Source organism: Vigna umbellata, chromosome 6, assembly GCF_029865625.1.
Source record: "Vigna umbellata cultivar VRB3 chromosome 6, Vumbellata_1.0, whole genome shotgun sequence".
Lineage (NCBI taxonomy): Eukaryota > Viridiplantae > Streptophyta > Magnoliopsida > Fabales > Fabaceae > Vigna > Vigna umbellata.
Window position 1 is genome coordinate 11,342,074 of NC_142170.1, and position 52,854 is coordinate 11,394,927.

The following is a 52,854-nucleotide window of genomic DNA, read 5'->3' on the forward strand; positions in this document are numbered from 1 at the left end:
AGTTTGTATTATTTCTTATTTGGATTTTGGACTTAACATATATTTCTTTGGTTATAAATAAAAAATCCTGTATATATTTAACACAAGGAAAGATTAGATTAATCTTATACAAAATTCTCACTGTATTCAAGATTTAGTTTACTCTCTCCATATTTGATGTTAGATATAATTTTGGTTTAAGATTGAAGACATCATCAGTTCATACGGAAAAAATCCTCATACTAGCACTTACAGTGGCGAAACATTGTTTTCAAGTTTCATTTACATCGCAGGTTTAATCCTGTTTGTGCATCTCATTGGCAACATGTAGGTAAAAATATTACAAACCCCTATCTCGAAACTCAATATATTTTATTATTTTCAATCCTTTTAGTCTGTACTCAATTCATACTAAACATTTGGATTAATTTTTGACTTTTTTGAAAAAAGAATTATCTGTAATTTACAACTGCAAGAATCGAAGAGAATTGACTTAGATAAAAAAAAATACAGAACAGTGGATGAATCACCCGTAGCTACCGCCAGAACTCTATTCTATGAGTTCATCAATCATCTTAAAATAATGTTCAAACTAATTTATGAATTTTAATTTCATTCCTCTTAAGACTCAAGTACTTTTTATATATCAATCCTTAGTAAGTGGATTCGTAAGATTTTCCTTTTTTCTGACATGATAAAGTCAAGAAAAATAATATCATAAATAATTATAAGTTTTTAATTAAAAAAATTGTTATACAATTTAGATATAACAACTTGCTTGCCTATTACAATGCATTGAAATTAGAAGTATGTGTTTATTTAATGATATAAGAAATGAAAAATAAAAAAAGAGCCTCGACAATAGCAATATTTACAATAATAATTTATCTTTCATGATAGATCATGATGCAAAAATTTGTTTAGCATATTTTTATGATATTGTACGTCCACCCAAAATAAAAACATAATTAGTATTTGATTTTGTGTTACTATAAAAAAAATCCAATTTGTCTTAATATATTTTTCCACACGAAAATTTCACATAATAAATGTCATAATTAAAAGAATCACATAAAAATAAATAATCAAGAATTTTTCTTTTTTTATTAAGATGTATATTAATCTTTAAGACATTGATACTTTTAAAATATTTTAAATGTTTTTTTTTCATAATTCATAAGATGTTTTTTCAAATTATTTATAAAGAATTTTATTTAAAATATTTCTGACAAAATATAAAGTTTCACGTATTTTTAGACAAAGATTGTAACATAATAATTACCATTTAAAACAAAACATTTTATTTTTCTTTCCACGCAGCATTAGATTGAGTCTACGTAGAGGTATAATAACATAAATTTTAAAAATAAATTCATTTCTAAAAACATATATTATTATACCCAAAAAAATCTTAATTTTTTAATTATTTTTATACCTCAAAATTATATAATTTGAATGGTCTTATACAAAACTTCTTAAAATTTATAATAATCAAAAGAACTTAACAAATTAAAGAATAATTTAAATATCTTTTAAATGATAACTAAATTAAAAACACATTTGAGGATGAGCGTCACAAAATTATTTTATTAAAATTTATAATAATCAAAAGAACTTAACAAATTAAAGAATAATTTAACAGCCTAAAATTAATTTACGTAATATATTATAAAAAAATCTATAAATTAAATAAAATATAATATTTAAATAACCTAAAAATAAAAAAATATATAAACAGATCGTATAATTAATTTAAAAATATTATAATTTAATTAAATTAATAATAATTATTTAATTAAATAAAATAAAATTAGTTTACGTAATATATTATAAAAAAATAAAAAAAATTAAATAATCTATAAATTAATTAAAATACAATATTTAAATAAACTAAAAGTTAAAAAGAAAAAATTTAAACCGATGTGCTACATCGTTAATTATAATTAATTAAAAATTTATAATTTAATTAAATTAATAATTATTATTTAATTAAATAAAATAAATTAATTTATTACGTAGTTATATATAAATTAATTTTATTTTATTTAATAAAATAATTATTATTAATTTAATTTATGTATTATTGTTTAATTAATTATTTAAATATTTTTTATATAATTACTTATCACATGGTTATGTTAAGTTTTTTTTTTTTTAATTTTTAGTTTATTAATTTATTGTATTTTAAATTAATATATAAATATTATTTAAATTTTTTAAATTTATTACTTAATTATATATAAATTAATTTTATTTTATTTAATAAAATAATTATTATTAATCTAATTTATGTATTATTATTTAATTAATTATTTAAATATTTTTTTATGCAATTACATAAATGGATGTGTCACATTTCGTTAAGTTTTTTTTTAGTTTTTAGTTTATTAATTTATTGTATTTTAAATTAATATATAAATATTATTTAAAAAAAGTTTATATTTTAAATTAATTTATAAAGTATTTAATTTTTGGTTTTTTATAACATATCACATAAATAAAAATATTGTTAAAATAAATCTAAAATAAAAACAATAAACTAAAATATGAGAAAAAGTTAAAATAGGTAAACAGATGTAAACATTGATTGAAAGTGAAATTAGATGTTACTTTTTATAACAAGAACAAATTGAATATGGAATGATGCAAGAAACTTTTGGTAGTGGTAGAGAAAGCATCACTCAAAAAAGTGTTACACATTTTCAAACAAACCTAAAAACTAAATCCTTTTTCTATCTGTACACCCCAAATTTAGTAAGTTTACTTATTCTCTAATTTCTTTGAAGATGCAAACTGTTTCCTGAAATTGGAGCTACAGGATGAAATCACTGGAAGTGTAGAGTGAAACAAGGAAGAAAGGACAAGTGAAGAAAGTGTTACACATTTTCAAACAGAGCTAAAAACTTAATCCATTTTTTATCTGTACACCCCAAATTTACTAAGTTCACTTACTCTCTAATTTCTTTAAAGATGCAAATTGTTTCCTGCCCAAAACTAAAAGCCTAAAGTCTAGTATTAGGGTTATATTTACTCAACTTCAATATTTTCACTCTTTTTTCATAACTAAAACAAAAAATTCAATAAGTTACCTAAAGTAAATTATTAATTTATTTAGATAATTAGCGTATAATAAATTTAATTAGCATTTTAAAATTATTAGAAAGACCTTTTTTTTTTAAATATGCTAAGATATCTTTACAACTAAAATTTTAACAAAATAGAAAATCAAATGCTAACATTGATCAATCTTTTATTTAAAAGACTAAAATAAATTATTTAAAAAATAAGAATAAACATAATACTAAATTCTATAATTGAAATGAAATTTACATCATAAGCAGAGTTGGGTATACGGTTTAACTTGCTCATTTAAACTCACATTAACAAGATTTTGTTGACGAAGCTCTTTAATATCAATCTATGGTACTGTTTCCACAAAACTTATGGTTTGACGGCAAAAATATTATTAAGAATAGTTTTCATAAAATTTATGCAAACAATAGTTTAACTAGATTGAAAACTTTACCAATGATAAATTTCTAACAACTCTTTTTGGTAGGATTGTATTGGCAAAAAAAATATGGAGATTATTCTTTAAGAGTAAATTTTGGTGATGATAAAAGTAAGTTAAAAATTTTAAATGATGACAAAAGATATTGAAAGAATTATATTTTATTTATGTATTTCATTAAGACTTTGTAATAAGTCATGTATTAATGAATAAATTGTTTATAAAAACTTAGGTTAGAGAGTTACAAAGCAGCATGCACAAAGATTATTCAGAAAATATTTTATTTATTCAAATATTTTTATGATAATTGATTATCTAATTGAAATCAATTTTTTTAGAATACTCTTTGTGATAATCGATTATCAATTTCGGTAATCAAGTATCATAATCTTTGTGTTTGTAAAGAGGAACTTTGAAAAACCTAACTTTCAGCAAGTGGGTTATTATGTGATTGAGTGTTGTTGTTGTTGCTAGGAGTTGTCCATCATCTGTGTGACTAAAAAGAAGTGTTTCGTTCTTTATGTGATTCAAAGAATGTGTCTTTCATCTCTTGTGTCTTCAAGAAATATGTTCTCTAAATCTTATACTCTTCTATGGTTGTAAGTTTGGTTTATTTTTAGAGTTTGAGTTAATATCTCTTTAGAAAAATTAACAACTAGATGTGGAGTTTTTTTATCCGAACCAATATAAAATATCCATTTATTAATTTTATTGAAGTTATTAAAATAAGAGAAAAAATTAATTGAACAATAGATTTTATCCATCGTATATATTTCGCATTACGAATCTAACTGATTGGATTCTTCAGGGTATGAATTCAAATGTTGTTTTTCTTATTCCTAAAGTTGATGGAGCATAATGTATAACTGGTTTTCATCCTATTACAACAGTTAATTTTCTGGATACATTTGATATGGACCTTATTTTAGATAAGTCATTCGTCCTTCATCAATTTGATTTTGTAAGACCCATGAAAAATATTTACCTTAATAGTAACAATTTTATTACTAGTATTAATAAATTTCTTTGTGAATGGAAAATATAATTAATAAGTTTATGTAAAAATAAAATGTGGAAAGCTAAATAAGAAATTTTGGTAGCTTAAATGGTAGAAAATTGTGGTGATTTCAAGAACATGGGTTCAAACTCTTTTCTACCTTTTTGTTTAAAAAAAATTAAAATAGTGATAGTGGATAAGCATTCCAAGTTTGAAGTCTTTATTGAGGGGATCAGATATGTCAAGTGATGATTAAAATATTAATATAATAAAATAATATTAAAATAATAAATAATATTAAAAAATTGTTAAATAGTAAAATTTTTGGACTATAAATAGCCATGAGAGGGGAGGTTATTTTGCACAAAGAGAGGAAGAATCAAGTGAGAAATCTTGAGAAATAGAGAAGAAAGAGTTAGGAAGAAATTTTTAGTTGCAGGAAGAGTATATGTTTTGGAGGGTTTTTCGGGGAAACAAATTCTGAGCAAGAGATTAAGTCTGGAATAGAGGTAGGGGAGCTAACCTTTCTAAGCTTTTATATTATGATTTAGTATTGTTTTATTACTATTCATGTCTTGAAATTCTGTGTAAATACTGTTAATGAAAAACATATGTGCTTGGTGTATATCTATCTATATTTAATTTCTGTGTTAATATTATATGTTGTTGTTTTGAATCTATAAATAAGAAATTTTTAAAAACTAGTTGAGGAACACTTTGGCTAAGGAAAGACTTAGTACTTAAGTTGTCCATGGTGGCACACCTCTCTTTCCTAGAAGTCTACTCGATAGTTTTTTAACTTAAATCCTATTTAACAGATTAAGTATTGTTAAACTATTATGTAATATAATCAATTGATATAAAATATGTGATGGATTAATCTTTTTGGAAGAATAAGAAGATGTCTAATCGGCTATGCCAGATTCAACTCCTTAGTTCCCCAGAACGTTTATATTAAGGTTATAATTGTGATGGTAGGATAGAGGAATCTTAAAAACCAGAGTTGATACATCCTTGATCATAGAGCAGCCCTAGTCAAATCCAGTAAGTTGTGACTAGTCATATGTACTGGCGTTTATGTTGAATTTGATTCGTCAAACATTTGATTCTTCTCCGGTGACCATTTATAGTGATATTTTGGTATTGTTAATTTATTTTGTGATATATTCATTTTGTATGATTTCTGTGATGATTGTATTTTATTATATTGGATTTGAATTTATGCATCTGAACATGATATGAGTATTATGGGGAGATTTTGTAATGGTATAATATAAGTTGAGGAATATGAGCATAGTATGAGTGTCGTGGAGAGATTCTGTAATGATATGGTATTTGTGTATATGTTGATATTGAAGGTCCTGTTTTTGGAGGTTATCCTGATACTCTAATAATCATCCAGTCTCAAGTAGAGAAGGATGAATTATGTGGTGAGAGGGGCAGGAGGTCCTGGTCTATGTGCCGGTGTTGGACATAGTGTTGAGGACTAACCTTGTGGATGATATGGAGTATTTTGGAAGTGTATTTGTAAGAAGAAGTAGAAGTCATCACAAGTGCATAACCTCTCGTGACCGCTCATCAACTTATCATCTGAATGAGTGTCTATTGGGTATTGTGGGATGAATGTCTATTGGGTATTGTGGAATGAGTGTCTATTGAGTATTGTGGGATGAGTGTTTATGGGGTATTGTGGGATGAGTGTCTATTAGGAATTGTGGTATGATGGGATGAGTATCTATGGTGCGATTGTTGTATGATGGTATGAGGGTGTCTGACATAATTATTATATGATATATGTTGAGTGTATCAAAGTAATTATGCATGTTTTATAAATGATTTGTTGCATATTAGCTCACCCTACTTGTTTATGTTTGTGTATGTGCGATGATCGTATAATTCGTTATACGGGAGCAGATGAAGGAATGTCGTCTGATTCAGTGCCAATGAAGAAATAGATAGAAAAATAAATTAGAAGAATTCGAGTTATATTTATGAGTTTGTAGTTGAAATCTGAGTTTAATATATATATATATATATATATATATATCAATTAGGAATTATCAAGAGATTATGGGGTGATACCTTAAATGTTAGAGATTTGGTGGGTATTTCCAAATCTGATGACACTTCCCCGAATCACGTTTTAAAGAATTTTCAAACTCATTATATGTAACTCTGGAAACTTTAGAAAGTTGTTTCTCATTTTCTTCAATTCTTGGTTTCTCATTAAATTTCTCAAGTTTAGTTGACGAAGATGCATTTTTTTCATCTTTATCACAAACTTTCCTCATGAAAAAAAGAATCAATTGTTTTACTCTTTATCATAATTTTTTTAATATAAATTTATCACCACTCACCTATTTAGAAAAAGATAAATTTATCAACTACCCAAATTAAATCTCAAAACCTAAACTCAATATTTTAAGAAAATTAACAATTTCTAAATGATTAACTTACATTATATTAAAATATATTCCTAATATTTATCTTCCCTTATACAATTTCAAATCCTAAAATAGTTCTATCTATAAAAAAGAGTTTGATTAACAATTATAATTTGGTCTTATCTCTAGTCAATGTGAAACTTCCAACACACGCCCTTCACGTTGAGGTATAGACATCTCGTGCGTGATAGTATAAATTGAGTGGTCCGATAACGGTCCGATAGCGGATGGAATAAAAATGCCTAAGAAACAAGAAATATCGCTAGAATAAGCTCTAACCATAATTCTGATACCATATTAGAAAGTGAGTTTTTAACTCCAAATCGATTAGAGATAAGACAAATTCATACTTTATAAGTGGGTGCAAACTTCACCTTACAAGGTTAAGTTAGGCTTAAAAACCCACTTTCTAATAATAATCTGTACGATCCCTGTATAAACTTAAAACACTTCATTCTATTTACATTATTGTACCATCTTTCAAACATGATATTTTATTTGTCGTACTATTTCTTTACCACGTAACTACTAGTAAGTTTTGTAATTATAAAGTTGAAAACCAAAATGTCTATTGAATTATAGGAACAAAGGATTTACAAACTGAGTCATCACCGACACTAACAAAAATAATTAAAGTAAATGATTTTAAGTTTAAATCGAAATAAGTGAAGAAAATCCAACCAATAATATTGATAAATAAAAAACAAAAAAGAATGAGAGAATTCTGACTGCAGGTCACTCAAGCACTAAAATAAGGAGATAAGTTTTCAAAGTCAGAAATGGAGTTACAAACTACATGTTTAAGGGAAACTCAAAAGTCTATTTCAATATATGAAGGTGGCGAGTGGAATATGATATGAAAATAATGTTTTTTAGTAGATTTTTTATGTGATGATAAATAGTACGAATTTTTTTTATTGTCAGTATAATTGAAATAAATGTCAAATTTCATTATGGTCTTTTAACATCATCTTAAATTCATTATGGTCTTTTAACATCATCTTATTTATAAACGTGAAAATCAAATGTAGATATAAGTAAAATAAAGGAAAAAAAATGGGCATCATTATTAAACTTTATGACACTGAATAATTATTCATAATTGTAATTGTGAGAATTATGCGGTCCCACGTGCAGATATTACTCAAATAACAATATTAGGTTGAATGAAGCAATTGGAGTTAATAAAAGCGTACTAGTGAGTTGCCACATTGGAATTCTTTTGTTGCTCAAATTCAAAAGATATTACCCAATAAACACGCATAATTATAATTAATTTCCTAATTACTCCTTGTCAGTGACTTCTCTAATATCACCCATATCATACCATACTAACTAGCTTGGCCCAACCTAATCACTTAAAGACAATATTATCAATGGGAAACAGATTCAATGGATGTTTTTTTTCTAAAAAAATCAAGTAATTTTACTCAAATTTTCATTGATTTTTTATTAAAAAAATTGAAGTTGATCATTTAATACATAAAAATTATCTAAATATAATTTTTTTCCGAAAAAAAAATCATTGTTTCCATTAACGATGAACAATATTATTAATTTATGAAGGGAAATTACTGAACTTAAATATTTATATTGTTCTACTAAAACAATTTTCCATAGAGTCTTCACTTCGTACTTAATTGAAAAGTGTTCTAATAAGAAGTTAACTTAGTGTACAACGTATACAGACTTTGCTATTTCCTTCTCCAACCTTTTTAATTTTGTGTGGACCAAATTTCTGAAGAATTGCTGAAAAGAAGGTAAAGCCTTGTAAATGGTTCAAAAGATGAACAAATAGAGTAAGAAGAAAGAAAAGGGGGAAAAGTTATACCCTTTGGAAAAGTCATTGGTTCAACCAATCTTGTAATAAAGTTACACATGCGTTGGCATATATCAAGCAACCGTTCATGGTCTCTTCGACAGTGTTGTTATGTTAATTGTTTCTTAAAATTATTAGAAATGAAATATGTATATGCGGTGTGTTGTGGTCTACGATGGAAAATATCATATTCACGAATTATATAAAGTTAAGGTTAAATAGTTGGAAATAATTCAAATTTTGAAGTAGTTATATATGAGTTTTTATTTGATAAAAATGTGTATCACATAATATTTACATTTTATTAAAAAGTAACCTTAAGCTCTTATGATTTTTATTTTATTTTATTACTGGTTTCACTTGTTGTAACTTTTATATTGTTTATTCTATTAGTAATTTTATAATTTTTTAAATTAAATTTGAAAACATCTAAAAAAAATTTATCTATATCTATATTATATATATATATATATATATATATATATATATATATATATATTCAAATATAATACAAATTTGTTGAGTGGGACTCGTTCTAGAAGATAAAGATTTATCTTATGGAATATAAGAATTGTATTTTATTATAAAGTGGTTTTTAAGTCTAACTCAATCTCACAAAACTGGCTTGTAAGGTGAGGTTTGCACCCCACTTATATATTATAATTTGGCCTTATCTCTAGTCGATGTGAGACTTCCAACACACCCCTTCACGCCGAAATATAGACATCTTGAGTGTGAGAATAGAAATTAATGGATAGTTCGATAATGACCCAATAGAGAGTGGAATAGAATGTCCACATAGATCTCGTTAGGATAGACTTTAAACCTGACTCTGATACCATAATAAAAAGTAGTTTTTAAGCCTAACCCAACTCCAACCCCACAAAACTGGCTTGTAAGGTGAGGTTTGCACCCTACTTTTATATATATATATATATATATATATATATATATATATATATATATATATATATATTATAATTTGGCCTTATCTCTAGTTGATGTGAGACTTCCAACATATTTTTCTTGTTTATTTACTTAGAGACAAGGTAAGACCTAACATTAAATTTGTATTTATACATTTTGAAATTCATAATGGAAATGATAATTTTGTTAAGATAGCAATAAGAATTTCTTTATTGGGTTCTTTCGTGCAATTTGTAATCTTATTAAGAATGTCCTAGTTTCCTAATGTTTATGGCAATCATCCTTACATTAATTTTCAGTATTTTATTTTATTTAATTTTAATATCTAAGTTTCCATGTCAATTCTATTTAAAGCTATATCATTAAGTAATTTTTTTTTTGTCACTTGATTAATATTGAATCTTGTATTTTATTAAAAATTCAAAAGATAAATTACAATTTCACATTAAATAAAAATGAGAAAATTAAAAATTATATATGAAAAATTAGTAAATTCATTGATTTATTGAGTTAGAGGTGATATCAAACTCTTGATTTTAATTGATATTATATCTCTGAGTGAATTTCTCTTGAAAAAAACTCAAATACTATCAAAGCCAAAAGTTAGTTTTGAGGACTATGTAAATGAGTTCGTATATTGAAAGTTTTTCGTATAAAAAATCACTTAAATGCGCCTGTTATGTGAATGATGGTACAACTAAATGATCACTCTTGATTTAAACTGATATTTTATTTATATTTATACAATAAATCCTCTCTCCAAATATTCATAACATGTAAAATGACGCCTAACTTGAGAGTTGCTTCAATAAACAATATATTCAAAATATCAACCAGAACACATATACTCTATTTAATACTCTAAAACACCACTTACATTTGGTATAACCTCTCGTTAAATTACATTGATTTTCAAACAATTCACAGGCACGTAATTATTCCAGTGTAACCTATTAATCTATTAATATTAGTACATTTCACATCTCTAAATGAATATTGAATTGAAACCATACTATAATTAAAACTTCTTAATTGGAGAAGGCTGCTTCCAAGTTTTAGAAGTCAACTAAAGAAAATAAAAGGACATGTCGATATCCAATATTGTTTTGACTTAATTAATTAGACTTTCCAAAAGAGATAACCTCTATAAAAGGAAACATACTTCACAATATTCCTCACAACTCCCTCCATACAAATTACAATTACGAAAAATGGATCGTGCCATGTCTATCCAAGCCTTTGCTCACAGCTTATTCATTCTCATTGTTTTACTCTTCCCCTCAGCAATGTCTGGTGAGAAATATGTTAACCATAAGCTTTATTTCTTAAGCATATTGAGTGTATATCTATGTGGAGATTATTTTTCGAAAACCTATTATTTTGAAAACATTTTACGTAGAAAAAAGTGAAAGGCCGGATAATTTTTATTTCGATAACAATATTTTAAGCATGCGAATAATTCATTTGTGTAGAAAATAGAGTTGAAATATGTTATTTTGAAAAATGCAGAGGAGTTTGACTATGATCCTTCAAGTCCAAATGGCCCCTCTAACTGGGGAAATACGTGGCCTTTGTGTAGAGATGGAACCAGACAATCTCCTATTAACCTATTCACGGCGAATGTTGTCCTCGGTTCTGGGATTCAAAGGAACTATCAACCTGCCAACGCCACTCTTGTTACTTCCGAACATGACGTAATGGTGAGCAATCCAACTAAATTTCTAAAATTTCTAGATTAAAACTATTCCATTCATTACATTTTTTTAGTTAAACCTAATTTGTATTATGTAAGTAGAGTTATCCTTACCAGACAAACTATATGGATAAGACAATTCTTATAGAGGATGAGTAAGAATATGAACATGTAAATATAGGTTTCCTGGTTTAAAGTTTTTATGAAATTTTAGGAATAACTTCTTTTTGAGAACTTGGTATAGATTGGCTAAAACAATTCGGTATTTAGTTTAAGAGGTTAATATATACTTTAATCCCTGAATCTGGTATCAAGTATTGAATTGTGTGCTAAACTCTCAAGTAATATTAAGTTTATAATTAGTTTTCACTTATGAAAAAGATAGTATTTTTCACTTTGAAACATATGTATGATATGTTTATAATGCTTCAAAACATTTAAATATGTAAAGTAAAATTAACTTTTTTTTCATTCTTTTATATATATATATAACGCGATAGTAGGATCTATTTAGTTGAATGACTTACTTTTAATTTTGACATTCTATTTTATTTTACATTAATTATTCGCTTTAATGAGGTCATATGTATGTGGTTTGGGTTGCTTTAAAAATTTAACTGTTTTTAATTTTTATAAATAAAGGATATGTAATATGCTTGTTTTTTTTTTTTCCTTAAAAAGCAATTTGTCCTGTTTTTAATTACGAAACAGTATTACGTGTTACATGATCCTGTTGATAGTGTTAAGTTTTTTTATTAGTCCTCTTCACATAAATTTGTTCGAAATAAATGAAAAAAATATTCTTATCTTTAATAATTTCAAAACAGTTAATTTTATTCATAAATTAAGATGGGAGAACCCACATACATGGTCATCTCCATTTAAGAGCTTGTTTCAAAATGAACATGTTTCATAATATAACTAGTGGCAGATCTTAATAGAAGGTAAGAAGTCTCGACTCACCAATTTTATTGTCGAATTCATTTTGTTTTAATTTCTTAATAGTTAGTGTTATTAATGATTAAGAAGTATGTAATTATTTAATATCTTTTATTTATATGTAAGGTGAAAGTTCTGCAATATATGTATGAAAAAAAGAAAAAAACCATCCATACTAACTTTGATTCCTTATAATATTAATTAATAGTGTCCATAATGATTGTATGATAACACTTACGAAGAAGCTCAAGATATATGTCATCTATCAATTATATGTTATCCAGTTAAAACAAAGCCACAAACTTAAAAGAGTAAACTTACCATAATCATAACCATTATTGATTTGATTAATTAACAAGTCTTTCGTTTTTGTTTACATGTAAAATACAGATAAACTGGACTGAGAATGCAGGGTATATTACAATTAACGGAACTCAATACAACCTACTACAAGCTCATTGGCACTCTCCCTCTGAACACAAAATCAACGGCATAAGGTGCTTTTTTTTTTCTTAATTTATTACATTGTTCTAATATGTATAAAATAACTCACCGAACATGTATTTTAAAATTAAATTTTTTTCGTGTATTTCTCAAACTGTAGGTATGATCTAGAGTTACACATGGTGCATAGAAGTTTAGCTGGAAATATTGCAGTGACTGGAGTTGTATCGAAGCATGGGAATCCAGATAGCTTCATTGCAACGGTAAACACAGGAGATTTTTGTTGCTCTTGTCTCTGTTTATGATGGTGTATGATTCACAGATGTTACTCTCAGCATGCATGCGTTTGTTTGGAAAAAATAACAAATGGTTATCCAAAAATCATTATAATAAAGAGTAGTAAATGTTAGAAATTTAACTTTAATTTTAACTCGATTTTACGTAATCAAGTTTGTATTCATTTATATAAATAAAAGCTTAATCATACGAAACATTATTATTGACAAAAAGAAAATTGAATGACTAGACAAATTCTATGGTAAATTTGTTGCTGAACGTACAGTTTTTTGTTTGATTTACAGATAGGAGATGAGTTACAGATTCTGGCTGAAAACCAGACGAGAGAAATACCAATAGGTGTTGTTGATCCAGATGATGTAGCAGGGATAACAGGAAACAAGTATTTTAGATATAATGGTTCTCTTACAGTTCCTCCTTGCAATGAAAATGTTCTTTGGACTGTTTTCACTGGAGAGGTGTGTGTTCTTTTATTCTCCATTAATTTCACTAGATTGGAGTTTAAATTTTACACAAATTAACAATTTAATATATAGATTTACTTTTATATTAGTGAAAAGTTTATTTTTCTTAACTTAAACATATGTTTTATTATGAATCTTATCTATAAATTTATAAATAGTAATTATGAACTTATCATTGTGACTATTATTTTCATCTTCCTTTTAATATATACGTACATTCTCGCTTTAACTCTTTCTATATTGCTTAATATTCTAATTTCAATATAGAACATGTTTTTTAAAGTGCATGAGTGGAAAAGGAAGATAAATAAATGTAAAAAATATAGATACGAGAAAAATATTAAAAATAATAATAATAAGTCTTTCAATATTGATTTTAGGGCAAAACAGTCTCAAGGGCGCAAAAAGAGTTGATTCGAGCAGCAGTTGATGGAGCCGGTGATGTAAGTTATTCATCGTGTCTATTAATTATTTTTCATTGATACCATCAAGACAAACAATGCATAGATCATCAAATTATTGTAAAAATAAAAAATTAAGTTTTTTAATATACAGTTTTGATTATTTTTTATTGATATTGTAGGAAACATTTGAGAATGCTAGACCAGTGCAACCAAGAAACAATCGTCCAGTGAAACTCTACTTACATACAAATGGAAATTGAAGCACGCTTTTGTTTGAGGCAGTTCACAATGTAACACATTAGGTTAAAATAAACATTGTCAAACAACTGCACCAACAATACTAAAAATAATGTCATTTATGTTCTCGACAATGATGAGTAATGAATTACTACTTTTATCTCATTGTCCAAAACCATGGTTTTGTGTCATTAGTTTCTTGCTTTTTCAATGTGTGATCCTTATAAAAATAAAATTACTACTCTTAAAGAAAGCAGGACATTGCAGATTAAAGTATGGAGTATATTGTAAACCTAAAATATATATAATTATAGTATAATTTATATATTCAAAATATCTATATATGTATAATAAAATTTAATATTATATAAAAACATATATATTATGAACAAGCAAAACATATACTGATTAAAACAAACAATGAAAAGCGGAAATTATTTCAATATCCAACATCATATCTCCGATCACATATATAACTCATAACATAGTTCATATTATATAATAAAATTATGAGTTAAAAATATTATTACATTTTTTAAGACCAAATATAGATAATAAAAAACCTTTTTTGTGTTTGCATTATAGATAATATTTTTTACTAAGTTATATTCATTTAAAAAGTTTGTTAATTTAATTAATCGTTAAATCTGTTATAAATTTATGTGATTTGTACCAAGTTAATTGAAATAATTGATACTTACCTCTTGTTTCACTTAATTGTCCTTAACTCATTATGTTAGTCGTCCTTTCCAATTTTAAGCATGTTTTGATAACAAACTATTAGTACAGAAAGGGCTTTAAACGTATGTTATTTTGACCTTTTAATGTCGGATATGTATCCAACGTCTTTGTGAGTGACGTTAATTAGATGTCAGGTAGTGTATATCCGACATTTATGTAGACGTCGGAGGTGGCATACACGACGTCGATATAGACGTCGGACTAGATATATCCAACGTCTATAGAGACGTCGGATGTACTAAAAGGTTTTGTTCACTGTAACTCATTGGACGCCAGTGTGTGCATTGACAAACGTCTATAGACATCGGGCAGTACATTAACCGATGTCTATTGGTGTTTTTTTTAAATTGATTTATTTTTTCAATAAAACCACACCTGAAAAATAGAAAATTGTCCCAGAACAATATACTATAAGATATATATATATATATGTGTGTGTGTGTGTGTGTGTGTGTGTTGTGTTTCATATAAAGAAAGTTCTACTTAATGTAAAAAACAATCCAATACCAAAACTATAAAAATAATAAACTTAAACTAAACTAATGTTCAACAAGAAATATAAGTGATCCTAGCTCCATCTTTGCAGAAGATAAGTTGTACACTCCTACCTTATTTGCCCAATTGTGTCCTCTAGTATAGGGATGTACTCTTGAAGCGCTGCAAAATGAAGAAAGATTCATTATGGTTTCATGTATGTTTAAAGATGAATTTGATTTGTAATGTATTCAAGGTATGCATCATTACCTCATTCCAGTCATCTGTATCCACTCCTCCTCTGTGAAGGTATAATGCTGACATGGATTTTCATGTTGTCTGTCTCCAAAGACATATAGTCGTGTCAACCTTGTCTTGAAATCCCTCTATCTTATCGCTATATGCGATAACACTTTCTTTCTAATCTGTATTGTGTTTGGAATATCATAATATTGCTATTTAAAACAAAAAAACATGTTACTGACATAATAAGATAAAATAAATAAGTATATCAAAATTCTTTTAAGTAAACATACCTGAATATCTTGCCATAAGAGGGTTTTGTCAACCTCTGGGACGTCATCCTAAGATGCATGAAGGATAGAGACATGACTTTTTGCTAACTTACCCAGATAACTCCTAAACCTATCAGCATTTGGCCCTGATGCCTGACCTAATATGGGGTCAATGTCAACATGTCTTCTCTGCCCATCAACGCGTCCGGATGTCACATCTGGCAATCGTGTGACGCCTCGACCACGTCTGGTTTGTCCTGATCCTGAGTCTGAGGCAGACATACCTGAAAAATATATACAAGGTTAGTAATAATTCAAATATAATGAAACTACATATAAAGTCAGCACAAAAAAATCACAACCTATTAAGATATTTTTTTCTCCCAGATCCCTTCATTGTGATCACTACGAATTGTCTGGATGTCATCGTCAACGTCATCAACTGAGTCTTCAATGGGTCTTGATGCAACAAATGTTGTCTCAAGTATATCAAGAGAATCTTCATCATCATATCCTTGCATGTTTTTTCCTTCTAAAACCACTGACCATTTTTTATTCGCTGGATCATTTACGTAGAATATTTGTCTTGCTTGACTAGCCATGATAAATGGTTCATCAGTGTAATTCATCTTGTTCAAGTCTACCAATGTGAAACCAAAGTCATCTGTCATGACACCAGAATTTATATCAACCCATTTACACTTGAAAACTGGAACTCTAAAGCTGACATAATCAACTTCTCATATTTCTTGTATTATTCCAAAATAACTCATGGATGCTGTGATTGGATTTTTGTCTTTAGAACTAGCAAAGTGCACAGCTTCAGCTTGTAGTGTAACGTCATTATTTTGAACTCTACTTTTGTCATCTTCTACCTTTGTCTGAAAATAAATATTGTTTATATAGTACCCACCATATGTAATGACATATCTGTTTAGCCCACGAGATAACCTCAATAAACTTTCAGAAACATGTGGAGTCGCATAAATTTTTTTCTTAAATCATTGTAAGAAGGTTTTGACATGTTCATTAAGTTTGGAAGTTTGGAAGCATCATATTCATGAATTATGTAAAATTAAGGTTAAATGATTGGAAATAATTAAAATTTAAGTATTTCGTAAAATAATTTATTGAAGTGGTTATATATTAGTTTTTATTTCATAAAAATGTATCAGAACATGTTAATTAAGTGTGTGCGTTTAAAGGATCCCTCTTGGTGGGTAGCTTGATAGAATGGAGTTCTTAGAGTGTCAAAGTCATAGGACAAATGTCTTTAAGCAGAAAACTTTATGAACTATGTTTAAGTGTAGTTGTTTTGTGAAAGGTCTTTGAAGGGTCGAAGCCAAATGACAAATGTCTCTAACAAAGAATTATATTGGCTTGTGTTTGATACTTGTTTCTTAAGTGTCAAGGTCAGAGGACATATTTCTTTGGACTATATGAATTAAGACTTGCTTGTGAGGGGTTTGAAGTGTCAAAGCCAGACGAAAAATGTATTTAAGAAGATAACTCTTTATTAATGTTTGATACTTGATTCTTGAGTGTCAAGATTATAATATAAATGTGTATGAACCGAGAATTAAACTATTCAAGACAACTCTTAAGTTATCCAAATTGTTGTGTTTTAAAAATTATTGTAAGTTGTTTTAAATTATCTGAATTTTCAAATGACTATTGTGGCAACCGGGATCACGACAGGGATACCGCGAAATCTTTAAAAATAATAAATGTTTCTCAAATCAGAGTTTGAGCACCATAGAGTATTTTGGAAAACTATGGAAAAATCATAAAATAAAGCTTGATCTACGAAATCAAAGTTTTGAGCTCAGGAGTCAGTTACGCGTAGGGAGATATTAGCACCCTATAGGATCTGCTCTAAGGCAATTCCTTTAATCAAATCTGTAAACTTGATGTGGTTTTCAAAAATGATTATTATCCCAAAAATAACAATGCAATAAGATGAAAGACACACTATTTTTATAATTTTTTGGAAAGCTCGACAAGGATTGACCTTGCTCCTAAAGAGTACATAGTTCTTTTGAAAATAAGTTTGGAAAGATATTTGAGAAATTAATTTGTGAAATTGTTTAGAATATTACTTTGGATTTTTGGGAAGTGAATTTAATAAAGATTAACCTTGTTGCTACGTATCTACACATTTAATGAAGAATTCATGTAGTTATAGCTTCTTTGCCATTTGGAAGAGATTGATATTTTTTATTTTTTGGAAATTTTATAATTTTTTTGGTATTTTTGGATTATTTTCAAGAAAAATAACATCATAACATGACCACGAGCTAGACATGAACAATAAATTAGACACAAAGAAATAGAAAATAAAATTATTTTTGTGATTTTGAAATGTTTTTGTATTTTTTATGATTTTTAACCTAATTCGTATGATTGAGGAAAAATACATTACAAGAAGCTCAAAAACTATTTTTTGTGATTTTATACTTCTTTATTTTTATATATATTTTCTATATTTTTATTTTTATATTTTGTTTTATGAGTTTTTGAATATTTGATTTTAGAAGTGAGTGTGTGCAGTGAATGTTAAAAAGCGGCAAACAAACAAGGCCAATAAAACACAAGACATAGGGGACGAGGGTTATCATACAAGGGGTGCGCAAGAAAAAAAAACCTAATAATCAACTAAAACTAAATGAAAAAAATAAAACCTTTTTTCTTTTCAACTCATAAACCTTTTTTTCTTCTCCATTCTCCATTCTCGGTTGCAGGCACGATGTCCCGATCTTGCTCTGGTGGTATCTTGCGCGGGGCATGATTGTTCGCAAAGCTGCGTTGCTGCGTGCCTGAAACGCCAAACACCACTGTTCCTGTCATTGTGCATCGTGGCACCGTCAGCGGCAACGTCTGGCACCGTCACCTCCACTCCTTACTGTCACCAAACTTGTTATGGGCACTGACCCGATGTACTCGACTTCTTTTCTGTGAATAGACTTATTTTCTTGTGATTCCGAAAGAAAAACCTTATATCAAGCTCAATAAAATTAAGTCTACGTGAATCACTCTCTCCCAATTTATTCTTTAAAGATTAATTTCTGATTTGATCTGATGTTGTAGTTTAAAAAAAAAAGGTCAGAGACGGTAAAGGGATTTTGTGGTTTCTGTGCCGAGCATACGAAGGATGAAGGTCTTTGATGACAGAAACAGATACAAAGAACTGGTAGCAGAAATGAAAAAATGCAGAGAAGATGATACAGAGAATATGTAAAAATGTAATAGAAGAAAAAAACTGTATTACAAAGAGTTGCCTACTGTTTATATAACAGTAAAACGGTAATAACGAATAAAACTGCCAACTATAAAAGTCTTGTATTATAAAACTAATACACCTCCTTAATTCAAGACTTTTGATGTCACAACTCCAATCTCCTTTCTGAGATACTCAAATCTGGCAGGGTCAAGAGCTTTTGTAAACAAATCTGCCAGCTGAATATTGGTTTTGCAGTGCACCAGTTCAATCTTGCCTCTGTTAACCATATCACGTAAGAAATGGTATTTGACTTCAATGTGTTTACTTCTCCCATGACTAACCGGATTCTTTGCCAAACTGATAGCTGAAGTGTTGTCCATCTTCAATTCTACAGATCTTCCTTTCTGAATTTGCAATTCCATCAGCAACTCATTCAACCACACTCCTTGACAAGCAGCAGCACAACCGGCTATGTATTCTGCTTCACAACTAGATAGTGCAATGACAGTTTGCTTCTTAGAACTCCATGATACGGGTGCCTTGTTTAGGAAAAATATATTCCCAGATGTACTCTTTCTTTCAACCTGATCTCCACCAAAATCAGAATCTGTATATCCAACTAGGCTCAATTCTTCCTGCTTCATACCATAAGGAAATAGTATGCCATAATCTGAAGTCTTTTTGATATATCTAAGTATGCGCTTGGCTGCTGTCATGTGACTTTTCTTTGGCTTGCACATGAACCTACTGATCAAACCAACTCCGAACATTAAATCTGGCCTGCTGTTGCATAAGAATCGAAGGGATCCAACAAGTTGTCTATAATCAGTCTCACTTACACCTTCTTCATTGTCATCTATGTTCAGTTTCACATTTACCTCGAGTGGACTTCTGGCTTCATTACAGCAGTTCATGTTGAATTTCTTCAACAAATCCTTGACATATTTCTTCTGATGCATTATTAATCCAGCGGGTGTATACAAAAACTCCATCCCTAAAAAGTAGCCAAGTCTTCCGAGATCTGTCATCTCAAACTCAGCTTTCATCATCTGCTTGAACTCATCAATTTCCTTCAAGCTTGATCCAGTCACCAACAGATCATCTACATAGAGGCAGACTATCATTTTTCCTCCACTGTCACTGTTTTTCACATACAAACTATGTTCAACAGCACACTTATTGAACCCTTGACTGACAAAAAATGCATCAATCCGTTTGTTCCATGCTCTGGGAGCTTGCCTCAACCCATATAGAGCCTTATACAGTTTATACACTAAGTGCTTCTTATCTTCTTTGCTGAATCCTGGAGGTTGCTGGACATATACCTCCTCTTCCAAAGGACCATGCAAAAAAGCAGATTTGACATCAAGTGAGAATAATGTCCATTTTTTAGCACAAGCAATACTAATGACCAAACGAATTGTTTCTAACCTTGCCACAGGTGCATATACTTCTGTAAAATCTACTCCTTGTCTCTGCAGAAATCCTTTTGCCACGAGTCTTGCTTTATGCTTTGATATTGTGCCATCTGGATTTAACTTTTTCTTGAACACCCATTTCACTCCAATGCATTGTTTTCCCAGTGGCAACTTAACTAGCTTCCACGTATCATTCTTTTCAATTGATTTAATTTCTTCAATCATGGCTGCCTTCCAAACAGGTTGAGCAAGTGCCTCATCTACATCCAGTGGTTCACTTCCAGCCATCAACGCCAAGTGAATGATATCACCCTCTTCATCTACTCCTGCATCTGAGTACATTTCGTAGTCAGAAAATCTGGAAGGTCTTGCTGTTTGCCTTCTTGGTCTTCCTGAGACTTCTGCAGAATCTTCATCTTCAATTCTACCTTCAGAAATCCCTGTTGTATCAGTATCTATTCTATCCAGCTTTGGTACATGCATCATAGTTGTTTTCTTTAGGCTCGACTGATTGGAGTTCCAGTCCCAGCTTTCGTCTTCAAGAAAGATCACATCTCTGTTAATTGACATCTTTCTCTTTACAGGATCAAAGAACTTGTATGCACCGGTTGAATGATACCCAACAAACACCATAGCCTCTCCTTTGTCTCCAAGCTTTGATCTCTTCTGATCTGCAATGTGACAAAATGCCAAAGATCCAAAAATTTTTAAGTGTTTTACAGAGGGTTTCATACCTGTCCAAACTGCATGTGGAACCTTGCCTGACAACCTTTTCGTTGGACATCTGTTGAGCACATAGACAGCTGTTGACACAGCTTCTCCCCACAATTCGCGTGGTACAGCCTTCTCTCTCAACATACACCTGGCCATATTCATTATGGTCCTGTTTCTTCTCTCTGCCAGACCATTGTGTTGAGGCGTATAGGGTGCGATTACCTCGTGTTCTATTCCGTAACTCTGACAAAAATTCTCAAACTCAGCTGAAGTGTATTCACCCCCACCGTCTGTTCTCAGAGTTTTAATCTGTCTTCCTGTCTCTCTTTCTACGCTGACCTTGAATCTTCTAAACATCTCAAGAGCTTCACTTTTCAGTTTGATGAGATAAACCCATATCATTCTACTATATTCATCAACGAAAGTGATGAAATATCTATTTCCAGCCAGCGTTGGCACTTCAAGGGGTCCACATATATCTGAGTGTAAAACTTCAAGTCGTTCTTTGGATCTCATTTCCACTTGTGCTTTAAACGGTCTTCTCGTTTGCTTCCCAACAATGCATGATTCACATGATTTCTCTGGTAGAATAATACCTGGCAGTCCAACAACCATATCTTTCTTACTTAGCTTCTGTAAGTCTTGAAAGTTGAGATGCCCGTACCTTAAATGCCATTTCCAGTTCTCATCTTCCTTTACCGTAGACAAACACTGTAAGTTTTCAACCATATCCATACAGACTTGAAACGTGCGGTTCTTCGAGATCTTACTTCTCAAAATCAACTTTTTGTTTTTATCAAACACTTCCACCTGATTGTTGTTTCCCATGATCACTGTAAAACCCTTTTCTATCAATTGACCTAAACTCAGTAAGTTGCACTTCATTTCTGGCACAAACAGAACATTCTCTATAGTTCCGTGCAATCCATCCTTTTTCCTTATAGTAACATTTCCAATTCCTTCTACTCTTAATGTGCTGTCATCTGCAAATCTAACCTTGCTTTTCTTAGATTCATCCAGATTAATCAGCCACTCTCTGTTACACGTCATGTGATTTGAACATCCTGAATCTAGATACCAAGATTTATTCAACGATGGTGAATCTTCTGGAAACGTTGTAACCATCAGAATTAACGGTTCTGAGTCAGATTCTTCCTTGACAAGATGGACCTCTTTATTATACTCTTTCTTGTGCTGTTTATCCTTATTCGAGTAACACTCAGATGCATAATGTCCCATCTTATGACATGAGAAACATTCTATATTTCTCTTGTCTTTCTTCTTATAGTTCTTCTTTGAACTACTTCTTTCAGATGACTCACTTCTTTCTTCATGATCATCTGAATTGTCATTATTCTTCCATTTCTTGTGCGCAGCAGACTTGCTTTTCCAATTCTTGTATTTCTTCTTTCCTTCTCCTCTGATGTGTTGGACCTTCAACGCTTGCTCATCAACTTTGACAGGATCTCTGTCCAAGAGCCTCATCTCATGAGCCTCTAAAGAACTCTGAAGTTCTTCGATCTTTAATTCTGCAAGATCTTTGGATTCTTCGATTGCAACAACAATGAAATCAAACCGTCTAGGTAATGATCTCATTATTTTCTCCATTATCATTAAATCACTGAGCTTCTCACCACAACCTTTCATTTGATTGGTAAGACACAAAATTCTATTGAAATACTCACTGACCTTGTCATTGTCCTCCATTTGCAGCAATTCATATTGTCTTCTCAGTGTTTGCAACCTTACTTTCTTAATCTTCTCCCCTCCAGCATGACAACGGACCAAGATATTCCACGCTTCCCTTGCTGTAATCGCATTTTGAATTTTCTCAAAATGTGTATCGTCCACACATTGGTGAATTATCAGTAAAGCTTTATCATCTTTCTTTCGATGCACCTCCTTCTGATCCTCTGAACCGTGGAAATCAACCGCCGAATCCTGTCCTTCAACCACACTGATGACGTCTTGAACTCGAAACAAAACCCGCATCTGTGTGCTCCACCTGCTCCAATTTTTATCTGTAAGAATGGGAAGATTCGTCATAGAAAAATCAGCCATGATCCTTCTTCTTTCTTGCTCAAAGAACTTCTTTCTTTGATCTTTCACACCCACGTGGTACAACCGCACTGTACCCGGATTAACCCACAAATCACCTTAGGTCCTTCCTCGACCAAGGCTCTGGATACCACTGATGACAGAAACAGATACAAAGAACTGGTAGCAGAAATGAAAAAATGCAGAGAAGATGATACAGAGAATATGTAAAAATGTAATAGAAGAAAAAAACTGTATTACAAAGAGTTGCCTACTGTTTATATAACAGTAAAACGGTAATAACGAATAAAACTGCCAACTATAAAAGTCTTGTATTATAAAACTAATAGTCTTGATGTGTAAATGGAGGTTGGGATATCAGATTGGGTTCATTGATTCAAAAATCTCACGATGGATCAACATCACATCCAGATTGATATGAAGGGAATTGGATGATTTCTGATTCTGGAACAAATGGCGTGGATGATATCCTATATACTGTGATCGAGTCTTTTTGAGAAAAGATTATGTCCAGAAATATGGAGGATAGAAGGTATTTGGTCTAAGGGAGATCATTGTATTGAGTGGCAAGAGATGAGTTTACAGTCTTTTAATTGAAGGATCTTGAGAAGAACGTTGAAATGAGAAATTGGCTTGGCGAGGATGATGCCGAGTGAAGTTCGGGTCCGGGCTGGTTAAGAAGAAGTTCCTTTAAAAAGAAAAATAACATCCCTGTCGGTAGTCACGCTCAGTGGTGGGTTAATTGTCATCATTCCATAAAGAAATGACTCCAAAATCTCTTCTCTTTTTCGTCAGTGCCTCCCACTTTTATAATTAAAAAAATGTTTACAGCAGCTTGTAACGTGATCATACAGGGAAAGAATCTTGCCGAATCCTTGCTGGCTCCCCTTTTTCTCCAGATGGATAAATAATGGGCAAATGGACATTAGGATGGGTAGACAAGATTTAGAATAAAAGACAGGTGCGGCAAAAAAATACTTTTTATTATTTTTTCATTTTCTATTATTTATGAAGAAGAGATGTCCGTAGATGAGATTATGGCAGACAAAAACCACACGTAAATTTAGCCTTTTTTTTAATATTATTTACTTTTCTATATTTATTTATTTTTTGGTATTTTTTTGTTTATGACTTATTATATATATTTTTATTTAATCTTAAATCCCGCAAAATTGGATGTTCACAGCTATTAAGACGTTTAAAAGTGATTTTTGAAAGAGTATTGTTATGTAGTAAGATATTTACATAAAATATCTTAGATATTTTTAACAGTTAAGTAACTAACCACGTTTTTAGGTAAGGTGGTTATTTTTATTTGGCTTATAAATACAGTAACAGGACCAGAGTTGAGGTACGTTCTCTTTATGCTCTAGAGATCCTGAATAATATTTCAGAGCAGTATCATAATCATTCTCTTGAGAGCTTCAGCTCCATAACTCACATCTAACTTGAGCGTCGGAGTATCTTTGCAGGTACCTCCCCTCCTTTGGCAAGTATGAAGAACAACAATGATTGGAGAAAAGCACGCGTCCCAGACAACCAGCAAGCAACCCAGACAGCCAAGAGCAACAAAGACACACAGGAAAATGTACACCGAAACAAGTATGATTAAGAAAAACAAAAATTTTAAGTTTGTCTACTTTTCTCGTAGTCTAACATGCTGAACCTTTATATGTCTATTTTAATGAAATAAATTATTTTTGGAAAGAGATTATTTTTCAAATGTTTTGGGATTTCAAACACTTTCAGAGATTATATTCAAAATTAAGGTTTTTACTTTCTTAGGTTAGTTTACCTTTCCATTTATGTTGATTGTTTCCATATGCGATGATTATATTTTAATACTAGAATAGATTATTGTATAAGAGGGTAATAACACTATAATTATAATTGATGCTATCAAATTAATAATATTAAATTATAGCAACTTTAGTATTATTAAGATAACAACCAATAAAATAGAAAAAATAAATTTAATCTTAAGTCGTCTTTCAATGAATACATAATTTATTTTTAGCAAGTTAGTTCTCATAAAAAATATACAAAAAGATCGGTAAAACAAAATAAAAATGAAGATAAAGATCAATAAAATATTAAAGAACAAAATAACTAAAGATAGAAAGAAATAAATTTATAAAGATTTAAAAAGATAAAAAACAATTTCTTTGCAAAATATGATTCATCATTGATTAATTAATGTCTTAAATTTTTAAATTAATTAATATAAATTCTCAATTAATTTGTTGGCAAGTAAGAACTTTGTAGATTAATCATAATAAATTTAATCAAAACACATTCTCAATTAAATATTACTAATTATAATCATGTATATTCTTTTACAGATAATTAACCAAAGTACATTCTTGATTAATTTTTGTTAAAGTCTTCACTTTTGATCAAAGTACATTCTAAATTTTCGGCAAAAACTCATTCAATCACATAAAAGTTTTTAACTTTAATCTAAGTAAATTCTTAACTAAAATTATAAACCTTTGAATTATTATGATTGAAATGTTATGTAGATTTAACATCATGCTAACTTGCTATAATGTAGAAATCATTACTTTTATTTGATTAAGAAGAAAAAAAAACAGATAAAAATAAATCACAACAAAAATTAAAAGAACAAACAAATTTATTCATCTAACCTCATAATCCAATTAAGAAATTAGAGCAAAATCAACTGTAGAGGCTTAACACTTCATGGAATATTAAAATAACATGAAAATAGAAAGAAAAAAATAGGGTGGAGAGCATGAGAGAGGACGAAATTTGAAACCCCAAAGGGTTCCTAAGCTTCTAATGTGTTTCCCTTAGTCTCTAATGTGTTTCCCTTAGTCTCTTTATATATGAATTAGAATAAGCTTTGTTTTGAGTTTTTCTGTTATTATAATCTCCTTTCTAATAATGTAATATCCTCTAATTATCTTCTAAATAATCCAATATGTTCAAGATATATTTGATTGTAGTGGAAATCTAAAAATATTTGAGAATATATTTACTATATTAAAAAAGATTTGATAAATATTATCTTTTGATATTTATTGATATAATTAGATAAGGTAATTATTTAACAATATTAAATAAAATATCTTAAGAAATATTTTTCTCAAATTATATTTAATCGTAAACACTTATCAATTATCAAAACCCTTTTAGTAGAAAAAATAGAGAAAACCGCAAGGTCCAAAATTTGTGGTTTGTTCCCTCTTTTTGGCTTAGCCAAATTTCTTCACTTTTTCATGCTACGATTGGATTAACTTCTTGTGGTCCTTATTATTTTGCTATTCTTGGATTTATCTTTAAGGTGTCATGAAACTTTAACCAATTTATTTTCATACCTCAATGAGCTTAAATTAGTCACATCTCGACTAACACACCTCAAATATTCAAAAAACATTTATGCAACTAAAAACTATTTGTAATATGTTTTTGTATCTTATGCTAAATAAACCCAATTATAACAAATTCGAATTAAAATATTGTATTAAAGTACAAAATCCAATTAAGAATACAATATTAAAGGCTAAATAAGGGCATAAATATGCACTCAAATATGCACTCATCAATAGGGGTTAAGGAAGATGCACAATAGTAAAAGATAAGAGTTAGGGCAGGACCAAATGTGTGGGTAGTCTTAGAGCTTTTATTTCGTTGTCATTTTACAATTCTATCAAGTTAATAAAAGTATAGTGTTGTAAAACTTGAAATTCCTTTTTATGAGCTTTAAATAAAGTTGTGACAATTTTATTTTTAAAGTGACTTTTTGAAATAAGATTATTTGTGTAGCTTTGTACCCTAAAAAGCAAAAGAAATGGAGTGTTACATTTGGTATTTGAGTAATGGTTAAGTCCTAGATTATTTTTCGGGAGTGAGCTTACTATACCTCTATTGTGCATCATCATCTATTAAAGTCAAACTGTGTTGTTGTGTTTCTGTTGTACATCAACGGTTTATTTCCTAGTTATTGAGTTTTTGTCAATAAATCTTAGAACGGTCAGTAGATAGCAAAATTCATCTCAAAATACTATTGAAGGGTATTTGAAGTTTGTAAGAGTAATATTTTCTAAGATGTATTTTTAGAATTGTTAAAGTTAGAAGAATATTAGAAAATTAATTGTTGAGGACAAAAATTTTATTTATAAGAAAAATGTAAGATCTTGAAAAATTATAATAATTAGGAAAATAAATAAACGAGCTTAGATAAACAAGAGTTTAGTAATCATTTAATTAAAAATATATTCTTATATATTGTTAGATATTATGAGGTGGTATTAGATATTATGAGATATTATTAAATATTGCTAGATATTCTTAGGAGATAATTATTAATTTAAAAAAGTTTATTTAAAAGATTTACAAAGAAATACAAGATTTGGTGAGTAATTCTTAAGAAGATATTAAATTGATTATCTAAGAGGAAAACTTAAATATTCTCCGATGATATAACTCAATTTTTGGCTAAGAGTTTTATTATAAATAAGTAAGTTGGGACAGTGGTAAGACACTTAAATCTATGGTTTTTTAGTTATTTAGAAAGTGAAACGTGAGGAGTTTTCTTAGGGAGAACTGAAGGTATTTTTGAAAAGGAATGTATGGAAAGAGGCATAAAGTTTAAAGTGAAAGTTAAACGACTAGCCTAAACATTTGAATATCCAGGTTAGGGAAGCTAACTTTCTTGCTTATATGTGTGTTGTATTATATTGTGATTGTAGAAGAAGCTAGATGATTATTTCTTTTGAGTTTTTGTGTATAGTTGTTATTTGGTGGTCAAAACGTGTTTTTTATGGTGAAAGTGTTGAAAGTTTTTATTTTTACATATTTAATCCAAAGTTTAAACTTTTATCGCTAAATGGTGGTTGTAAGGGGAACGAATATTATTGTTCTTTTGTTTACTTTTTTTTTTTTATGTTTTTATGCTTTGATGTGTTAATGTGTTTTTGAATTGAAGATATTGAAAAATTGTGAAAATTAACCCACCTTTAATTTTGGTGTTCATAATGTTTTCGATAAAGTATAGATAAATGATAGAGAATTGTGTTAAGTTTGATTAGGTATTTGTGTAAGTTTTATGGGTTTATAGTTTTGATTGAATGCATGTGAATAATTCCATGTGAACGTTGTGTGAACTCTCTTTAGAGTTAAGTTATATGTTAAGACTAGGTTCTTTTTAGTGTTGTTTGTTGCTCTATTCAAAGCGTACTCCTCAAGTGAGTATCTTGAAAGAATCCTTTTTTATGGGTAGTTTGATAGAGTGGATGGTTCTTAAAGTGTTGGTACTTAGCTCATGAGTGTCAAGGTCAGAGAACAAATGTCTCCATTTTTAAAAATTATTGATCAATTGTTTTTAATTATCTAAATTTTTGAATGATTATTGAGACATGTGAAAGTGATATTGGAAAAACTTTTATCAGGAGAAATAATTTTTTTTAAGATTGTTCATTTGTGACTCACTTCTTTTTCCTGAATTTAACATGATGAATTATCATATATTTTATTTTAATGAAAGAAAGAATTTTGAAAAAGTTATTATTTTTCAAACGTTTTAAGATTTTAAACACTTTTGTATATTTTTCAAAATTGAGATTATAACTTTGTTATGTTAGTTTATATTTACTTATGGTTTATATGAAAACATGTGTTTTTATAGGGAGCATCTCATTGTATATGGGTGTTAAGATAAATGTGTAGATAATCTTATTTGTTATTTTAAATTTTGTTAAGTTAACAAAAGTATAATGATATAAGAAGTGAATTTTCATTTTAATTGAAATTTAAGTAAAGTGCTGAAGATTTTACTTTTAAAAACAATTATTTAAAATAAGATAATGTTTGTAAATATGTATATAGGAAAGTGAAAAAAAAGCGATGTTACGTCTAAGTGCATACATATCTACTAATTCCTTGTAATAAAAAGTACAATTAAAAAATTGAACATTATAATATTTACTAAAATAAAAGATATTAGTGAAATTTAAGAAAACTAATAAAAATTTAGCGATTACGAAATGCATGTAAAGATATTTATTATTAAAAGTTAAAAATAATGTATATTAACGAACGGAACATTTTGATAGAAGAAGAATCCTTTTATGAATATATATATATTATAATAAAAAGTTATTTTTTCTTTTGAGTATTTAGTAATTACGTATTCCAAATTTGATTTCAGGACAATGGGTTACACTTGTCTCATTATCGAGTGGTTGGGTGTATGATCCACATCATATACCCAGTTTTAGGTTTTGTTCGAATATAAATGAGTAGCCATTATAAGTTGACACTACTAAAATAATATCTACATTATAACTTAAAATAATAATATTTTATTATATTCATTTTATCCTTAACTTGAAATTTTAATATATATTATTATATTATTAAAGATAATTGTCAACAAATGAATGTATATTTAAAAAGGAAATATCAAAAGCATTATTATATTTCAATATAAATTTCTCCTGACAAAAAGAAAGTTCACCCATATTCGAAGATCTCGTTTGGAATTTAATTCAAAATAAATAGAAAAGCTGAGAATATAGAGTGCCATAAATTCACGTAACACACCCTAATAAAAAAATTTCTCAACATTGTCTTTGATGCAGGTTGGTTATGCTCTCTCTCTGTTGTTTTCTTTTTTCGTTATTTTTGTTGAGTTTTTCTTTTTGCTTTTAACCTCTTCGATCGTTACGTTGCTGCTGATGACCGTCTCTGTAATTTCCACTGTCAGTGAATTAGGGTTCGGAGTTCTGATTGTTCATTGAAAGGTAAAACCCTCCGAATTCCTCTGCATTCCATTTTGTTTGATGTGGCTGGCACTTTGATAACCTTCTCAAATATCAGCTAGAATAAGCTTTCCGTTTTCCCATTGTTCACTGGTGAATTTTATACGCTGTATCTATATTATGCGTATCCGTTTCATCCTTGCATGTACAGATTCCGCTTATTTCTTCTATGATGTTATTCGTTTTTTTTAATCTGCATTTGCGATGATTAGTGTGTCTATGTTGGTTGGGATGATTTGTCTTACAGAGATTGATATGTTCCCTACAAGTAGACTGATTCGATTACGTTTTTGAGACGAGTGCTTTTACATTGTACTACTTGACAAACACAAATTTTCTTTTATTTTATTTTTTAACTCGTGGATAATAATTATAGCTAAACATATCTTCTCGCCCCCTTTTTGTGATAATATAAATTTATGTTATTGCTTTATTTTTTTTCCACAACTCCAACTTGAATAATGATAAATGGCTGAATTTTAATTGATTATATTCTTTCTATTACCCCACACAGTTGATACTATGATGGGTACTGCATCTTTGAATGGTGAGGATTCTTCATAGGTAGTAGTCACATGTTCTTCTTGTATTGGAGAGGATTTTCATCTTGGTCTTCAAGTTAGGTCTACTTGTGTTTTCAGGGTTTCGCTTCTATAATTTGGAGACATCCTCAGTCTATTGAGGTGTCTCCACCCTTGTATTCCCACTTTGAGATTAGTTATGAAATGCTGCTAAATTGTTAAATCATTCTATTATTTTCTAAAGTCAAGGCTAGAGTATCCCATGTGATCTGCTTTAGCCACCTTCCTTTAAGAGTTGGCCTAACCTCTTTAAGAGCACCATCAAAACACCATCCCACCATCATCAATTCACCAAAACCGTGAGCCCTTTCCCCATTTACCACCTTGCTTCCGCACCTTCATCATCAACATAGCTTCTCTTCATGCTTTGGCCCAACCTAAAGGACTGTGTGATGGTTTCTGTGTCTCTATACTGATCTGAAGTATTATTTTGTAGGTCTCACACGCAGTGTACAGCTAAACAAATGGTAAATAGTATTCGTTTTAGTCACAGTGCTAAGGATGAAGAAAATAAATATGGGAGAGTCACACAAAATGCTGAGAAGGGAAAAAAACAATTACATCCTACTGTATCAGATGCAACTGCTCTCAGACGGTCTCCTAGAGGGACATCATCAAGGAGGATAATTTCTGATCCTTCAAGTACTCATAAGTCCGGGCAATTTAAAAAGGGAGAAACACTGATACGGGTGGGTAAAAAGAGATCTGAATTGGTTGGAAAAAAGAACATGCCAAGTCCTTTGAGAAGATCTGGAAGGACTGGGAGTTACTCTTCTACTAGTCATTCTGATTCTAAAAGCTCAGGTTCATTGAATTCAAACCCTAAGCCAAAAAAAGAGAAGAGTGTGAGACACTTGACATTTGAAGCCAAAGAAGTAAAGGAAAATGAGGAACAAGATCTTGGAACACCCCAGGTTAAAGTAAGGCGAATGACTGCCCGCATGTACCGGTCTCTCTTTGAATTGCCAAAAGAAGGTAATATACTGGGATGCCTGGTGTCATTCTTATTTTAACAATTTTGTTTTCTCTGAACCCTGTTAGTTTTGTTACATATCTAAATGTTAGAAAAATCCATGCTAATACTATGGTTATTGTTATATACACCATCATGTAATAAAAGAAGTAGTTACAGGTGCTACTAATGCTAGGCCTTTCTTCAAGTCTCTAGTTGTACTTTTTGTTTACTTATCACAATTAAGACAAGTCAATGTTTTCTGAGTGAGGCTTGATAATGGTTATTAGGTTTTGTTTAACTATCTATCATTTTTAATTGCTTGCCTGAGAAGATTTCCTTACAGTGCCTGATAGGATTGACAAGTCAAATCAATATGGCAACAATATTCGAGATAAAATTGACCAGTGCTTTGAAGGTTGCCATTCTGATTGTGAAGTCTCCAAGAATGGTGCACTACCATCTAAAGATGGAAAGCTAAAAGAGATGAGAATTAGCTCTAGGTTGAGTGGCCCTGTGAAAGATCTGGGTGAAAATACCGTAACTCTGGATTCATTGGCACCATCTAATGCTGCAACTTATGAGGCAGGTTTGACATCTGAAAGGATATTGTATGAAGATTTTATCACGAACACTGTTAAAGATGACAGAGGTAAAAAATCGATACCTTCTCAGAGCAAGGAAATCACTGTGGGTGTGGATACAGATGTTTCTGCCACCTTGGCAAAGGGTGACAACTGCAACGTGATTTCTGATTCTGGTGACCTGTCAATGATCAGTTCCAAAATTATGGGGACTAACAATCCATCTAATGCCACAGTTTTTGAGACTGGTTTGGTATCTGAAAAGGTTCAGCCAGATCACCACAGAGAAGAAACATTTCCATCAAGCAATTCCAAGAATGGTGTGCAACTACCTCAAGATGGAAAATCAAAAGGGATGATAGTTGACCATCGGCTGAGTGATCCAATGAAAGACCTAGTTGAAAATATCGTCTCTCTAGGATTGTCAGCACCATCTAACGCTGCGACTTTTGGGACTGGTTTGGTGCCTGAAAGCATTCAGCCTAAAGACTTAATCGGAAATAGTGTTGGGTATGATAGTAGTGGTGACAAATTGGTACCTTCTAAAAGAAAGGGAATTATGGTAGACATGGATTCAGATGTTTCTGCCACATTGGCTAAGGGTAACAACTGCAACTTTGTTCCTAGTTGCAGTAGCCCTTCAGTTCTAGCTGGCAATATAATGGGGACTGATGGTTCACATTCCAAGCGGATAAGGTATTTGTTACTTGTCATATATCTCATTATTCTTGATTTTGCATGGCATCTCTTTTATTATATTCTTTTCTAGGGTATTTTCAAATTCTTGAATCATAAGTTCTTTATTATATTATTCATTTGATGCATGTTGCATGATATTTTGTGGTAAGCATTGATAGAATTGCAACATGATAAAAAATAAATAAGATGGAATTGAGCCTGTTAGGTTTCTTGGGAACAAGAAACCGGTTTTTCAGGTTCAATAAAGAAATAAGCACTCAAATCTTACTACACAACATGAGATAATACTTTAATTAAAGAAAACATAATACAGAAAACATTCATCAGCTTCCAAGGGAAGTAAATCCCTTCTACACAGGACAAACCCTGTTCCAAAAACGAAAACACAACACACCCCTCAGGAGGAACCATTTCCTCCTTAAAAGATAACCCTTACTAAACTTAATAACTACCTCTAACCACCCCTAAACTGCCCAATCACTGTTAACTTTCATGAAACTTCTGATTTTGAACCTTTTTTCTAACATACACCTTAAAGGTCTTATCAATACTCCTGGATTCCGAACAACCTTGTCCTCAGGGTCAAAGTTTGGGAATTGATCACGAATGATCCCTTCATCTTCTCATGTAGCGCCTTCGAGTCCTCTCGAATTCCATTGAATGAGAAGCTGAGGGACTGATATCCCATGGAGCTGCTGCATCCTGGAATCCAAGACCTTGAAAAGAGTTCTGCTGGAAGGTCCTGTGCAACTTAATGGGTACCTATGGCATGTTTAAGTTGAGAGACATGGAAGACAGAATTCGGGCCGTCACTAGCAGTTGGAGGCAAAAAGCCATGGGAACCACAAATCGCTGCCCAAGTAAATAAGGTCTCCAATGTTGAATTGCTAGCACCATGGCCATTAGTTCCTTCTCATAAATAAACTTGGAGAAAGAAGAATCACTTAAAGCCTTGCTAAAATAAGCAATAGGCCGATGATTTTGAGACAAAACAGCCCCAATACCCCTAGCTGCAGCATCACATTCCAGATGAAATGTTTGAGAGAAATCTGGTAAAGAAATTAATGGTGCTGATGTTAAAGGTCTTATCAGAGCCAGTGAGAGAAATATGATACTCTGTTAAAACTTCCTTATGTTTGAAATACAGTGATATTAGAATTTCTATGACCTAGCTGTTTTACTAACTACTGACTTAGCAGATAGTCATTCAGTTGTACTTTAGTTGAAATTGGAACTGTATATGAAATCCACATGAAATGCAATATGTCTAATAAGCACCTTTTGTCCTTTTACATTTTGGTGTTGTCAAACATCTTGGTCTTGGAAAGTGTTGGGTATTCTTACCAGTTACTACATATGGCTGATTTCTCCTTCGAAACAAGTCATGTGCAGCTGTAAGGTTTCCCTGTGACCTCTATTCACCAAACCCTTTCTAGTTCTATATTTGATTGCAGAAATATGTAGATGGAATATTTTTGCAGGAATTGTAGCGCCTGTTCCTTGCATTATTTTTGACCAGTTCATGAGGATTTACCTACATTTTGACTTATTTGGTGTTTTCAGGCCTAAATAACTTGTTCTTTTCTTTGCAGGTTGGATTATAATCCTGTAGTCAGCAAGTCTTGTAACCCTTCTACAACCGAGGTTGGTCAGATTCTTTGTTCTTCATCGTTAGTATTAAGCATGTGATGTAATCTGCAACTGTAGTTGTATTATACAAATCAGTCAGATTAGGGTTGGATGGATAAAACTGATTCCTTTAGTAGGGCTGCAAGTGGCTTGGGCTGGTTCAAGTTCAATCTAATTTTCAATCGAACCCAATTAAATTTAGTTGAGTTTGGTTGGGTTTACTTTTCTTTATTTAGCAACCTAATACAATTATAATTGGGTTGGGTAATCAGGTTGAGTAATTTAAAAGAAAAATATAATCTATTAAGAAAAAATTGCCTAGTAAATATTTTCAATGTTCTTTAATATTTGTTAGGTAACAAAATTACTACAATACATACATAAATTAATTGGTTTGGGTTGGGTTGGACGGTTTTGCAGGTATAGGGCAACCCAGTTAGATCTCTAATATCGAGTTTTAGAGAGAGAAAGACTTTTTGTATATTGTATTATTGATTAGTGTTAAGAAGTTGATTTTAAGCCTAGCTCAACCCTACAAAACCGGCTTGTAAGGTGAGATTTGCACCCACTTATATACTGTAAATTGGTCTTATCTCTAGTCGATGTAGGACTTTCAACACACCTCCCTCACGCCGAGGTATAAACATCATCTCGAACGTGACACTAGACATTAATGGGTGGTCCGATAATAGTCTGATAGCAGGTGGAACAACATGTTCAACAAACAACAAATATCGTTATGATAGACTCTAACCGTAACTCTGATACCATGTTAAGCCTAACTCAATCTCACAAAACCGGTTTATAAGGTGAGGTTTGCACCCACTTATATACTCTAAATTGGCCTTATCTCTAGTCAATGTGGGACTTCCAACAATTAGTACTATTGACATTACATGAGGTTTATATATCTGTTGCAACCTCTGATATCTAATTTTAGTTAGAGATGACAGCTGTCAGCCAGTAGCTGACAGATAACACCCTATTATACTACTATACTTGTGAACCAAAATGTTCATATAGAGTAGAATTATATTCCAATAGTTACAAAGATATATCTGGTGTGTCGAAAGAAAATTGTATTGATACTGAATGGAATATGTACGTTCTAAAGAGTTTGTAATTCTCTGTTAGAGAATCCTATATATAGATCAGAGAAGTAGTTATGTCAGTTACAACTTTAAACAGAAGAGAAAGTCAGTTATATACCTTTAGGATGATGAAGAATTGAGTGATGTGGGACCTAAGCTTCCTTGGCCGTGTGATATGCAGTCCTTAACATCCAAGTCCCACATCTCTTAAGATCACTCACCCTTCTTCCTCTCCTAAACCTATATAAGCAACCTATGGCTCCTTTGTAAAACACACCTTTCATTAATAAAACAAGAGTGATTTTGTTAGGTTCTTTTAGGCAAAGAGCCGTAACAGATAATTCTCCCTTCTCACAACACTCAAACAATAACCAAGAAATTAAATGTATGAGTATTTCATTAATTCTGTAAAGTATGTCAAACAGAATGACAAGTAAGAATCCCAAGGAAGCCTCCCTTCCTCCACTGGAAAATGTCCAGTCTAATTTCCCAAGAGTAAAATATCTCATAAAAAAAACCCCTCTCCACTTATTCTACTACTATTTATACTATCTTGCCCCTCTAACAAACTTCTAACAGACTTTCCCTCTTAACTTCCTTTCCCGCCTTTATTTCTCCTAACATACACTTTTATTCCTCTATCAATACCCCCCTCCATCTCAGCAACCTTGTCCTCAAGGTTGAAATCCGGAAACTGGTGCTTGATGTACCGTTCCTCTTCCCAAGTTGCTCCTTCTACTCCACCCTCCTGCCACTGGATCAGAACTTGGGACACCTTTTCTCCTTGTTGATCTTTGTCTCGCCTCTGCAATACCTTCAAAGGTCTGTATAATGGACCTTGCACCTGTAATTCTTCCGGCAATTCTCCTTCCACCTTATTCTCCCCTACAGCTTTCTTCAATTGTGACACATGAAAGATCGGGTGTATTCTGGCTGTTTCTGGCAGCTGCAATTTAAAAGCCACTGGACCCACTTGTTTTTCAACCAAGAAAGGTCCGTAATAACGAGCAGACAGTTTGGGATGCAACTTGGTTGGCATTGACACTTGTCTATGGGGCCTTATCTTAAGGAAGACCCAATCTCCTTCTTTCACACTAGACTCCTTCCTCTTTCTATTCGCATACTGCACCATCCGTTCTTGCGCTCTAGCCAAATGATGTTGCAATTGCTTGAGAGCTTCATCTCTCGTTTGTAAGTCCTGTGCCACCGCTTCTACCACCGTTTCTCCTGGAATGAATCTGTTTAGTGTAGGTGGGGCTCTGCCATAAACCGTCTCAAAAGGAGTGCATTTTGCTGCTCCTTGATAGCTGGTATTATACCAGTATTCAGCCCATGCTAACACGGTGTTCCATGCCTTCGGTTGTTCTGAACAGAAACACCGTAAATAGGTCTCCAATATCCTATTCAATACCTCAGTTTGGCCATCCGTTTCCGGATGGTAGGCAGTACTCATTCTCAATTTGGTGCCCTGAATTCGAAACAGCTCCTTCCAAAAAATGCTAATGAAGAGAGGATCCCGGTCACTAACAATTGATACGGGTATCCCGTGCAATCGCACCACCTCTCTTACGAAAATTTCTGCAATTACCTTTGCTGTATAAGGATGCTTGATGGGGATAAAGTGCCCATATTTGCTCAACCTGTCCACCACCACCAGTATCGTGTCGAACCCCTGAGATTTTGGCAATTTAACCACAAAATCCATACTTACTTCTTCCCATATTGCCTTGGGGATTGGCAATGGTTGTAGAAGCCCCTGGGGAGATGATGCCATATATTTGTGTTGCTGACAGATCAAACAAGCAGCTACATAATCGGTCACCCTCTTCTTCATACCCCTCCAGTGAAAAGCCTGAGCGAGTCTCCTATATGTTCGATATACCCCTGAATGGCCCCCTATAGTCGAATCATGGAATTCTGCTAAAAGCTTGGGTATCCATTCAGACTTCTCTGAAAGCACGAGCCGTCCTTTAAAATGTAATCTCTCGTTCTCCATGGTGTAAGCGGGATGGGAGTCAGGATCTTGTTTTATCTCTTCCATTATTTTTTTCAGTCCTTCATCATTCTCTACTTCCTCCAAAAGCTCTTGAAAATCAGGCCAATATGGCCTGGATATACCTTGCAGCATCTTATCCCCTTCTCCCCCATCTTCACCTTTTCTAGATAATCCATCGGCCACTCTGTTTGAAGCTCCCGTTCTATAATAGATATCAAACTCATACCCCATGAGTTTTGCTAACCAGTTCTGCTGGTTTTGAGTGGTTATGCGTTGCTCCAACAAATGTTTCAGGCTTTTCTGGTCTGTAAATACACTGAAACGTCTTCCCAGTAAATACGGACGCCAGTGTTGAATGGCTAGCACCAGTGCCATCAACTCCTTCTCATACACCGACTTGCCCAATGAGCCTTCTGACAATGCCTTGCTGTAATAAGCTATGGGCTTCTTGTTTTGTGACAATACCGCTCCTATTCCTTTCCCGGAAGCATCACATTCCACTTGAAACGCCTGTGAAAAATCAGGCAGAGCTAGTACAGGAGCAGTAGTGACTGCCTTCTTCAATGCTTGCATGGCTGCCTCCCCCATTTCCGTCCACTCAAACTTCCCCTTTTTTAAGAGATCTGTGAGAGGTCTCGCGATCTTCCCATAATCTTTTACAAATCTTCTATAGTAACCGGTGAGTCCTAAGAAACCTCTCAGCTCTTTGATACATCTGGGCGCTGGCCAATCAGTCACCGCTGACACCTTCTCACCATCCATCTCAACTCCTTGCTTTGATATCAGATGACCCAAATAGCGAATCTGTCTCTTACCAAATTCGCATTTTTTCTTGTTTGCAAATAGCCTATGTTGCCGCAGCACCTCCATCACTTGTCTGAGGTGATCTTCATGAGCTTCCCACGATTTGCTGTACACAAGGATGTCGTCAAAAAAGACCAACACACTCTTCCTCAAGAAAGGTCTCAACAGTGAATTCATCATATCCTGGAAAGTGGCCGGAGCGTTTGTGAGGCCGAAGGGCATTACGAGGAATTCGTAATGTCCCACATGAGTCCGAAACGCTGTTTTTGGGACATCGTCTTCCTTCATCCGTATTTGATGGTACCCCGATTTAAGGTCCACCTTGGAAAAAAAATCTGCTCCATGAAGTTCATCTAATAATTCTTCAATCACGGGTATGGGGTATTTGTTTGGGATGGTAACTTTGTTTAAAGCTCTGTAATCAATACAGAAACGCCAGCTCCCATCTTTTTTTTTAACTAAAATAACCGGGCTAGAATATGGGCTGTTACTGGGCCTGATAATGCCCAAGCCCATCATCTCCTGTACCTGTTTTTCTATTTCAGCTTTCATCAGATGAGGGTATCTATACGGTCTTACGTTTACAGGTTCGGTGCCTTCTTTAAGGGTTATCTGGTGATCAACCCGCCTGACAGGAGGAAGTCCCTGCACTTCCTCGAACACTACCTCGAATTCCTGCAAAATTTCCTCTAAATTTTGTTTTTGCATGATGGTTAAGTCTTCTTCCCTTAGCTGTCCCTCTGCTGTTTCAGCTTTATACATACTCCATACCACCGCCACTGTCTCTATCTCAGCTTCCTTTTGCAACATTTCAGGGGTAATTAATTTTTTCATTAATGTGCTGTCCCCCCTTAACACCACCTCAGCATCTGCTGACCCATACTTCAATGTCATCTTCTTCCAATCCACCCTTATCTCTCCCAATTTTGCTAACCACGCCACTCCCAACACTACATCCACTCCACCTAAATCAAATATGTAGAAATCCTCTCGCACTTCCGCTCCCTCCAACGCCACCGACAGCCCTTTGCAACACCCTTGTGTCTCCTTTCTCTGGCCATCTCCCAAACATACCCGATAGGGTGGCGTCTCCTCTTTCTCTAACCTCAGTTCGTCGACCAAGTGAGCTGAGATAAAATTATGACTCGCCCCGCTGTCGATTAATACGATGATCCTCCGCTCTCGAACCCATCCAGCCATCTTCATGGTGTTGGATTGCGTCACCCCCCCGGCTGAATAGACCGACAGCTCCATGCAACACTGTTCTGCTTCTTCCATCGTCTCCGCATCTTCCTCGTCGTCATCGGCTCCCATAATCATCACCTTAAAACTCCTCTCTGCGCAGCGATGCCCGGGACTATACGGTCCGCCACAGTGAAAGCAACGGCCCTCCTCCCTCCTTTTGAGATATTCCGAATATGGCAGTGTTCGCACTCCGCGATTCGACCCGCCACCACCGGACGTACTTTCGACTTTCGAACCGGCGGTTCTGGTCGTTGCCTCTTTCTTCTGACCCATACCTCCATTGCTGCTTGTGCGTCCCTCCGATGGCCCCCGATAGATCTCCGTGCTAGCCACTGTTCCCCCACTGACAGCGTATTTTCCCCACGTTGGTCCTCCTTTACTCCCCGCGCCTCCTTTGATCACCCTCGATATCAGCCCCGATTGTTCTACGTCTCGTGCCCTCTCCATTGCGGTTAATAAATCGCGAGGGTCGTATGGTCGGACAAGATCCCTTAATTCCTCTTGGAGTCCCGCAAAGAAATACCCCAGCAACTGTTCCTCCGTCACGCCATCCGCTTGAGCCACCAGGATTTCGAACTCCCGAACATATTCCGCCACCGATTCTCGTTGTCTCACTGCCGCTAATTTTTCGAAGATCGTTCCCCGGTGTCTACCTCCAAATCTCCTGACCATCGCCTCCGTTAACGTCGCCCAGGTATGTTTCTTAACTTTCTTCCGCCAAAAACGAAACCAGTAGTTCGCTTCTCCCTCCATGCAAATGTACACCAGTTTCATCTTCTCCTTTTCAGTTACACTCTGTATTTCAAAAAACTTCTCTGCTCTCGCAATCCATCCCGTCGGATCGATCCCTTCGAAAGTGGGTAATTCCACTATCTTCATCCAACTCTTCTGTACATCCGCCCTTTCTTCCTCCGATTCATCCTCCGATTCGTCCTCCTCCGTCTCTCGACTTCCATTAACCGAATGACTGCCCTCCGAACTCCTTCCCTGGTTCCTTCTTCTCTCATGTTTCCCCAATCGTCTTCCACGGTCGCGATTCCCGTCTCGAGCCCTTCCTCTCATCTCCTCTCGAATCTCTTCCAACATGGCTTCCATGGACTCGAACTTTCCTTCCCACCTTTCCTCCAGTGCATTCATCTTGTTCTCCATCGCGCAACTCCTCCGATCTGGATCCGGCAGGTCGGACCAAATCTGTTAGGTTCTTTTAGGCAAAGAGCCGTAACAGATAATTCTCCCTTCTCACAACACTCAAACAATAACCAAGAAATTAAATGTATGAGTATTTCATTAATTCTGTAAAGTATGTCAAACAGAATGACAAGTAAGAATCCCAAGGAAGCCTCCCTTCCTCCACTGGAAAATGTCCAGTCTAATTTCCCAAGAGTAAAATATCTCATAAAAAAAACCCCTCTCCACTTATTCTACTACTATTTATACTATCTTGCCCCTCTAACAAACTTCTAACAGACTTTCCCTCTTAACTTCCTTTCCCGCCTTTATTTCTCCTAACATACACTTTTATTCCTCTATCAGATTTGCATTTCTTCTTTGGGATAGAATCTATGTCTTAGTTCAGATTTGGGATTTTATCTTGTGGCAAAAGCAAGTGGCAATCTTCCTGCACTTGTCTTGTGACAAAAACAAGAGCAACATTTTATTGATCAGAATCCTATATGTAGATAGTCAAGTTGGTGTAGTTAACTAATCATGTAATTTGCACAAACCTGCCCCACAAGTGCACTCACATGTTCTCTCTCACACACATACATAATGATTGTTTATGCTTATCTGTGGGTACGTCTTTGATCACTTGGTATTTTTTATCAGCTTGAAGATGGGGATTCTATTGCTGCAAGCATGCTGCAGGACTCTCAAATTGATAATGAAAAAGAAGTTGGTTTAATAACTAATTCCATGAAGAGTGGCACTCAACTGAAGGAGAGATTGTCAAGTCATAATCCATACAGATGCAAGTCTGACTCCTTTAGGTTTGTTGAGTATTGGGTTCCTGTACAAATATCTAATCTGCAGCTTGAACAGTATTGTTCTATTTTACTGTCAAATGCTTCTATTCTGCGCTCCTCATCAAAGGTTGATAGCGTTGAGGCTGTCCATGATGTTCTTATATTAACTCGGAAGGTTAGGTTGTACTTTTTGAATAAATTGCATGCATATCATAACATCGAAGAGAAAGTCGTTTTTTGTTTAGAATCTAGATGTTTTATGCTGCAATATTTGGTTTCACCATCTGAAATAATGTTTTGATTATTATTAGATGTTTAGTGCTAAACTGTTAACAAGTTCTTACTACTGAGCGAGATAATTACAATGAGTATGACATCAATATAATCAATTCAGTATTATTAATAAAAATTTATTATGTTTTATATTGAATTCATTTTAACATCCTGTGCTGCATGATGCTAATTCTGATTTGGTGTCGCTAATTCATAATTAAAATGAATTTGATATGCTAACGTGTAATTTTTTTTCTATTTGATTTGGTGTTCCTTTACTTTTTTTATATCAACTCCAGAGCTGTCATATGTTTTTGTATTTTCTTAATAGTTTATTTTTCTCGTGGTATCTCTTGACAGTGTTGTAGTCATCCCTATCTTGTTGGTCCAGAATTGAAACCTTCTCTTAACAAGGGTCTCCAACCGACTGAGTATCTTGATTTTGATTTAAAAGCAAGTGGCAAGTTGCAACTTCTTGATTCAATGCTTGAGGAGTTGAGAAAAAAAGATTTAAGGGTGCTCATTCTTTTTCAGGTACACATTTTTCGGACTGTCTAGCCATTAAGTCATTAAATTTACATCATCGTTTATTAGTTTCTTTAGCTTCATAGTTATCAATCACAGTGAGGAGTGGCTGACCACAAAAATGTAGTTGGGTGACTTTCGTATCAAAGATTTTATATTATAGATATATACATGCTAAAAACTATTCACCACTATAGGCATATTCATATTAACTGGCATGAGAACATTGGAATGAAGTGATAAATAAAAGACGGAATTAATAGATAAGAATGGAACACATAAAATACGTGTGGGGAGAGTCAAAAGAACATTGGAGGTCACATTTTTCTGTTTAGGTCTGTTTTGCCTGTTTCCATTAATTTTCTCGCATGCATGTGTGTCTGTTGTTACATGAGACCATGTTGTCCCCCTTTTTCTTATACTTTATGTTCACTTTGGGCAAGATAGTTCATTGAATCATGTTAGTTTATTACTGAATTTGCAGTCTATTGGAGGTTCTGGAAGAGTTATAGGAAATTATTTGGAAGACCTACTTCGACAAAGATTTGGTCCAGATTCGTATGAAAGAATTGATAAAAATATTCTACCTTCCAAGAGACAAGCTGCCATGAAGAAATTTAATGACAAGAACAACAAACGATTTGTGTTTTTGTTAGAAACATGTGCTTGCCTTCCAAGCGTTAAATTGTCGTCTGTTGATTCTATTATTATATTTGATAGTGATTGGAACCCAATGAATGATATAAGGTCCCTTCAGAAAATAACACTTGATTCACAGTTTGAATTCATAAAAATATTCCGGTTATATTCAACTTTCACTGTTGAAGAAAAAGCCTTAATCCTTGCTAAGCAATGTAAGTCAATAATTGACTTCAATTTACAAAACATAAACTGGAGTACCAGTCATATGCTGTTGATGTGGGGTGCTTCTTGTCTATTTAATGAACTCAAAGCTTTTCATGATGGTGAAACTTCTGCATCAAATGTGAAATCCTTGTTTGGGCGACCATTTCTAAAAGAAGCAATGCATGAATTCTCATCGCTACTATCTCAGGATGGAGAACATATTGATTCAAGCAACAGTTCAATCTTATTGAAAGTGCAGCAAAATGGGGGAACATACCAGGGAAATTTTTCTTTGCATGGGGAGATAAAACTTGGGTCACTGGATGAAGAGCCATCCCAATTTTTTTGGACAAAACTTTTGGACGGAAAACAGTTTCTGTGGAAGTACTTAAATAATTCATCTCAGCGGAGCAGGAAGAAAGTTCATCATTTTGAGAGTTCAGTCAATGGGCCTGATAATGTAAGTGAAGGAGCAGCAAAGAAGCGCAGGAAAGTTAATATTATTGATCAGCCTTCTTCAAAATTTGAAGATGAAAAGTTACCCGCTGGTAGCAAGGCAGGTTAGTGGTGACATTTGTTACTTTGACCTTTCATCGTTCAATGAAGTTGCCAATTAGTAACAATTATTGTAAGCCTTTTATATATATATATATATTATAACTTCTGAAACCAATAAATAATTTTGCAGGAACACCTGGAGATTTAGTGGGTAATGCTTCTCAATTCTTGCATAGTCTGACTACTTGTTCTGGTAATCCATTCCATGTCAATTATTTATGGCCCTAACTCAATCTGGTTGCTTGACCAAATATCAGATAGATCTCAAGGAGACAATGTTGAATCTGAGCGAAAAAGAGGACTGCATGATGAGCAGAGTAGGTTACATATTTTGCTGAAGCCAGAGATCACAAAGCTTTGCGATTTACTTCTTCTTCCGGTATGAAATATGTTTTCCCTTTGTTAAGTTTACCCCGTTTCCTGCATTGGTCCTTTACTCTTTGTATGGTTGCATTCTAATTACCAGATTGTTTTTGTTGATTAAGTGTGATTGTGTATAAATATTGTCAGTTCAGCATCATTATTTAATGTAAAGGGCTGATAGGAACTTGCATATTATTGAGTTGTGTGGGATGCTCGATAGAGTATGTTACGTTTCTGGGTAAAAAACGTAATGAACCACGATCATAGTAGGCAGAAAAGATAAAGAAAGAATGGAATTCTCTTATTAATGGTAATAAAATTTTGTAAACAAAGGATAGTTGAGAGCATAACCCCTCTAGTACGGGAGCATAACCTCTCTCACAGGACTGTAGCGTAGCCCCCTGTCAATAACTCAATAATCAAAAACCTACCCCTAACAATAGACTCTAGCTTTATTTATATTAATTATTTCCCGCCCATCTTGTGCTAAATCTTTCCCTAGAATATTATTCTAAATAAAATATTTCCCTAGAATATATTTTCCTAGAATATATCTTTATTTAATATAAATATCTTATACTGACTATTTCCTAGAATATATCTTTATTTACTATTAATATCTTATACTGAATATTTTCCATAGAATATATCTTTATTTACTATAAATATTTCCCGCCCATCTTCACCGCTACCAGTTAGGATAGTAACTCTTCAACCGATTGGTTACAGCTCTTCCCCCTGCCTCCTACCGTTTGGCTTGCTTCCCTTGCCTCCTATCGTTCGACTTGTTTCCCCCTGCTTCCTACCGTTCGGCTTGCTACCTCCTATCCTATCACCCTATATCCTATCAGAGTACGTAAGTGCTTGGTTCTTCTCCCTTAATATCTTGCTATTAGGGGTGGGTTCTCCATGTGCTTATGTACATATCAATTGGTATCAAAGCTGATTGTCGGTCTCAAAAAGGGTTCTAACCAGCAAGGGATTTGAGTGAAGGGTTTTTTCAGTGAAAGTTGTTGAGACATTGGCTCTTAAGCCTAGTTCTATGATAGTTAGTTCTGTATTATTTGAGGGGTGTAGGGCAATTAGAGTGTTGTGGGATGCTCAATTGAGCAAGTGCTTGATTTTCCCCCTTTTATAGTTAGCTTTTGATGATTGCTTTCCCAAGCGCTTAGGTGCTTATCAAAGGCTTTTAGAATTTTGTTGATTTGATAGTGTTCCTGTTGAGATTCTGATATTTGGATGCATTACTGTGTCTGCCTTAATGCTGGTGATGGTATGGTATGAAGCTTGTAATTTTAGGCTTATAATGAACTAGGAATGAAATGCTTCTGATCTGAAAAGATACTTGATAAATTGAATAATTTTTAATTGGAATTTCTGATTGTCTATTTTGAAGTACTCTTTGTCAGGTAAAAACCCAACAATGATGTATCAAATTGAAAAGTAGGCTTTTAGTTTGAAGTGGTAGGACTAATGAGATTGCTTAATCCCTTTTAGAAGTGGAAGGAAGATAATGAATTTAGAGGTAACTAAGGCAATGATGTGAATAAAATTTGGATCTAACCATAGGTGGAGACTTATTTTAGTTATTCTTGTCCTATTAGGTTCATGTTTTTAATGATTATAAGTTTATAACCTATGACGCTTGGTCATGACTGTTCAATGCCATGTCTTCCCTTGACATGTGTTTGATTCCAGCATGCTTACTACACATGTACATCAATGTCAGACATTTTGCTAATGTAGAATTTAAAAAAACATTTTTTTTGCGGCTTTGGCACTTTTTTAAGAAAAACTTGTGTAAGTTTCTATTTGTCCTTTAAACAAACAAACAAACAATCTATTTATCATTTACATCTTGTGTTTCACTATCTCTAATTAAATTTGTCTTTGGATGAATCTAACTTAAAAGGGTGTCTCAATGATGGTTATCGACAAGGGGATGAAATGTCTTAAATGACTTAGATCCTCTTTACACATTTTGGATTTTAGATGGATGAACTAGATCTTTTTGTATCAGGAAATAGTGTGTTCAAATTGTTATAAATAATGTTCAATGTGTGTGTGTCTCTCTCTCTCTCTCTCTATATATATATATATATATATATATATCCAGGTGGTCGTATCCTGTATTTTGGAAATTGTAGTTGTTATAGTGTTGTGTGTCCTAGCTTCAAAGTTTATAATTATTATTAAGGAGTGGACTTTAAGCCTAACTCAACTTCACAAAACCGGCTTGTAAGGTGAGGTTTGCACCCACTTATATACTCTAAATTGACCTTATCTCTAGTCGATGTGGGATTTCCAACACACTTCCCTCACGTCGAGGTATATACATCTCGAGCGTGGCACAATATGCCCAACAAACAACAAATATCGCTAGGATAGGCTCTAACCATAGCTCTGATACCATGTTAAGAAGTGGACTTTAAGCCTAACTTAACCCCACAAAATCGGCTTGTAAAGTGAAGTTTGTACCCACTTATATACTATAAATTGGTTTTATCTCTAGATGATATGAGACTTCCAACAATTATGATGTACTAGAAGGAAGTAAAGGAGGAAAAGGTTATTGTTGTGTTTTGTTGGAGAGTGCTTTTGTGTCATTGTTGGATAAATTGTTATATTATGTAACCATTTGAGTAATGATTGCATTGAAATATGATATGGATAATGACTTTAAATATCATATAATGAAACTGACTTGCTATAAGCAATGTGATAGCTGAACCTAAGGAAGGTGGAATTTGTCTGTGCCCCTTTTCAATCTGAAATCGTTCCAGTCCCACTAGATTGTGTACCGTGTGATTTTGTCCTTGAAAATTAATTTTTCCACCAATTCTTCTGATATCACCCTGCAATCCCCCAGGAATGAATTTTATAATTTTGTTATGGGTATCGTTATTGATTTGGTAGAATTTGTATTTATGTCAATCTAACCGAATCTGAATCGATAATATTCTGATGGCCTCTTTTTGTAATGCAGGATAAAGTCAAGAGTGTGATAGATAAATTTCTTGAATATGTTATGAATAACCATGATGTCAATAGGGAACCATTTTCAATATTACAGGCTTTTCAATTATCTCTGGTAAGAATATTTTCTAGTACTTCTATTCGATTTAATTTCACTCCTTTGTTGCTTTATCCATTGCTTTCTGGCATAGCCTTTGTTTTCTTGAAGAAAATTGTTTTTATGTTTTTTATTTGCTTATTTCTTCACTTTCTTTACAGTCCGAAGAATATGTTTAGTGAGTTAACAATTTTGACTTCCTTTTCCTTTTCTGTAGTAACTTTTTTGTGGAACTTGTCAAACTTAAGTATGAACACTGTATTGCAAATATACTCAATAATCTGGGTTTTGGGCTAGAATTATATAGTTCAAGGCCTGATCATGAACCATCTCAAAAGCTTAAACTGTTAGATGAAGACAAATGAATAGTTTTATATTTGTGGAAGAATGAGAAACAAAAATTTTCTGAATTTAGATGTGTGTATCTTCCACTCATCAGAGTGGTCTATTTTTATTCGAGAGTATTACAACAATAGTTAAAGCTAAATCAATTTTGCTGGAGAGCAATTACTTCTTGGCATGCAGTCAATCTAGCTACACCTAGTATCTAGGACCCTAGAAAAGATAAACATTGAAGTAACTTGCATTTTCTATGTTTTGCATTCTTAGCTTGTATACAATTTCAAAATATGAAATAATCTTTTGGCAAGAGTATTTTGAAGGGATGGCAGTGCATTGCAGCCACTTTGGACATTGTGGAATGGCCATGCCATGGTGCAAATCACGCCGTAGGCTGAATCTAAAGAAGATGAATTCTAGGGTCTATGCAGCATGACCTAACCCAAGACAAATGCAACCTTGATTTCCATAAATTTAAAAATGTTCTGGGCCCTTGCCCAATTGAAAAACCTAAACTACCATATACAACCCAAAACACAACTTTTTAGTTCCGCAACCGTATCCACTGTGGTCAGCCACCTGTGCTGCCGCCGCTGCCTAATACTTGTGCTGCACCACATGTAGCGTACCCTATTATATCTTGGCTACCAATCGAGTCCCAAACCTTTCTCAAATCTTCTATCAGCCTTAGGATCATGCTCTATATTTTCTATTGCAAAGAAAAGTAGGATAGGTGCAAAGTTGAATACGAATTTCCCTTCAATTTTCTTTTTGGGAGCTATTAAGGAAATTTTCTCTATTCTTTTTCACTTGCATACTCACAGACCGGTTACCATCTTAACAACATAAATGCAACATAAATTTATACTACTTGGTCTGCATTTATGCCATATCATTTGGTATATTTTTATGAGTAAAAAATAGTCATGATAATTCGTAGACAGGAGTTCTGTTTCACGCCTCTTATAACTGCGTGTATTCACATAATTGCATTAACTGATAATTTTTTTTTTCTTTTATCGTGCAAAATTCAGTGTTGGACTGCAGCTTCTTTGCTAAAGCACAAACTCGATCCCATTGCCTCTCTTATAAAAGATTTGAACTTTGTGTGTAAGAAAGAAGAGGTGGACTACATTTATTCTATGCTGCGTTGTTTGAAGAAAATATTTTTATATCGTACAGGAAGTTATAATGATACCGACGCTCCAAAAGCATCCGAACCATCGGATGGGGTATGTACCAGAGTTGAACAGGAGGTTGAATTGTTCAAAAAAGATATGTGTAAAAGTATTAAAGAAATTCAGAAGAAGTGCAAAAAGAAGCTGAAGAAGCTATGCCTTTTGCAAGAGGAAGAGAAGCAAAGGTTGAAGGCACATATTGAGGAGGAAGAGGCTAAATTTGAGGAAGGGTACAAACTACAGTCAGCTGTTATACGATCCTGCTCTCCCAATGATGTTATAAGAATGGAAAAGCTTAGGGTTTTGAATATTGAATACGAAAAAGGAATTGAAGAACTGAAATGTCAGCATGAAACACAACTCAAGGATCTTGAGGCCAAGCAATCAGCTGACAAACAGAAGTTTCTAGAAAAGGAGGCTGCTTGGGTAGAAGATGTGGAATCTTGGGCACAAAATGAACTTTCTAAAATAGTTGCCTCAAAGGAACTTGGGACTGGGGTTGAGTCCTTCCAGACTTATGGTCAAGTACAACCTGACAATGTTCTTAAGAATCACTTTGCAGAGGGAAAGGGTCAAAATGATAAGGTTAAAGCCATCACAGAGACTGTCACCGAGAATTCACCTTTATCTGATGAAAGAATTGCTAACAGGGCTGCAGTAAGTTTGTCGGGTAGAAAGGAACGTTTGGGACAGCATGGGATTATCAATACTACTGATTCAACAGAAAATGATGGTGCGGTGAATCCTCCTTCATCCATGGAACATGAATCTGATGGAGGTGCTGTAAATGAAGTTTCATATAGAGAATTAAGATTGAGTAATGGTCCTGATAACAATACTCATTCGAGTCCGTGGCATGAAAACTCTGGAGACTCTTCTAGCATACTTAATGGACATATTCCAGTTGATGAGCAAGAAACTAGAAATGAACTGGACACTGTTTGTACATTAGTAAGAGATGTGCCTCCGGAAACAAGTGGGATTTTCAATTTTACCGAGTGTGTACAGGATGCATCTCCTTTGAATCCCCCGTCATCTATGACTCAAATGTCTGATGAAGGTCGACTAGAGGTCCCATGTTTAGATAGGGTTTTATCACCAAGGACTTGTCAAGGTGCTTGTTCAGGTGATGAAGGTCCAAATAATATATCCATTTCAAATCCACTTTTGGAGCAACAAACTACTGATGATGTTCCTTTGAGTATTCCAGCAGCGGCTGATTGTGTTGATGATATAGAGGATTTAACAAGTGCTGTGTTGGTGGCTAAAAGGACCACATCAGAAGAGCAGGAAGGAGCACCTAAAACCATGCCAGAATTGTCCCAAGAGTCTCCAGTATCCAGAACATTTAAAGTCATGGATCTTCGAGAAAAAGATGCACAGTTATCTATGGGCTCCACTCCTGACCATGAAAAGTTTAAGGAATTGCTGCATTCTTCCGAACAATCAGAACTGGTACCTAGCACAGTTGATGCTGTACCAGCCGATCAGGTGCAACAATCACTATCTGCGGAGCTTCCGTCTTCCCACCGTAATTGTTTAGGAACTGAAGTTGAACATCAGCCAACTGTGGTTCCAAGTCAAGATGTGCAATCTGACTCAAACTTGGAACATTCACATGGGCACCCTGCCTCATATTCAGACCCTAATACAGTTGCACCTAGTGAAGTAAGAATGCAATCTACAAACACAATAAATTCTTCAATTCCTCTGGAGATCAATTATCGACATATGGAAGCTGAAATACATTCAGCTTCCAGAAACCTGCATCTGAGCTATTATGATCCACTCAAAATTGAATTGGATAGAATACGAAAAGTAGCAGATCAAACAATGATAATCTATGAAAAAAAGGTTAGTTTCTGGTTTGCTTATATTTTGATTTTGGTCATCTTTTTTTGTGACTATATAATATTATTCTTGCTGGAGCAGAATATGGAGTTAAAATCTGAGTTTAAAAAGGAATTAGAAGAACTCCGCAGGAAGTACGATATTAAAATTCAAGGGATTGAAACTGAATTCGAACAAAGAAAGACGACTCTGGATACAAGTCTTAATGTAGTTCGTATGAATAGGTTTTTGGCAGATGCTTTTAGGGCTAAATGCTCACATCTTAAACCATCGTGTACACCAGGAACGCTGCAAGGTATTTTACTTTTTTTGAGATCTAAATTAAATGTTGCTTTTATTGCCCTGACTTGATATGTTATGTAATTCTAATCTCACTTCGGTTCCATTCCTACTATGTTTCTAATAGTAATAGTGGTTATCCTCTCAAGCAGACAAAAAACATCAGTAATTCTGGCGTCACCAGCCTTTTTCCCTTTTTTATAGGCAAATGAATTATAGATATGTATTTTTTTTAAAGTCCTGAAACTAATTAATGCTGTATAATGATTGCATCAGTATTTTTTTTTTTGGGGTCTGGAAATATATACTCGTCCGCTTGTCCGGGTAATATGTGCATTGTTTATCTATTCTGCTCATGAGCAGACATTCATAACTAAGTGTGGATGCTTTGCAGCACTGGGAATTCAGATTTTAATTTGAGTCTTTCCTAATCTTTATTTTATGATCAGATTCAAGTTTTGCGTCACAGCAGTTGCTTCCGCCCTCACAACAACAGAATGCTAATTGGCCATCTCTTGTTGCCGGTTCTTCTTTTGGTCCTTCTGCGACCAATCGGCAGGGTCCCTCCACAAATGCTAGCTCTCAGCTAACATTACATCCTATACGGGCTGGTTACAGTGCATCACGATTTCCCACCAATGTTTCTGCAAGATCACCAATTATCAACACCATCTCTTTGCCTGTCGAAAATCTTCAACCTGGTGGTGAGATTCGCGCCCCTGCGCCGCATCTCCAGCCTTTTAGACCGTAACATAACTCTTTTTTTCTTCTCCCAGTGGTTGGGAGATTCTTACATGATATATGGTAGGGCAAATATTTTCGTACTGATACAGATGACAATAGTTTTTTTTTACATCCCTTTGTTCTAATTATAGTTATGTAAAAATGTATATATGTAATTAATTGTCTGCCTAATTTTCTCTGGCATACAATGAGTCATGAAGGGCTGACGATTAAGATGAAACACAGGGAATTGGTGAGCTGTATAGTTCTTGAAACAATTAGCAAAACTTCAATACGCAACTGCGGATTTGAAAGGGAGACATTTTTAAAGTCACTACGGTAAAGTTTCCTTTTAAAGAGGAAAACCATGACTTGAATTTTTTCTCTCTATCCTTTTTGGCATTTTTTAACATGCATTTTCGCTCTATTGAACTGGAAAGTATCAATTTAAACATCATTGACATGATTTTATCTTTATAATATAATAAATTTAATTTATTAATTTAACCACAATCGCAAGTTATGATTGAATCAATAATAAACTTGAATTCCAAAACTGTTATAAATTTTGTCTAGGACACCTGGTTGAATTGGCAAATAATGTATATTACTGGAGTCCAGTGATAAGTTTTTCATGAACGCATTTCTTGATATACTAGAAAAATAAATAAAATATATGTTTACCTTCATTAAACTCAAACTTTATTTTTTATATATTTAAACAAATATATGTACAATGAGCCTTCTTCTTAAATTCTTCTCTCTGGTTTATCAGTGTCCTAACGTCTTGTGAGATCTTTCAACATCTTGATTTATCCTGTTATTTTTTCTTGAATAACCCTTATCCTCCGTTCTTATAAAATAAAGGTGGCCAACATGCATTATGGAAAGTTAGTTGTTTTTGTTTTGGGATTTAAGACAAGGTAAACACTCTTAAAACTTCTTCTAAAATTTGTCTTATTAAATTTAAGGAGTTGTTAATCATATTCTTTATATTAATTTCTAGTTATTTTTTTGGTTGACATTATTAAATTTATTTGTGACTATTTTTTATTTAGTAGTAGTTAAAATAATTTATTCAAACAATAAAATTAAAATATAATGTAATATTTACAAAATTAAACAATTTAAGATAACTCTAATTACAAAATGAAGAAATAAGTAATTATATATACGTATAATCTTGAAAATGGGTGTAGATAATTTGGTGGGTGGATGTGT

The 52,854-nt window shown here is 32.9% G+C and overlaps 2 protein-coding genes across 4 annotated transcripts; both read left to right on the forward strand.

The window, feature by feature from the left end:
• Nucleotides 1-10,855: 10,855 nt before the first annotated feature.
• On the forward strand, nucleotides 10,856-14,330 carry LOC124833711 (alpha carbonic anhydrase 7-like). Its single transcript, XM_047308256.2, has 7 exons — nucleotides 10,856-10,970; nucleotides 11,187-11,377; nucleotides 12,700-12,806; nucleotides 12,914-13,016; nucleotides 13,335-13,508; nucleotides 13,895-13,957; nucleotides 14,098-14,330. The coding sequence occupies exons 1-7, from the start codon at nucleotides 10,889-10,891 to the stop codon at nucleotides 14,176-14,178; spliced, it is 801 nt and encodes a 266-aa protein (XP_047164212.1). The 5' UTR covers nucleotides 10,856-10,888; the 3' UTR covers nucleotides 14,179-14,330.
• Nucleotides 14,331-29,789: 15,459 nt separating this feature from the next.
• On the forward strand, nucleotides 29,790-52,023 carry MOM (ATP-dependent helicase family protein). 3 transcript variants are annotated; one of them, XM_088093109.1, is made up of 14 exons: nucleotides 29,790-29,900; nucleotides 30,026-30,062; nucleotides 31,098-31,636; nucleotides 31,960-32,893; nucleotides 34,489-34,540; nucleotides 41,489-41,800; nucleotides 42,259-42,432; nucleotides 42,908-43,829; nucleotides 43,958-43,978; nucleotides 44,085-44,206; nucleotides 47,177-47,281; nucleotides 48,637-50,634; nucleotides 50,713-50,926; nucleotides 51,360-52,023. In XM_088093109.1, exons 3-14 carry the CDS (start codon nucleotides 31,126-31,128, stop codon nucleotides 51,659-51,661), a joined length of 5,667 nt encoding a protein of 1,888 aa, XP_087949235.1. In that variant the 5' UTR covers nucleotides 29,790-29,900; nucleotides 30,026-30,062; nucleotides 31,098-31,125; the 3' UTR covers nucleotides 51,662-52,023. The 3 variants fall into 3 exon arrangements, with proteins under 3 accessions (XP_087949235.1, XP_087949236.1, XP_087949234.1); XM_088093110.1 differs by lacking the exon at nucleotides 30,026-30,062 and having other exon boundaries at nucleotides 29,830-29,900; XM_088093108.1 differs by lacking the exon at nucleotides 29,790-29,900 and having other exon boundaries at nucleotides 29,907-30,062.
• The last annotated feature ends 831 nt before the right edge of the window (nucleotides 52,024-52,854 follow it).

Bases quoted from the DNA above. Each gene is read 5' to 3' on its own strand.
- LOC124833711 (XM_047308256.2), top strand. From the start codon at position 10,889: ATGGATCGTGCCATGTCTATCCAAGCCTTTGCTCACAGCTTATTCATT. The intron at 11,378-12,699 runs GTGAGCAATCCA...TGTAAAATACAG, and splicing joins CTTCCGAACATGACGTAATG to ATAAACTGGACTGAGAATGC. The intron at 13,017-13,334 runs GTAAACACAGGA...TTTGATTTACAG, and splicing joins CAGATAGCTTCATTGCAACG to ATAGGAGATGAGTTACAGAT.
- MOM (XM_088093109.1), top strand. From the start codon at position 31,126: ATGGTAAATAGTATTCGTTTTAGTCACAGTGCTAAGGATGAAGAAAAT. The intron at 47,282-48,636 runs GTAAGAATATTT...TGCAAAATTCAG, and splicing joins AGGCTTTTCAATTATCTCTG to TGTTGGACTGCAGCTTCTTT. The intron at 50,927-51,359 runs GTATTTTACTTT...TTTTATGATCAG, and splicing joins TACACCAGGAACGCTGCAAG to ATTCAAGTTTTGCGTCACAG.